The 52,982-nt window shown below is 42.4% G+C and overlaps 1 protein-coding gene across 2 annotated transcripts; it reads right to left on the bottom strand.

Annotated features, from left to right (window-relative positions):
• Positions 1-12,480: 12,480 nt before the first annotated feature.
• On the bottom strand, positions 12,481-27,007 carry LOC147883216 (RNA-binding protein-like RNA recognition motif protein). Of its 2 annotated transcripts, none has more exons than XM_087399950.1 (4): positions 26,821-27,007; positions 16,565-16,644; positions 13,118-13,242; positions 12,481-13,013 (listed from the first exon to the last, which is right to left on the bottom strand). In XM_087399950.1, exons 1-4 carry the CDS (start codon positions 26,830-26,832, stop codon positions 12,733-12,735), a joined length of 498 nt encoding a protein of 165 aa, XP_087256076.1. In that variant the 5' UTR covers positions 26,833-27,007; the 3' UTR covers positions 12,481-12,732. The 2 variants fall into 2 exon arrangements, with proteins under 2 accessions (XP_087256076.1, XP_087256075.1); XM_087399949.1 differs by having other exon boundaries at positions 12,484-13,013; positions 13,118-13,248; positions 26,821-27,003.
• Positions 27,008-52,982: the final 25,975 nt, after the last annotated feature.

The following is a 52,982-nucleotide window of genomic DNA, read 5'->3' as shown; positions in this document are numbered from 1 at the left end:
GTCTCAATACTTGCCATACCTGCACAATTTAATCTATCCATCCATCTTAAGGATGTGAAAAATGCTATTCTAACTAGGTACATTGATGTGAAGATCTACATATGGGTCAACCTAAGTGTCACAGTTTTCTATACTAGGAACATCTCAAATGTAGATTTCTTAAATCATTGGTCAAGCCCCCAAGCAATGCAATACCACAGTCAATCAACCTAAAACATTGTTGTAGGATAGAAATGTCTCAACTGTCGATTACTTAAAGCAAAAAGCCCCTTGGCAATGGAGTACCATAATTTATGCTTTTCTAGGCTACATTGTTCTAAATTGGGAACGTACCAACTCTAGATTTGTTAAAGCAACAAGCCCCCCAGCAATGGAATACCACAATTGATTCTTTTCTACATCAAGATGGTTTTCACACTTCATTTGAAAATTCCTCATGATACCTTGTCAAAACAAGTCGAAGCATTGTAGTTATCATTTTGTCATTTGATGATTTGAGGATCAGGTGAGCAAGTACTCAGAATTACTCACAAATGTGAAAGCATAACTTATAATAGAAATTTCCATGGGAGACAAAGGTCATCTGCATGACTTTCTTGGCATAGAGATTTGGATTTGACTCCATGTGAAATTTCTATGAAAGACATGGGCCATCTGCATTTCTTTCTTGGAGTTGAGATTTGGAGATCAAATTCTCAAATTAAGTTGGATTAGTCCAGCCAAAACACTTTTTGGAACAATTGCACATGTTGCCTACCAAACTCTTTGATACTCCAATGTAATGCAATATCAACCTTAATAGGATGTGGATTCACTAGACACAAATCTAGGACAATTTTGAAGTAGTACCACTTAACTATTAGGGAGTCTCATCAGCTCAACACTTACAATAGGATTATATATATAAACTTATGCGCTATCTTTTAGCAATAGAGTTCACATGTACATATTGTATAAATAGAGATCTTAGACTTTGGATGCTTGCCTCTCCTCTCCTCCATTCTCTCCTCTCCCATGTTCACCACTTCTCTAAAAAAAGGTTGAACCCTCAACACTATACACCAACACACACACACATATACCATAGTCAATTCTTAGGTAAAGCATTGCCCTTTGGCCATAAACTTAGAATTCATGGGAATGTATGTTCCATTGCATGAATCCATGCAAGTTTTTTCTTGAAGATTCCAAAAAGTGATTCTAATGCCTAAGGACCAAGCCAAAATGGGATTATCTATTATCCTTGCCAATGTCTCCATCCCCAATCATCCTAATGTACAAATGTCAACAACCTTAACCTAAAGATAAAACAATGGTTACTTTGGGTGACAAGATGGGAATAGTTGCTAGCAACAAGGAAGCTAAGGATTCCAGCTCACAACAAGGAAGAGAGATTTTCCCTTATTAAATTTACCTAGGGATTACCGTTAGGTGTGGATCTGGTTGCTCAATTGCCCCTAAATTAAGAGCCTCTATTTAAAAATACCACCCTAAGAGATACTAATTTACTATCCATAGTAAAGTGGCCTACCAACACTTTGAGGTACATTCATAAATAGTAGACCGGATCAAAAAGATGAGGTTGTTGGGCCTAGTCAAGACACTTCCCTATGTTGTTCACAGAGGGATAGAGAAATGAGTGCCCAACTTTTTCCTCCGTTTGACAAGGATGACATGGCAAGGGAGGCAACAAATGTTTATAGAACCATATTCAAGGCTAATATAACATGAAGTCTGGTGGCCAAGGCCCTCTGACCAAGCTTGATTCAAAATTCGAGGGCAGTAATGACACGAGAATGACACATCATGGTGCGAAATTGAATGGCATCATCAATGATAAGGCCTATATCACTACTCATTATCTGCAACCATTATCTGCCAACAACAAAGAGGTCAATGTGGTAGATTAGTCAAATAAACTTTGGTAAAAGTGCTGAGTTTAGAATAAACTCAAGTGAATGGGATAGCGGTATTCCATGATGAGCTTGTGAAGTTTCTATGAAGCCCAAGGGGTATGATTGATGATGGATCAATCCCCAACAAACTTCCCTACATAGTTGTGGGGAAATCTCCAAAGGACTAGAGAGCATCAAGGCTTGGTTCTAAAATAATAAATTTAGTTTATGGCCTGGAAGAGGAAGTTTGAAGAATAGTCCAGCCCTTGCAAGAATTGTTGCTAAGCTCATCGAAGCCCCATTAAAGAAAGGCCACAAGATACACTAGTCAATGGTAGTGTGTCCTGAAAGATTCCAAATCCTCAATCATGCCAACTCCCATGCTTAGAACTCCCCTGACTTTTGGAGGTGGTGGCCTTCACCCCTCAAATGGTGTGTGGAGCATGGTTTATTGAAGGAGGCTCGCGGCTGTGACACATGGATTTGGGGATATGAAATCCCATAAGCATTGGTGCCCCCTTGGGGACCTTGGATATAAAGAGCTTATTTGACCCTCCTCTCTAATCCCTCCCAGGACTTTTTGGGGAGGAGAGGAGGCTTTACATGGTGGGGGATTGAGACCCCCCACACTCGGCGTCACCTAGGACACGTGGTAGCCTGCATGGTTGCCAACACTGACAACCCTATCAAGGGCCTTGACCTCAAACTCATCTCAAAAATCTCCCTCAATCGTAGTCCCCAACATCTACCTCCCTCCACCAAAGCTTATAAGGTAGAAAAGTCACAAACATGGGACTCGGAAGATTCAGTTTGCAAGATGAAAGTGGAGCTTGCAAAAATAGTTGAACAAGATGAAAGTGGAGCTTGCAAAAATTGATAAACAAGAGGAGCGAGTAAAAAAAGACATGGTCATCAACAAGCCATTGCTATGAAGAAAATGGGAGGTTGTGCAAGCTTGTTTTTCCAATCCTCTATGGAGATTTCCTATAGAAGAACCATCCACTCTTTCCTATGGAAGAACCATCCACTCTGTATCAACTAATGTTGACCCTACAACCCATGTTATATATGGCCATGCAACAATAAGACAAACGAAGAATCTTGATTTAAAGGAAGGTACCATTTGCCAAGCCAGTCTAGCATCCTTGGTTCCTTACTACAAAATGGTGGGTTTTCAAATAACCCTAACTATAATACAAAGGGTATACATCGGCATTTAACATGAGTTGAATTTGTGGTTTGAAGATGACCACTAGTACCGCTATCAGCTGCTGCTGCTGCTAGATATGATGATCATCCTCAAACGGGTGATAGATGCGGTGAGGGCATCTACAAATAAAATGATACTTACCATGGGGTGGATACAATACTCGACAAACATTTATGAATGAATTGAAGTTCTATAACAGAGAGGGAGACAAACAGGAGATGATGATAAGCTACTTTAGAGCTCGAGCAACCAAATTTTGGCCAGATGACAAAAAAGTCAAAGGAAGGCAAAGCATCAAATCTCTTGCTACATCTTATGCTTCACCCCTTCATTTGCCTGAATCTCCCCAATTTTATAGACCACTTCGCGACTTATATAGACCACTTGTATGATAATTGCTTCACCCCTTCATTCGCCTAAATTTTATAGACCACTTCCTGACTTATATAGATCACTTCCTTGTATGATAATTTTGTGTGGAGGAGGCTGGCCATTTTCGCAATAGGCGCTATAATTACCTACGAGAGAGGGCTCCGCAATTAAATAGTATATAATTTGGAGTTCGTAATACTGGGTCGCCGATGTAGCGTTAATCTTCGCCTGCAAAGGCACCTAAAGGTTCTATTCTAAGTCTGATCGCGGGATCGCATCCTGCCGTCGGCACTGATGATTTTTTACGCTGTTGCCCCAGTTCATAATTTGTCGTTGCGAGTCTTGAGGACACGTAGGATGATTTAAAGTACTGCTGTGAATCTAAGTACTGCTGTTAAGCCATACTATAAATCTGCCAGTTAGATGTAACTGAGCAATAAAGGAGGGACGCTGTTCTCTGGAATTCGTCGTGTCATTCATCATTTTCTTTATGTTGCTTTTCTCTTTATTCACTGCGTGAACGTTAGTGTAATTGCACCTGTTTCGTACTGGTGGAGACGCCGGGTAACGATCCGGGTACCTCTCGCACCCTTTCAGCCGAGATTGTACATTCCACCCTAGGTCCATAATCTATATCTGAAATCATTCCACGACAATATGTTTGGTGGGTATTTAGGATTTGTCAAGGTCTTAAAGAAGGTCCGCACTAAGTTCTTTTGGCCAAAATTGCGACACTCCGTTCACTCCTATCTACAGGTATGTCCAGTGTGTCAGTCATTCAAGTCTCCTACAAAGAAGCCAGAGATCTCCAGTCAATTACAGCATCTGAGCCATTTGAATTGATCGCATATGATATTACAGGTCCGATTCCCACTAATTCGGAGGCAGGACATTCTTACATAATCGTCTTGATAGATTATGTGACACGTTGGGCGATAGGCTGAACCTTTGGCTTCCATTCAAGTGTTAGATGTCGCTATTGATCATGTAATTTTCCAACACGGTCGCCCAAAGTACATCCGTCAAGGGTCTCGGTCGGTGGAGGATCAATCTCCACCGTCCGATCAAAGGGCCTTCTAGATCCAACTTGAGGTAAGTAGCTTGTGGGAAAGTGAAATTCACTGGGTGACACGATTTCCGTGAAAGCTACCATGTATTCAGCTTCACATGAGGAAGTAGCCACAATAGATTGTTTCTTACGTAGCCAAGAAATGCAAGCATGTCCCAAAAAGAAACAATTACCAATGTCATAATCTCGATCCCAATCTGAGTCACTGTAAGCATGCATCTGCAAGTCACCCCCCCCCCCGGAAAACATCAAGCTATAAGACTTTTGTGCCTTGCAAGTAACGGAAGATGCATTTTACAACCTGTCAATGTGCAATCTTTGGTATCTTCTCACGTATGATACTGCAAACTGAATATCGAGCCGTGTATTGCACAAATAAATGAGACATCCTATAGCCTGATTGTAGAGTGTGGCATCTATTGATTCACTTGCATCATACATAGTAAGCTTCACATCCTGGCTCCATGGGAGTGGCTGTAGACTTGCAATCTTGAATGTTGAACCAATCCAAGAGCTTTGCTCATACTTGGATTGATACATAATGATGCCACGTCTCTCTTGTATAAACTAGATCCCCAAATTAAAATGTAACCTGCCCAAATCTGACATGTCAAATGTAGCTTTCAATTCAGCTTTAAAATCTGCAATTTTTTCTTCATGTGACCTTGTGAGCAACATGTCATCTACATAAAGAATGATTGACTAAAATATCCTCCCATCCTTCTTGATGTAGAGGGTGCTTTCAGTTGGACTATTATGAAGCCCCTTGTTGGTCAGAAAGGCATCAATCTTAGAGTACCATGCACGTGGTGCTTGTTTCAACCCGTACAAATAGCTTGCAAACTTTATGTGCATTACCCGAAATTTCAAAGCCAGGAGGTTTCTTGACATAAACCTCTTCCAAAAAGTCTCCATTAAGAAAGGCTATTTTTATGTCCAACTAATTTTATGTCCAACTAATGAACATTCCAATCAAAATGTGCAGCCATAGCATAACTAATCTGATAGTGGTCATCTTGGAAGTAGGAGTAAGTGTCTCCTCATAATCATAGCCTTTTGCAAGCATCCGTGCCTTGTACTTGTCAATGGACCCATCTGACTTTCTTTTTACTTTGAAAACCCATCTGGTACCTATGGCATTCTTTCCCAGTGGCAAATCCACAAGATTCTAGGTCTGATTTTTGTCAATAGACTGCAACTCATCTTGCATGGCATGCATCCAATGTACATTGTTCTTGGCTTCTTTAAAAGTATCAGGCTCTTCCTCATCAAGAAGAGTATCTGCATAAGTTGATTCAACAGAAAGAGCCCCCCGTTTGTGCCTTGCTGCACTACGAGTTCTACCAGGCAAAGGAGCATCAAGCCTACTCTCCCTAAGAGTTTGGACCAGCCAATTTGGCTACGTGTATTTTTTTATTCTCTTTCCTGACAGCATCTTCCATTTCCTTGGAGGAACTAAATTGTCCGGTGGCTGAATCGGGGCATGTGGAATAGGAGGAGCTTGTTGTAAATGCTGATTTTTGACAGGGATGATGCAGAATCCAAAGCAATGGGTAGTAATCCCTCAAAAACATCATCTAATGTAGAAGAAGCTGGCACATTAAATTCAGCTCGTGTATGTGCTGAATTTTATGAAAAGATTACATCTCTGCTGACAAAAATCTTGCATGTAGCAGGATTGTAGAGACAGTAACCTTTGCTCTCTGCACTATACCCAACAAATATGCATTTAAGTGCCTTATCTGACAGCTTATGTCGAAACTCAACAAGCACATGGGCATATGCAACACATCCAAAGGCACAAAAATGTTCCACTGAAGGCTTTCTCCCATGCCAAACTTCATAAGGAGTCATTGTTTTCAATGCCTTAGTGGGAGCCTGATTCAAAACATAGTTGGCACACATGAGACCCTCAAGCCAAAACCTATGAGGCAATTTTTTGCTTGTGAGCATACATCTATCCATCTCCATAAGAGTTCTATTCTTACGCTTAGCTTTGTCATTTTAATGAGGGGTGAGCCTCACTGTAAGCTGATGTGTGATTCCTTTCTCTTTCAAATAACCCTCAAATATACTCCCCCCCTCTATGCGTGCGTAGAATCTGCACCTTGAGTCTTGTTTCATCCTCAACATTTGCCACAAAGTGTTGAAAATACTTAAACACATCTGATTTTTCCTTTAAACCATAGACCCAAGTGTAGTTTGAGTAGTCATCAATAAATGTGACATAGTAGAGATAACCACCCAATGCAGGAGTCCTCATGGGACCACAAACATCACTATGAATGAGCTGTAATTTCCGAATAGTTCTTACTGCACCATCCTTTTTTAAGGGAAAAGTATGCATCTTTCCAAGTATGCACCCTTCACAGGCATGAGGTGGAGGTGACTCCAAGGGAGGAAAAGCATCAACCATAGCATGTTTATGAAGTGTCATCAAGCTGTTACAACTCATATGCATGTCATAACTCTGCATTCCGCATAGCAACAGTGGGAGTAGAAACTGCAAGTGCATTATTTGATCTTTTCTCAAAAACATCAAGACCACAAAACAGCGTGCCAAATAGTCTCAAGGCATGATCATCTTCTCTATCTCGAACTGCACACTTGTCATCTTCAAAGACAACCTGAAATCCTCTTTTATTAAGAGAGGACACTAAAAGCAAATTCTTCTTGATTCCAGGTACATATAGCACATCATGAATTTTGAAATTTGTGCCATCTATGGTTGTAAGTACCATCTCACCAATACCACGAACTGAATAAGAAGAATCATTTGCACAAGACACCCTTTTTCTAGCAGGTGATGGATGCAGAGAATCAAACAAACACTTTCTAGAAGTGATATTTTTGGTGGCACATCTATCAAAATACCAATTATTCAATGTCTCATTGACATTGAAAGTGCATGCATCCTTAGAAGGATCATAACTGCAAGTCAAAAAAGCATAAGAGTCATCCTCAAATGTGGTTGTGTTATCCGAGTAGCCACCTAAAAACCAGAAAGAAAGTCAAAAGAGGCATAGTCTTCTTCCTCTAAGTCGGCTAAAGCATCACCACCATCATGTGCATGAGGAGTTGAATCTGTGACAACCATGCTTGAATCCTTTTTCTTTTCCTTGGCAATTGTTTTCTTGCATTCTCCTATGTAGTGACCTGGCTTCTTGCAATAATGATGAGTGCCCTTTTTCCTGGGCTTCTCTGCATCACTCTTAGCCTTGTGAGAAGGCTATCCAGAATCAGCTTTATGCTGATGTGTAGGTTGATTTACATGCTACTTATGCTGCCCCTTCCCTATGGGGTTGAGTTTTGAAAGCATGGCATGCCCACAAGCCCGTGAAGCCATGTTCTTCCTGCAACAAAAGCCCTATCAACTCGTGTAAGGTTAGAGGGTTTCCACCCCCCCTCAAAGACAAGTTCAATGAGGTGTAAAACCAAGATAAGACTCAGTAACCATCTCTAAATCTGGAATGATCTCATCAATATTCAACAATTACTCTTGCAAATCTTGAAGTTTGGTGAGGTTCTCAAACATAGAGTCACCCTCATCCATATGAGTATGAGACAAATCTCTCTTCACAGGAAAGAGACCCTGGCGTCATTGTTGGCTACCAACATACTCTCCAAAGTATCCCAAGCTACCCTTAACGTCTTGCATGACTGAATATGTGGGATAATAAACTTTTTGACAGAAAGAGGGATTACTAAAAGTGCTTGTGCATCACGTGAATCCCATCTTTTTTGTTCTTGTAAGGGAGGCACAATTGCAGCAGCCACTACACCTAGCACTTGTCCTGCACCCTGAGCTTGTCCCCTTCCTCCACCTTATTGAGGAGGAGTGGCAGGTGCAACCACATTCTCTGGATGTGTCTCATCTTTGCCAACTAAAAGATTGTGTACCATAAAACTCCATAAAGAGTAATTGGTACCGTCCAACTTATCCTCCGGTGTGAGGATGCCAAACACTTCATTGGGATTGTTCTAAGACAAAACTGCCAAAGAAAACAAAATGCAACATACGTGATAGGAAATATCCCTTCTTAGGATACTGAGGCATCCCCAAAATGCTCACTGACTTAGCCAATCAATGGCTTAAAATGCATCAACCCAAAAGCATAAATTCTTCACCAATTCTACCAAATGTGCCTTCAAAACACTTGCAAATTGGCCAAAAGCCCCAAATCTTGAAAAATGAGTGTCCAAGACCAAAAGCCCCAAATTGCAAGGTAAATTTGACTCAAAATTGGGGCAAATCCACGAAAAGCCCCAAATTTTACAAAATGCCCAAAGCTGAAATCTGCCCCCAAAAATTTGCTTAAATCTCAGCCACATTGGCTCAATGCAATGCCAAACATTGGCCCAAATGCAAAATACTTTTGCCCGAAAAAAATTAACCAAAATGGCATCCAATACCACACTATTCCTATAAATTTCACCTGCAAAAAGAACTTCAGGGCAATGCACGAAACTGAAGATGCTTGTGCGATACCAATTGCAAGAGCTGGATCCTACAAATGTGAGCTACTATCTATGGGTGTTGTACAGCGTACGGTAGTACAGTCGAGGCAGTAGATCCATACTATACGATCAAATTGAGTAGTAGGTCGGCGTGAGCAGAAGGGTATGAGCGCCATACACCGTACGGATGAGAACGCAGGAGGTACAGCAGGTGCAAGAGCTTGTACGGTTAGTGTACGGAGGAAGCTTGTATGGTCATCGTACATGCAGAGCTTGTACGGACGGAGCAACTTGGTCGACCATACAGCATACGGACAGACGAGAGCTGGAGTAGACGAGGATGATGGCAGGCTGGCAGATGGAAGAGAAGCAGGATGTACCCACGTGGGCTGACTTGCAGGAAAGCACATGGGCTCTGATACCAAATGAAAGAAAATGGAAGTGAGAGCAAGAGAGAGCAAACCACACGAGTGTATTGAAAAAGATGAGAAAGAAGAGACTAAGGTTCCGTCTTAGTGACAAAGCCTTATCCTAACTACTAATGTAATTAGGGGTCGTAACTGTGGTTAGGGGGGGAAACCTCTAATGAGGGAAAAATGCCCCTAACCCAATTATTGGTCATATATTGGTCACTGCCATGAATTATGGCAATAATTCCAACAATTAGGCTTGATCTTATCGTGTAAATGGTATACCAACGCAAGCATACCCTTCCTCCATTTTTGGGCACAATATAGCTGTCATGCTAAGCCTTCCTCCTCCTTTGAATCACCTATTATGCCCATGCAAATCCTAAGTGCAATTCATCAAGTTTAGTGAGCTATTTGAGTGTGTGTTGTACTACCTTTGATTTGCCCAATTTATGTTCTGCAGCAATCCGTAAACTCATGACTAAAAAGTCAACTGGGACAATAGATTCACCATAGAAATGGATTAATATTTGTTTTCATTCTACAGGGCCATAATTTTGCATGCAATTCGATATCCCAATCAATGCAATTAGAATTAACAATCTTTGTTGAGTATACTTTCAAATTCTTTTTAATAGACCCAGTTTGTCCATTACAACTGGGATAGTAAGTAGTAGCAACTTTGTGAATAATCATGTATTCATTTGTCAATATCTGCAAAGACTTCATTCATGAAATGGGTACGCCGATCACTTACAAACTCAATTAGACAGCCACATCTACAAATGATGTTCTCAAAGAGAAACTTAGCAGTCACTGGTGCAAGCCCAATTATCTCTACTTCAGCCCACTTAGTAGCATAATTGGTTGCAACAATTACATACTATTTTTATTTTTAGTTGTTTCAAAAGGACCAATGAAGTCAAGGCCCCATCTCTAAAAAGGTTCCCAAGGCTCACTCGGTTGCAAAGGCATATGATATGGTGGAAGCATCCTTCTTGTACATTGACAAGCATCACATTAAATAATAAAGGCATGGGCATCCCGAAATAGTGAACTCCGTTATATACCTGCTTGCAAAACTTTTTGAGCTGTGAGATCTTCTGCAAAATGACCTCCAATAAGACCTTTATGAGCCTCATCACGCACCATAGGTCGCTTGTGGGGTAAGAGCCATCGATGTAATACACAATTAGCACATTGGTGATACAATTGACTACCAATTAAAGTGTATTTGTAGGCTTTAATAGCAATTTTCATGTGCTTATCTTTGGCATTTGCTCAAGCAAAATACCCTAAGACAAATATTGTAGTAGCAAGTCAACAAATTCGTTTAACTAAAATCAACAGCAAGGATTAGCATCAGGTAGCTTGGTAGTAACTCCTAGCTGGGTGTTTCTTGTGGAAGACAAGATAGCAATCTACTTTTGCATGTGATTTTCCAGGCTTGTGAATAATTTTGACATTAAATTTCTACAACAAAAGCATCCACCTCACCAACCTACCTTGAATGATAACGTTGTTGATAAGATATAACAAAGCCTGATGCTCCACATAGAAAATGAATTGATTTTCCAACAAATAGCGATGAAATTTCTAAACTCTATAAACCATTCCCAAAGTTTCTCTTTCAATTGTGCTATAATTGCACTAGGGCTCGTTCATCAATCTATTGGCATAGTAAATAGAATAATCCATCTTACCACCTAGTTGAGCTAAAATAATCCCAATAGCATAACGAGAAACATACACATGGACATGAAATATGCCATCCCATCTCGGTTGCTTGAGAATAGGTAATTCAAAAGCCTCTTGCTTCAGTTCATGAAAAACTTTGGACAACTGAGGAGGCCACTGGAACTTGACATTGTTTTTAGTAAGCTCATATAATGGAGCAACTATTCTAGCGAAATCCCGAATGAATCGCCTCTAGAAACTACAAAAGATTGTAAATGAGTCAAACCGATTGATAGATAGACTCAATAGCTTTGATCTTAATAGGTTTAATTCTGATTCCATCTTTAGATATGACATGATCAAGGCCACGCCAACACGACACGTTCTAGATTTAAAAATTTGCCTTTCCAAGTGCCTTTTGTGAGTGCATTTAGTCTTCCAACAGATCCTTAAAAATGATATAACAATGATATATTTGAAAATCATTATCCACAACCTTGAGTGATGAATTCCTACTTATTTTTAATTGAATGAAAACTTGACATTGAGACGCTTGAAAATAATAATAATGTTTCTTATTAGAAGCCTTCATGTATAGTCAGAGGGGTGCAACCTCGAAGGAGGAGTGCTAACTCAAGGAAGGATAAATGCAAGAAAGATTAAGAAAGTAGTGTCAAAACAAAACAAGATCAATCTCACCACTGAGGAGTTTCTCATGGATGAAGCAACAGTGCACTTCAATATGCTTTTAGTTTAGCAAGAAACACTAGATTCTTTGCTAACTAAATAATGCTAATGTTGTCTCAATAGAGTGTAGTGGGATCACGTGATAAATCTTAAGTTCAAAGAGTAACCTTCTCTTTTCACATGAAGTATTTATAGATCCTCTAGATTCGTCCAAACTACCAACCCAATCTCTATTGATAAAACCATGAAGGCTAGATCCATGGTTCTCATATATTTGCTAAAGATTACTTTGAGAACCGCCGACACATGTTTGTTGCATAACAAGAAACTCAATTGTGACATCCGGTACCTGCCGCACACAAAAACACCCATGCATAGCTTGGCATTAAACTCCCTACAGTTCTAGGCACATTCTGCATCACATTGTTGTGTCGACTCGCATTTAGAACTGACCTATATTTTTTAGCCTTCTAGTTCCTTGAAGTGTTTGCAACACACCCCTGTACGTAAGCATATCCATAGTATCTTAAATTAAATACGTTAAAGAGAAATAACTTTAGATGTGATTGCATGATTATCTATGGACTAACTACAGTGTATTTTTTATTGACAGTTTTTCTTACACAATTTTCACCTTTGTGCCAAAGACGTTAGGTAGATTTTAAAATCCGCCCAATCTTATAGAAAATGGAAACAATCGTTCTAATTGTATTATCTAAAAAAACACATGTATTTTCTTTACAGCATAGAAGACCTACTACTGCACTAGGCAGCATGTGCAGTTTTATACTATCAAAGGTTTGCCTCTCATAAACCTTACAACATTATCTTCATTGCAGATTAGAATTGTTTGGTTCACTAACAGAATGGATAATGGATACTATGTGAAACCCTATGTTTACAACACATTGTTAATTTTAATATTGCTGCTAAATGGTACCTATAATAGCAAAGTTAGAGAGAAGGTTTTGTGCGCTTTCTTGCACTTGCTTCATTCTCTATGCCATCTTCTTGCTCCATTGCCCTTAGTTTGTTTCTTATGGCTGCAATTTTTGCGTTTCTACTGATTTGTAATGAGGAAGAGAGTGAATTTGTCACAGCTGGAGTATTCAAAAGTTTTGTTGCACGACAAGGTCTCTCAATTCCCATAGTGACAGCATTTTCTTGAACAAAGCGGACTACTAAAGGCCTTCCAAAAGCCAACCTGCCATCCATGGACTCTTTGGCTTTCTCAGCTTCCTGGATTCCAAGGACACTAAATTCATAAATCAAGAAGCAAACGGCTATAAAAACTGTTAAGCTAAAACAGGTATCAGAATCTGCCTCGCAACAAAATCACTTGCCTCCCTATTCTTGTATTGTACAAAAGCAAAACCACGTGGCTTCCCTCGCTTTGGACCATGTGTATGCCACATGTACTCCTCTGAAAGTATCTTTCCGAAGGGTGAAAACATTCTTATTAAACTGTACCTGTTGGCAAAAACCATTAGCCTCTCTCTCTCTCAACACGCACGGTGCACAAACACACACATGTATGCATTGTGAGCAAGAAAAACCACTAGGATACTATTTAGAGACATGAACCGGGATACTTCTGCTATTTAAGGAGAGACATGAACCGGTAAGCCCCCAAATGAGGAGAGGTAAGAGGCTTGATATCTTAGCAGGTAAGAGCGTGGATGTATCAGTACTGAGGCTGCCATGTGGGCAGAAAGATGGCTGCCACATGGCAGCAAAAAGAGTTCCTTCTTGATGTCATTTTAGGGAGACGAAGGGCTGTGGCAGGATCTGTACAGGTACTGGACTGCCGGCTGGCAGAAGCAGGTCGAAAAGTCTGGAACAACATGGGCAACAGCAGCAGGTACTCATGGCGTGGTACAGCAGCAGGTACAGGAGTAAGGCCTAGAGGTTGCAGCAGGGATGAAGGAAGAACCAGCAGCAAGGCACCTGCAACAAGGACCTCATATAGGCTGAACCAGGTCAGCAGATCCACGGACCAGGTCGGCTGGTCTGCGGCTTGTCGCTTTATTTACTGATTGGGTTGGCCAGTCAGGAGGGTCACCTGACCCTATAAAAGGCCACTTTTGGGGGCAAACATTCATTCCAGGAGTCCCAGCCTGCAGGTCACACATCAGGGTGAAGAGAAGAGAGAGATTAAGGGATGAACACCCATCAGTTCTTGCAGGGTAGAAATCCCAGGCATCTGCAGAACACCTAGGTGCAGACCTACACACTCTAGGAGAGCATAACGTGGTGCGTCGGAGGGATGTTTGTCTTTAACATCAGAGCAGAACTTTTGCAGATGCTCTCTTGAGCAGCTGCTGTGTAGGAGGCATTTGGCAGAAGAGGAAGAGTTTACCTCAGAGGTGCAGCTAACGGAGCCACCTTTTGGTACCTTATCTTGGCGATTGTTTGCTGAAGGTGTTGGCACATATTGTGGTAGTTTTTTATCTTGGTATCTACCTTTCTGTTTTGGCTGTACATCTGAGTTCTCTTTCCAGATCTGAGTCACCCTCTTTACAGTTAAGTAAGCACATGCTGTGAGTTGTATCCCGTTCATGTGTCTTGTGATTTCGGATAATTCTTTCGCGGCATGAGAGTTGGCCTAAAGCAAGGAACTTCCCTCTGTTTTCCTGTTAAGTAAGCACATGCTGAAAGTTGTGTTCTGTTCCATGTGTCTTGTGATTTCGGGGCAATTCTTCTGTTGCGTAGGAGTTGGCCTTTTGCAAGGAGCTCCCATCTGTTTTCCTGCATGGCATCAGAGCCAAAGGTTGTCATCCAAGGATAGCCTTGCTCGTGATTCAAAACCTAGGAGATCAACGACTGAGAACCTTCTCCAAACTGAAGGGTTGAAGGGAGGAAGGAGCTCTCACATGCAGGCATGTTCGTGCAAGCAGGTCATGTCAATGTGTTGGACACCACTAGGAAGATCTCGTTTCCGGCAGATCCAGATAGCGCGAAGGGGTGGATTCTGAAGAATGCAGTTGCTCTCTCCATGATTATCGGGATTCTATGATACCCCCATATCTAGCTGGCAGATACGGCACAGGAAGCATTCAAGATCTTACAGGACCTTTATGAAACTAAATACGAGGAGAATCATCAAAGATTCTCAAGGATCAACTGGTAATACTTGGTCAAAAGATGGAAAGCAATCAGTTGGTCATGCTCCTGGTCAGTAAGTTTCCAAAGAGTTATCGAGGGTTAGTGACGACCCTCACCCTTGGAGAATGAACGAGGCCAATCAGGTTCGAGGAACTAGGCCTGCTATTGCTTCAAGAAGAAGCACAGATGAAGCTCTATGAGGGAAAGGAGATGACGAAAATGACGAAAAGGCTTTCATGGCCAAACACAAGAATGTCAAATGAGCTTGATGAGCTTGAAGTCACCAACGGGAGCATGAATACAGACTTACAAAAAGGCACGAAGGAAGAGGGGGGAGGTGCCTGGCTTGATCCAATTGCAAAGAGCACCAAATCGAGTCTCTAGGTTATGTATCCTCAATATGCTTTATGGAGATTTCAGTAGATAGCTTTGGATGAGCGTTTGTACAAGAATTCTCATTCAGATGGAGAATGAAGGGTGAAAGCCTTTTGTACAAACACAAGGGGATTTCTCAACACGGAGACTCAAAGTCGGCCACAAGATTACTCTTAAGATTGGTGAAAAGACTTCGACAAGTTCTAGTTGTTGATTAGTAGAGGTGATCACGAGGCTTCCTAGGCAAGCCTAGTTGCATGACGTGTGACAACTGGAGATGGAGGGGAGAGAAAAAACGTCGAGCAATCCTGAATTGACATTGCTGAATGAAGTACAAGAGGATTGTCAACATGACAATACCCTAAAACCCTAGGTAAACCCTAGGGTGAGTTACAACTCACTTAACAGATAACTATGGTTAGGTGGGAAAACCTTCGAAGGAAAATTTGCCCCTAACTATCCTAACTACTAAGTACATCGTCCATTGTCTTAAACATTAACCCCTCTGTATGGAAATGTCGTAGTGTACAAGGAATGAACTCAATTACCAAATGGAAATAAGCCCAAATCTTTGTGGAAAGCTTCTTCTCTAGATAGGGCCTTGGTGAAAATATCTACAATGTTTCTCCATTGACGAACCTCCATAGCTTACTTGTTAATAGGCTGGAAGAAGCAGGTCAAGAAGTCTGCAATAGATTGGCAGCAGTATTTTTCTACAATACATCCACAGGACATGGGTCTCCCCCTTGCAACCACTTGCGACCAAGATGGCATACTGCGGAGAGGATTTCCTCCTTCTGAACGATGATGGCTTTATCCAAGCACCTAGGTACCTACAAACTCACTTTTCTCATGCAATATGGCTTACCCTGGCCAGCTTAAGGCCTCGTCCTACATATTTCATATCGAGGCAAGACATCAGATTGCAGCCAATTGACACAACAAAGAGCTGAGGCTCTATATGCTCTGTGATACACAAGGTGGAGATGCGCTGTCCCAGATACTATGAGATACGGGGAAGAAACCTGACTCACAATACATATTTGGACGTAACAAGAACTACTCCTGATACATGGAGTCTCACCAATTGTGTTTTTTTTTTTGGAGGTATAATAGACCCTCTAGTTCCCCTCACGAGGGGTGTACTCTCATGTTGACTTTCGCTTTTTCATCTTATAGGCTTTTTGGTCTTTCATAGATGTTAATAAACAAGTCTCTCTCTCTCTCTCTCTCTCTCTCTCTCCCCCCCCCCCCCCCAAAAAAAAGGCATAAATGACAATAGAACAGAGCCAGAAGATCTACTTACTCAGTCAACCGACAATCCAGATTACCAACGTATAGCTTGTGCTCTTGTTTCTCTTCCAATTGTCCTTCCACCCCGTCTTTCTACAATCCATCAACATTAATGCATAAACCTTCATAAGACTAGAATAATTAAAAAAATTTATAGAACAAGCAAAAGAACAAAGGAAAGAAGGGAGTTTGTAAGCGATTTTAACAAACTTATGAGTAAAGAGACAAATAAAAAATCATGATAACTTAGTAAGCTCAGCTACGCTTATGTTATCATCAATACCCAAGCATAAGCTGCAATTTGGGTTTCCCAGTTCTTCAAAGAAGAAAATTAGCAAAAGAAAAGCAGAGGGAGAGAGAGACAGAGAGAGAGAGAGAGAGAGAGAGAGATAGATATATTAACGTCCACAGGAGGCCTCACCGACCTATGGGATGAAGTACCCAGAAAAGCGAACTCATACAAGCCTCAGTGGGCTGAAGCAAAGGGTACGCTAGGACCCTTGATGAGTATTAATCTATGCTAACAAAATCATAATCATAGAAAAAGTCAACTACAACTGTAGAGTGGGCCATATCAATCAAATCAATCTATCCAAGTGCTGGGATGAAACCGAAGCCTAGTATAGTCATGGCTCTCTGGTGGGCTGCGAAGATGTCTCGTATCTGCGTCTGTCGAGCTGTCTCGCGCTGCGGTGGGGGACGCGGTCTCCTCGCTCTCTGGACTCTCTGGGCTATGTCTAGGGTGACCCCTCGTCTCTGTCGGTCTCCCTTGAGGAAAGCTGTGATAGGCCGGACCTCAATAGAGTGTATCCTAGGGGCTCTCTGTCACACATGTGGCCTCTGCGTCCCTCTCTCGGTGGTACTGTACCGGCTGCTCATCCAGACTGCTCTCATGTCAGCTAGCTCCTCCTCCTCCACTCTACTGTGTCCGAGGGGCTGACTCAAATGTATGGAAGTCTGTGACGTGTCGCTGTGTCCGGTCACCCTCTATGTCCTGTAGTGGTCTGACCATCCCCTGCCGCTCTCTCTGATCTGACATAGAAGCGTCTCCCTATGTCGCCGCATCTCCATCAGATAAAGCCCGATACAGACCTGGTCATGGAAATGGATCAGTCGCGACAAAAACCGAAGCCACTCCCCTCTAGGTAGAGACAGTGGTAGCATCCCCGAATCTCATAGTAGGCTAGGCAAACACAAAGAAAATGCTCCTCCGTCTCAACCGTCCCCAGTGTACATAGCATGCAGACCCGCTGCTCTCTGGGTATACCCGCTGCTCTCCCTACCTCAATCCTCAACTGGTGGGACGAAACCTGCATCTGACCAATGGCAATCATCAGTGCATGGGAGACTCCTCTATCCTCGAGATACTAGGGTCTGATAATGAATCCCTCCTCTGATACTCTCAGGAAGTGGTCGCGATAAAACTGAGTCTTGGTGGGTCGCGATAAAACTGAGTCTTGGTGGGGAGCTCCTGGTCCTCCCCCAAGTCCGCAGAGTGTGAAGCTGGAGGAGGTCTAACCATATGATACGGTTGATCTAATCTCGCGGGATCGACTCAAGAGGTGCATCCATGCTGTACTGAAAGGGGGGAAGCCGGTCCATCTGGATACCGTGCCTGGCAAGCCATGTAGATATGTGTGCATACCATGTGTCTGCCCCGCTCTCTACGAGTAGTCTGGATGACTCTAGGGCCAACCTCGGAAGTCTCCAATGGCGTAAGTCCCAGACTCTGTGGATGAAAGTCACTGTCTGAAAGATGGCATCAATCTGGAGAGGTGTCATGGCGAACTTTGCATGTACTATCTCATGTGGAACTGAGGGCTTATATCGGATCATCCTGCATCCCATCATCACATGTAGCCGCTCGAAGCTCCTCCAGTCTGTCCTCGGAAGATCGCATCCCCAGAAAGGTGCCGCATACATGACAGTCGGCCGCACTAGTGTGTCGAAAAGCCAACCCTTCGTCGGTGGATCTTAGAAGTGTGCCTGGAAACATTGCCGCTCTAGTCTAACCAAAGCACTATGCCCTTGTGTGAGCCGTGCCTAGGTTGCATGTTTCGTCGTGAAGATGGGTCTTGTGAAGACTGCTCCCAAATATGTGTATGACTGCACTATCTCCACTGGTTCACCACGATAGGTGAAACTAAGTCGGTGAGTCACGGCTCGTGAGGTGTTGAAGATCATAACCTTAGTTTTCCCAAGGTTGACCGTCAGATCTCTCTCTCTGCAAAACACCTCTAATGCCTCCAGATCTCTCTGCAGCCCCTCCACTAAAGAAAATATAAGAACTATATCATCAGCATATAACAATATCTGTATGAGAAGATCCCCTAGTAATGAGCCCTCACCACCTAGGCGATCCATGAAAGATGTGATCTCATCATCCTCATTTCTCTCCTATGAGCAGGCTCTCAGATGTACCCTGTCACTGTGGGCAGCCCTCTCTCTGGGCTCTCATGTGTCTCAGTGTAGAAGATGATGCCTCTGCCTGTGTATGTCTCCGAGAAGCCACCTGGGTCGGACCAAAGTGTACCATTACAGTTCCATACAGCCATACTCAGCTTGTTTTGTGCACTCTTCTCCCGGCTCTGACACCGTCATAGTTCACCCTCTTCCTTCTCCCCTTCTCCCTTGTCCCCTCTGTCAACTCTTTCTCGAATAATTACTTTGCCAACCCTATGGGCAGCCCATTTCCCTGCATCTCTTGCTGCCATAACCCGCGCCATCCCCTCTCTCCGATGCTCCTGCTGCAACAACGTGAAATCGTCATCCAAATATATTCTGGTCCCTTTCAAGGTTGCCCTCATGCTCATGAGGGTGGACCTGTCCATAGCTGTTCGTAGTTTCATTACAAGTGGTCTTGTTGGAGCTTCAACTTTACCAACCCTCCATGCTGTCTCGCATGTAAGGTTGACTCCCATTTTGGTGAACAAGGTCTTGGCATCGGACATAGGGGTGTCTCCAACTGTTAGGCCTCTGACCAAGACATTCAAGGCCTTGCTGCTCCTCCTTTTCTCTTCCTCCAGGGCTACGGAGATGATCTCTTTCTTGGGGGCTGCTGCACCCTTCTTAACCACATTCTTCCATTCTAGTATATCTGCATTACCTTTAGTGATTTGCTGTGTGAACTCAGCATGCTTCCCTTGTATGGTCGTCTGTAGCGTTGCCATCTCCTTCTTAAGCTTCTCATTCTCGGCTCTCATCTCTTCCATTGCCTTGCACGTACCTTCTGGTATCCTCTGCATATCCCTCGATTGCTGAAATTCTGTCCCCATGGCCTGCATTTTGTCCTTGAGTTTGACCTTCTCATCTTCCCATGTCTCCTTCTCCTTTTCCCATTCGTCCTTCATTTAGGGAGAGAGAGAGAGAGGCTAAAATAAGATTAAATTTCCATCATAGCCCAATTTAACCCAAAAAAATTTTAATTGTAAAAGAAAAAGAAGAAGAAAAAAGAAAAAACGATTAATAAGCTAACACAAGCGAACAAAGACAAGCCAATGTACATATAAGAAAACCAATGAAACACCAACACAAACAAGGAAAAAATTATTATCATCATTTTTTTATTTGTTTGTTTACCCTTTGTTTATCTCAAATTTGCAATAAAAATAAATATTAAAATATTGAAAAAAATATTGTATATACACAAACACACACACACAGACGTGTGTGTGTGTGTGTGCGCGCGCGCGCGCGTGCGTGTGTTGGACTTTCTACACTCTATGGAAAGACTTTCCATGTTTCACCATTTCTGGATGTCACTTGGGCAATCTCTTTATGATTTCACACTGGCCTACAATCTTCCATCTTGAACTCTTCAGAAGCTCTGTTGCATAATTGGACTGCAAAAATAACATGACATCATCTCTCTACCACACCTCAATGCTTAAGAAATACTGCAACAAGCCTAGATCAATCATCTCAAACCTTTTGGCCTCTTTAAAAGTAAAGCTGCGATGAAACCCTCATTGTTTCCAGATTTAATCAAGCAACAACGCAGAGATCCAAGCTGTCATTACCTTTTAGCACAGATAAATTGTGGTCTGACTTTCTATTCATCCTATGACTATCTTGGCATACCAACTCTTGCATGCCTGTTTTGAACCAAAAAGTGACTGACTTAGCTTGAACAATTTTTATCCTATCCTTGGTTGCTCCACATAGACCTCCTCCCCTCAATCACCATTATTATTGTGTCTTGCATATGGTGCAATTGTTTCAAAATAATATATCCCCTCTTCAAAAAATAAGTCTTAGCAACTAGCCTTACTGTGTGCTTGCAACTTACAACATTATTACCTCCAAGTCAACCGATTGCAATGTTTCAGATTTGCAAGTTTTTCATTCTGATTCCTCCATTATGCTGCTTTTGATGCAGAATCCTAACTACTGCTCTGTCCAGACTGAACCGGACCTGTAGAAGGAACCTGTAGATGCCTAGGATGTGGTTAGATCTGCTGCTGACTATCCTGGGCATGTACTGCTGCTGACCCCTGTGAACGCTCATAAGGACTCAAGCCCAAACTGCCCTGGAAGTGGATGATAAATGAGGGCCAAGGGGGCTTCTTTTATTGGCCCCCTTTGCCTCTAAGTCTGGCCTACCAGGCTGTATATCCCAACAACCAGCCTGTTTGCTGGCCCGACTGTTGCTGGGCCCATCGACTGCCACGTGGCACTACTGACGTGTCACTGTGCTTGCTGATGTGGCACTGCACCTACTGACGTGGCGCATGTCCTATTGCCTACACAGACTGTTTTGCTGAATGTGCAGGCTGATGTGGCCGCCCTGGATAGCCTGGCTGCCACATAGGCAACCTGTTGACGAGGCTGCCTGCATGGCAATCCATGTGGACCTGCATCTGCTGAAGCTTGCATGGACTGCTGATGTGGCAGTCCAACATGCCATGGGTTGAGAATGCTCGTGACATCCCCTTCTGCTGAAACTCGAACTAGTGCATGGTGTAATACTATTTCCGGCTGGGCCCTGACTCAATCCCTCTAAACTAATGAAATCAAAGGTCAAGGTGCCTCTAAGCCAATAAATGAACTTGTACCCATGGCTTGTGATCTTGACATCCAAGCCTTGGTTCTGATAATCTGGTCGGACTTCAAACTGGTGCCACCATCGTGTCCCCAAGATATGTCCGCTTCCTGCGTAGGTGCGACCCTGAGTGGCCGACTATCTACCAACCCTGAGATCTTCAGAGTGGCTGAAGAGACCTACATGTTGCTCTCTATTTGCTGCCCCAAAAATGCGTCATTCAAGGCAATGGAATCCATCGGTGTAAGAGTCAAGTGGGCATTCTTAGCTGCTTTGGTGGAAATGATGTCCTCTGAGCTTTTTGAATCTACTAGTTGGGATAAGGATCTTATGACCACCAATCTATCCATACAACTGAAACAGGTTGAGAAAGTGACGAGGCTCTCCCGCTGATCTTCAAGCTCCTCGCTGACCACTGAAGTTGTCCCTGTAGGAGCTGAAGCTGTGGGTGAACCACTTGATGTGGGTCCTTCTGCTCGAAGCTTCTGGTAATGCAAGCAATCTTCTTTCTTATGACCCGGCACATGCAATGGAAGCATCAGTTCTCTGTGGCATAGGTTGCTCGTGTCGCTGCATCCAAGTACCTGCCATAGACGTTGCTATCCTTCGCCATCCAGCTCTTCTTCTGCTGCCCATTCCCACCATCACCTAGCAGGAAGTCTTGGGACTTCTTACTGTTGACCTGCTAGGATCCTTGACCCTTGTGCATGAGCTCAAAATTCTAAGCAAGCTCATATACACTCTCATAATCCCATGGCCTGAAACTACGAACATACCACTGGATGTTGAATGCACCCCATGGAAAAACTTGCTCAGCTTCTGATTGTCCTCCAGCTGCGACTGTATGAACACCTAAGTGAACTTGTTGGCATAATGATTCGCCATCTTGGTGTCCCATGGCATAGCTCATAGAACTTACTCTGAAGCCTGTCTAGGTGCTAAGGTGGCAAGAACTGGGAACTGATATCTTTCACGAATTTCCATCCACCTATAAAGAGGTCTCTCCTTGTCTCCATCATAGTGGCCCTTTTGCCACTTGAGCACCTCCTCGCTTGTGAGGTGCATTGATGCTAGAATGCACCGCTCGTCGCTGTTCACAGGCACAACTGAAAATAAACTTTCAAACTGATTGAGCCACGAAGTCAACACTAAGGTAAACGGTTAAATAGACGAACACCCAATTTTGACATCCCAACAAAATTTGTGAATTAGAGTATTTCTCATCGCCACGCATATGGACAAGAGGCCATCCATGTGGCAAGACTTTCCCGAACGCACTATGCCATGTGTTGAGGTTGCAAAGGGGGCTCACATGCCCAACAGGGACGTGCCCAATACTCGAACGACCCTGGCTGCGGCTCAGAGCATGCACAACTCTGTCCCTTGGCCTCATCTTCTCCCTCCCCCAATCCTGGTTGACACAAAGCCAGTACGCATCCTCTCTTCCCCCTTTGTTGAATGCTCGTCGCACATGATCAGCTCCTACTTACAGCTTCAGATCAACGGTTGGCGGCCTTAGTGTTCAAGGGGCAGTTTCGAGACTCCCAAACAAGGTTTTCATGTTCAATACCCCAGTGGGTGCCTTTGGGTTTACGCGAAGCTGGCACAAGGAGTCTTGCCACCTCATCCTACTTTCCCCATTATTAATCTGCATTCTTGGACTTTCTACACCCCCCCTCCCCACATGGACCTATCCTACATGGAGGGAATAGTCCACCTATTTTATATTACTTCCCCCATGGTCCTTGGGCCATGTCTCACTAAATGCAGGCATGGGACCGCCTAGGTGGAGGGGTGGCACATGGAGGAACCATGCTACCTTAACATTTTATAATATTCCTACCATGGATTATGTACAACACACCTTATGGGTCCTCTTACGTGGAAGGGTGGCACATGGTCATGCCCTGCCACCTCAACCCTGGGCCCTATGCACACCATATTTTATTATACTATTGCCACACATACAAGCATACACATATATTTATGCCTTTTACCTTGGTCAAATTTATCCATAACAGTAGTGGCCCATTTATCAGATGGATGCTAAATCTGCATTTCTCAATGGTGATTTTAAGTAAGAAATCTATATGGAGCAACCACGTGGGTTTACCAAATCAGCTGGTATGGTTTATAGGTTACGGAAAGCCTTATATGGACTTAAGCACGCTCCTCGAGCATGGAATCTGAAGATTGATGAGTTCTTTGTTCGAAAGCGAATTCCACAAATCCCCCACTGATCCCAACTTGTACATTTACCGTCAAGGAAGACTTCTTTTCCTTATTATCATGTATATTGATGATCTGTTCATTACAAGAAGCCATGCCGCACATAGTGCCGACAGCTCTTTCTCAAGCCTATGAGATGACAGATCTCGGTCTTCTACATTTCTTCCTAGGTCTTGAGACTTCACAAGGACCGGAAGGATACTTTGTGTCCCAGAAACGGTATTCTCAGAAGCGCCTGGGGCTTTTCAAGTGTCAGATTCTCGTGCCATTTTCTCACCCATGGACCCCAATACCAAAGTGTCCAAGTATGACCCCAGTGATCCAGTGGATGCAAACCAATACCGCCAATTGATTGGTTCCCTGATTTGGCTCCTCAATACCAGACTACATCTATTTTATTCTGTTGGTCTTCTCAGTTCTTTCATGTAGACACCTAGGAAAGCCCATTGGGACATTGGCATGCGGATCCTTCGCTATTTTCAAAGGGTCTCACAATCGAGAGTTGTTCTCCAGACAGCATTCCAAGATCCAGGTTTTAGGTTGAAGTGATTTCGACTGGGGAGGACATTCTATCACTCATCGTTCTACCACTGGATACTGTTTCATTCTTGGCTCAGCCGCTATCACCTGGAGCAATAAGAGGGAACCGACATTAGCCCTATCTTCCACCAAGGCAGAGTATCGTGCTGCATGTTCAGCTACTTGAGAGGCCGTTTGACTTCGGAGGTTGCTCTGAGAAATTGGGTTCCCACAGACATCCCGACAGTCATCCACAGCAACAATCAGCGTTGTATCGCTCTTCCTAGGAATCCTGTGTTTCATGCCCACCTCAAGCATATTGAGATCCAGTACCACTATGTCCGGGGAAGGTTCTTGATGATGTGATCCAGTTGACATATTGCAAGACGGAGGACAACAAGACGGACCTCTTCACATAGAGGTCATCTCATGTATCATAGAGCAAGGGCCTTGGTTGTGGGTCTGCCTGCCCATGTGAGGTTGAGTGAGGGCCATGCTTCTGGGTTTGCCCACCCAGGAAAGGTCGAGGGGAGTCCCATGCGTGCTGCTCTGATGGAGAAGGGTTCGGAGAGGTGCTGTCATGTCGTGCACCCTCCCCCATGCCCGCTTTCTGGCCCATGTTCTGTGCTGGTCTGTCACGGGGGGGTACAGGCCTGTTCTGCCCACCCCCAGGCCTTGATATGGCCCCGATTAGGGCTGCCACCAGGCCGCCTACATGGCGCCTAGGTGGCACCTCAGTTAGGGGGTCAGTTGGGCCCCCAATCCCATGTATCTCCACCAATCAGCGAGTCCGCCTGGCCCTCCATGGGTCGGCCAGTTCAGAGCACCTCTCCCCCCCCATTTGTGCATCTCAGCTCACAGTTGTACACAAATCAGTTGAGGAGGTTGTCCTGATATCCTGTGCAAGTCTCTCTTGTTTTTCTTGCGAGTGTTTGCTGTTTTCTCTCCGTTGTTGCTCCATGCCGCTGCACTTCTCACATCCTGCTTGTCTCCCTCCATGTCTACCTTTCCTTTCTACTCCTCTAGCCTCCCTTCACCACCTCTACTTCCTTTCCATCCTCTGCCTCAGCTTCCCTCAAGGCTGGGTGAGCTCCTTCACATCAGCCCATCCTCCCAGTTGGGCTCTTCAACTTGTCCTTCTGCTTGGCAGTCTGAACTTTCCTTCTCACTTCATCCATGGTAACAGACAGGTTTCATCTAGGACCACAAAAAATAGTTTTTATCAGCTTCCAGAAAGTGTTGGTATGCACGTGCATGTGCATGTACGTGGGTAGGGGGGTTCAACTAAAGTGACTCAATTTTTTTAAGGTCCCCAAAAAAAACACTATTATATACCCTCTAGAGAGAAATGATCAGGCCCAAGGCTTCAACAAGCGTCGGGGCATGACTGAAAATGCTTAAACCAGGCAATGTTCAAAGTGGAAAGGGATCTTATACCCAAATGGTTTGTTGACTGCAATAAGAGAGAATAGAGGCTTTGGAATTTTGATAAGCCTTTGCAAAGAAAGAAAGGCAAGCAAGGTGGTATAACTACTGGAGCCCTGCTACAGACGGAAGATGCAAGGGCAAAGGGTGACGCTGGGATGACAAGGGAGCTAATCGTGGAGTGGAAGAGATGAGAACACGAGCGAGGGTGAAAGAGGTAAGGGAAAGGAAAAAGGAAGGTGGAGGCCAACAATTGCCTGTAAAAAGATAGACATGTCAAAAAGAGGAGATTCCCTCTTGACTTTAACCCACAATACAAAAATGCATTAGCAAGGCCCCTTATACCCCTAGCAGCGCCAGAAAAATGATAGAAGTGCATCTAAGAAGAGGGGCGATAAGGTGACATACCAAACGCTGAAGAAAGTTTGCTCCCGGAAAAAAATCCATTATGAGTCTATGGGACGGCACAAATTACTTGGCCCTTCCTCCCAACCTAGACTATTTGCGCTTTATGCTTTCTTATCTTCACCTTGCTATGCCTATGTACAAGTCTATGTCTCTCTCTCTCTCTCTCTCTCTCTCTCTCTCACGCACACATAACACAGCCCAACCTCACCCAAGCACTCTCAAGACGAGGGCTTGGAGAAGAGCAGAAGCTGTGTCAAGAGAAGTAAGACTTGCATGGAAGACTTGAGAAGAAAGATTTGCCTGCTGTATGCTTCACACAGTCATCAACCGTCTTTACATTTACGTTCTCGAGTTTGGCAGATGACAGTCTCATCAGCTGCCCTTAAACATTCTCTGTCTTTAGGATAAGCATTTTAATTAGTATCTGCTCTCATTTCCTGGACAATACAAGCACGTGTTTAACACGTGACGGTAAATAAAGGGAAATTTGCCAACAAGTCTTTTGAACGAGCGCCATGAACTCATTGAACTCTTATCATGTTACAACGTCGTGCATTAAGTTGATGAGTGCCTATCAATAAGGAACGACACAGCAACTCCATTTGCAGAGACTTTGGCAGAACATATTTAAGGGTATTAGAGGCTACCTGGCACGACATGATGCATCCGCTCGCCAATCGACGATCAAACACTGCAGGATTATAACCTGAAAAGCCGCTCTGCAAGCATTACCAAAGATCTAGAAAACCCCAATCAGCTGGGCTTGCGTCTCCACCCTTACAGGTACGAACACCATGATCCAAATAAGAATGCTTGAATTACATGAGTGCTGACATGGCACTTTGACGTGGCAGTGTTAAGAGGGCCTCCCTGCGTCACCGCAGCTAAGGCTAGGAACGTCCCCCCCCCCCCCCGTGTAGGCCACAGGTTTGTGTTGCACAAATTTGGGGTGCTGCACAAATTTGCCAAGTTGCACCGTGTGGAACCTGCTTTACACGTCTCCACCACTTCGAAGTTCTGGCTTGAACGCACGTCGAGTAGGCAGGTTTAGCAATGAATGCTCATCAAGTGCTGGGCTGGGATTTAAGCAACTAGGGTAGCATTCAACTGCCAAGAAAAGCCCATCTTTCAGCATTCGCCAACCATGAGTGAGGCTCCCCCAACGCCACTGGCTGGCGTGGCGAGTTGCTCTAATGACGTTGACTGTCCTTTCATTGAACGTTAAGAGATCAATTCTCAAGGGCATATCAAGAAATCAAGCTCTTGCGAGCAAAGGTGGTTTGGGAGTTCAACCGCCTAAAGGTGGCTGCCCACATTTGAAATCTCCAATGGCTATTGGCCCCTCGCATTTGGCCCTGCGTACCTACGTTCACAAGGCAAGTGCCCAGTGTATAATTTCTCACAGGCAGGTACAGATGGTACGAGGAACACTAGAGCCACGGTTACTTGGCAAATGGTGATTTTACCCTAGGCACAGGGAGGACTTGTGATCATTGATCCTGAGATGTGGAGCAGAGCCCTTTTGGTCAAGTTAGTGTTATGTGGTCTCACCCTACACTCTGAGCCCTACAAGCTCTTGCTTCAATGAGGATTTCTTAGGAACACCCGGTGGATTTTCTCAAAGGCTCCCCTCATAAGGAAGGGCTCCTCCCTATTGAGAAGCCTTCATAGGGTTTGGAAGTAGTTGTCTCAAGGACTCGTTTGGGACAATCCCACATGCCCATAGGAGTTTGAGAGGCATCCACTCATTTGGCATCTAAAGGTGCTCGACCAAGAGGGACTCATGCTGGGTTAGTGGACACACATTGACTGCACACAGTGAGACAGTTCTTAGCATGGAGGTAGAGGCACAAGGGTAGGCACTCTCTCATCTAAGACGGAGGCAGATGCATGAAGGTACGCACTCTCTCGTGTGAGGAGGGTAAGCACTCAAATGGCAGAGATCGATGATGATTCTCGAGGCATGGCCGGAGGGATTGCACAATGCCTTGGCCCCCCACCACTGGCATGGATAGTTTTTGAGGACTAGGGTGCCTCTAAGGATAGTTTTTTAGGACTAGGGTGCCTTTGAGGATAGAGTTTTTGCAATAGTCCCTTGGCTCCTACCTGTGTAGACTCTACAGAGAGTAGGGTGCCTTTGAGGATAGAGTTTTTGCAATAGTCCCTTGGCTCCTACATATGTAGACTCTACAAAGTGGGTCCTAGGGGCTTCTCCAATCCAAGACTGTGAGGGGCCTTGAGGCGGACGAGGTTTTGGATTCACACGAGTAGCAAAGGCTCAGGGTAGTAGGCCACTTGGTGGACCATTGATCCTATTCCAATCTCAATTGGATCAGAGGTGGCGAGGTGTCACAATTGGTTATGGGAGGGTTGGCCTCTTATTGGGGGATCAAGTGGGATCTGGGTGGGTGGTTTTGGCCCATTCATGTAGGGCGCTTGGATAGAGTAGAGGAGGCTCCCTTCTTCTCATACATGACTCGCAAGGCAATGTCAATAGTTGGAGGCAACAACCTAGCCCCCTCGAGAACACATCATTGGTTGGAGCAGTAGGTTCCCTTGGAGCTTATCTCCCATTTTTTGTCCCATCTTTTGACCAGTCATAAGCCTCGAAAGATATCCTATTTCTTACGAATGGTCGTGCATGGAGGATTGCCCATTGGCCCATGGTTGGAGTATTAGCTCATTTGGTGAGACGGTCAGCTACCACCATGATGCACTTGTTTCCACTTTGATGTGTGGTCACTTTGACTAGACCAATGAAGTCATAACCCCTACTCTTGAAAGGATTCCCACTGGTATGTGGGATTGAGTGGCATTCAATCTACCTACTTGTTAGCATATATCACATCTTCTACAATGCTTCATGAATCATTACATTTGCATACATCATACTCCATGATAGCTCATCAATTAATATCCTCTTCAGCATGACTTCAGTCAAGAAATGACCTTCATCACTCTGAGCTTCTAGCATCACTATCATCCTCTCACATGGAAGGGCACATCCTTATAGGATCATATCCCCACCTTTTCTATGTAGATGTGCAATCCATTATTCCAAGATTTAAGTGCAATCTTTAATGTGCCTTCAAGCAATGTTAATTGAGAGATACTGCGTGATTTATTTGTGCTTGTCTTCATATAATGACATAGAAAACAAAATTGCATTAGGTAGCTCAAATCTACTCTTCTTTGGATCTTTAATCTTCAATACAAGACAAATAGTGTAACCCACAATGAGATGAACCAAGATTATGAGTTATCTTGAAATTGAACTCTTGTAATAAGAGCATCCACCTTATCAATTTGGGCTTCATAATTGTTTTGTTGATCAAATATAGCAATGCTTGATGGTCCACAAAGGGCGCAAAACCATTGCCTAGCATGTAGGGCCAAAAGTTTGGACAATATACACCATTCTTAGGGCATCATTTTCAATTGGGGATTAATTCTTCTCTTCCATTTAGAACAATTGGCATGCTTGGGAAATCCATGTTCCCTTTGAGCTGAGTCAGGATTGACCCAAGTGCCATCCCGAATGCATCAACATGCACATGGAAAATCTTGTTCAAATTAGGCTTTCTAAGGATTGGTGCCTTCATTACCAAAGCTTGCAAAATCTACAATGATTTGACTCATTCGTTGTTCCATTTGACCTTCATTTTCTACCTGCTAAGCTAATGCAGTGGTTTAGCTACTCAAAGCCTTTGATAGAAACTCAAGAATACTAATAACAAGCAAACTTTCTTAAGATTTCTCAACTCCGCCTTTCATATGGAATAAACTCTTGTTTTCATGGTCACAATCCTTTTGTTCAAAATGTTGGGCCCAAAAATACTCTTAAAGAGGCACGTAACACACATTTGTATGGATTAAGGGAAATTTGATTCTCCCTGCATGTCTAGAAATACCTTGTCTAGACATCCAAGTGCATTGCCTTCATGTTGTATACTAAAAATACATCTAAGAGAATTTCTAGGGAAATGCCATTTTCCAACGTGAATGGCAATACTTTACTCGTGTATGCCTCTTAGCTGCTGATGAAAGTTCTTCCCTATTTTATTTGGCTCAACTGATGAAAGTGGGATTTCCTCTATTTTATTTGGCTAGTAGGGTAATGTGGTTGTCACTATGCCCATCGATGAACTGAGACATGTCATGCCCTACCACTTATCTAGGATGCTCTTAGTGAAGGGTAGTGGAAAAGGGTCTTTGATAGTCTATTAGTCAACTTCCTGCAATCCACACACCCCCTCATTTTCCATTCTTTTTAAGCATTGTGACCATTGGGAACAACCATTTTCTTTGGTCCATAAATTAATTTTATCCTTAACAAAATTTATAGTTGCAGTTCAATCTATACCTTTGTTGTATAATTGTCTTACATCTACATTAGAGGGATTTGATTCTTAATCAAAGTGGGTGGTATACCCTTTAGAGCTCCATACTCCCATGCAAAAACACCTTTGTTCGCATGAGAAGAGATTGTATTCTTGCTCAATGAACTCTTTAGTCAGCTCCTCACGATGCCCTGCATCAATCCATTCCTACTCCCCAAGATCCCACTCCAAATGCTTTATTGGAAAACTTCCATAAAGTCAAATCATCCACAAAGGAATGTGATCTAGATTAGGGTTTAGAGGCCAGCCTGAAGTCAAAAAACAAAGTGACACATGAGTCTACAACCCTGACAAGCTGAAATGGAATATACATAAGTACATCATTCATAGACCTATAAAATGTACCCCCAAAGTGAACATCAAAGATTAGGGCATCCTCGTCTGATCCTTAATCCTATAACTTGAATTGGGATCCTTGATCTTATGAAGGCCCAAGCTAAGAAGACCAAGAGAGGGGCCTACCGCTTGTGAAAAGCCAATCCACGGGTATGGCTGCATCAATCTGTTGAATCCTCCTTTCACTTCCTCTAAGGTGACTTTCTAATTAGAGTCTTTGATCATCTATAAGGTTTCTTAAAACCCTCCAAGAACTTGCAGAATGGACTCTCTCTACCATCTAAATCATTGCATATAATGAGAAGTACCAAGTGGTTTTCCATGATCATCAAGTATACTATCAATCCACATGACAAGCTACCTATCAATCTGTGTGAGCAAGGGAGAACACTCTGAATAGTACTCCTAAAGTAAGACCAAGCTTTTGTGATAGCAACCATAAAAGGGGAGGATGGAGCCATGAGATGGGCTAAGGTAAAGATCCACCTTGTACTATGCATCCAATCTCCACATGTGGAAGGAGAGTAGGACTATATGCATTGGATGAAAAAAATTCTTCCAAGATTCGTGTCCTGGAAAATTCCCTCCCTTACAAAATAACTACAAGCCCAAATGCATAGAGGTGGAAGCAGCCTTCATCTTCGACATTGAGGAAAAGATACTCACCCTCAACATTGTGCTTGTCACAATGATTGCCACAATACAGTTAGCACAATGAAGGTTTTGTGGAAGACAGAGAGCTCCACATGGATGTCCCAAAAGGCTTCACCAAAGGCCTCAACATTGTGCTTGTCACAATGATTGCCACAATATAGTTAGCAATGAAGGTTTTGTGGAAGATGGTGAGCTCCACATGGATGTCCCAAAAGGCTTCACCAAAGACAAAGAACAAAGAAAAGTCCAAGAAGAACCCACCAACCAAATCACCCATACTAGTAGCACGAGATGAATCATCAAAGGCAGGGCAATACTAGAAAGTTAGAAATCAATGTGGGTTCACATGATTAACTAAAGTTGATCCAAATCAACAAAGAGATTCCTAATGAATCCCTTAAGGAATCCAAATTACTCTCCATGGAGTACAAATATGTACTTGCCTAGGAATACATGGATTCAAAAGGTGTCCCACCAAGCTTGATTTAGCACTAGATTCCCCATATTGTAGATGCAAAACCCATTTGGCAATACTACTATCAAATGAACCCAACTATGCAAAGTTGATGAAGGCATAGAATTATCAATTGCTCAAGATAAGACTTATCTATTAGATTTACCAAAGTGATTGGCTTTTTCAATTATCAAAGAAGAATGACAATTTTTAACTCTGCATTGTTGGTGAACATGGAGATCGACCAACAGCTGGACTTATCTACCAAGTTGAGAAAAGTTTTTGGCTTTTCCAATCATCATTGTGTCAAAGAAGAATGACAATTTGTGACTTTGCATTGAGGACAAAAGGTAAGGAATGCCTTCAAATCCTAAAAGTGTTCATTGATAGGTGGCTACTTGTATTGGAAAGGAGGGATATGGTCCTTTAACAATGAGTCTTTTTGCAACAAAGAGAAATTGTAATGGATGAAGACCATCAAGGGGTAGCCAATGATCATTCCTCCACAAAATTCATGGTGTGAAAAGTCCTAAGTGTGGGACTATGGTGCAACACCATATTCATAGATGTTGCAAAACACTGCAATAATTGTGGTTCATGTTAATGAGTTAGAAGGTCCAACCTTCCAAGGCCAAATTCCATTATGACTTACCTATCCATGGGAATCATTTCAAAATTGGGGATTGGATTTCATCAATTCATTTAAATTCATCATGCATCAAGACAAAAAATAGATGTATCAGGGTGGCGACCAAATAAAATGAGATAACATAGCTTGAAGTACCACAAGATTATTGTATGAGGATGGCATCCACAGGTTTGGGAATCCCATTGAGATCATGTATAAACAAGTATTTACTTCATCAATTTGATCATCAACATCATGAACAAAGGAATTCCTCATTCAGCACAACAACAATCTACTATCTACATGTGAATGGTCAAGCCAAAGCAATAAACAAAGTGATGAAAATGATTCTCTACAAGATGGGGAATGAGCATCAAAACGTTCAGGACTACAATTTCTAAAAAACACTATTGGCCTACTAAACGACATCCAAGGTCATAGCAAAGCACACTGCTTTCCAACTAGCATTTGGTCTTGAAGGAGGTGTACTAGTGGTATTGATGCATTTGGTCTTGAAATAGTTGTACCAATGCTGAGGTGGTTGTACAATATACGAATGGATAAGAAGAATCCCTCAAGAAGTAATTGGACAAATTGATTGAGATCAACAAGTTTAGGCTAAGAGCACCCTAGATTGTCCAAAATCAACAAATTTATGCTAAGAGTAGATTGGATACGAAGTCTAATTTAGTGGAGGAGAAGGCATGGCTTGACCACCACATTAAGAAATGAACACCAAAAATGGGATGCTCGTATTGCAATCTAGTGCTCCACTAAGAGGGATAAAGTAGCTTGCATTGGGTGTGAGTAGGGCCATACTCAATTAAAAAATGCTTGACAATGGGATCTTCACTCTAGAGGATTTGGAAGGAAATAAACTACCAAATTTTTTCAACCAAATGAAAATGAAATTATTTCAACCTCAAGTGCAGCTTGTTCATGCAAAATGCAATGAGGCAATCTTAAAGGGCCATTTCAAGAGACCAATCCAAATGAGCCCATACACATCAAATCAAGATTAATAGTGCAATCAAGTGAGACCATTAAGGAAGCACCCAAAGCAAGTCATGGACTCCCAATCAAGTGAGACCATTAAGGAAGCACTAAAGCAGGTCACGGACTCCCAAAAATGAATAATAGAAAATGGCCATGATTCCACAATGGAAGACCTATGATGGGAAAGAGAGGTGAGAGAGAGCGGATTGTTGGGACGACCAACCCTAAATACCTATGTATGCAAACCCTCCATTTTCTTGTTCAATATTTGAGGAACCAAACTCTCTCACCTCCATATCCTCCAAACTTGCACCCATAATTATTTGCCCTCAACCCTCACACTGAATGGCCTTTAATAAGCCCTTGAAGTGAAAGGGTGAGAAGAACAAAGGGACTAGCCCTAAGAAAATGAAGCCCAAAAAGTAAAAGGGACCCAAAATCAATATTCCTTTAGTTTTCTAGTGACACATTGCATATCTCAATTGGTTACACCTCACTAGCCTTAATGACTTCTACAAACTACCCTAGAATGACACCTTCAATTGAAAAGTATTAATCAAGTCCATCAACTCATATGATTCCTTGAAAATGACCTTTAGGAAAAAGGAATGCATGGTCATAATCAACAAAGAAAAGGTGAACAAGGTAATCAAGTTTTCCAACACTGATATTAACTCTATAGATCCTGCAATAGCTAGCTATGATGCATTGTTCAACAAGATGCATGGTTGTAGGGATAAGGCTATGTCACAAGCAAAGTGAAGGAAACAGCCAACAATTGCTTCTTTTGATTCTTGTCTGAGTAAATTTACTTGAAAATGTTGGAGACATGCATAGTGCAAAAGTTGGTACAAAAGGCACTAAAGGCTGTGCGTGGAGCCCTCGTCATCTAGTTGATTTTAATGACTTTGTAGATAAATGAACAAGTCACAAATCCTAAGTCCAAGAAGCAAAGGTCAGGATGAGAAGGGGTGCATATATGTAAGTTGACATGAAGCACTAAAGAAATCTAAAACTAGCACCCACCACACTACTAGAGCAAACATTCTAGAGGACTTGTTTGAGGTTTAACCAAAGCAAAAAGAATAAGTCAACAAATCAATGGCCAAGCCACGGGAATAGGAGAAACAAAATGAAGATGCCCACTCCCACTCCATAAAGGGACCAGCCTAGTAGCCGAAACCCAATGGAAAAGGGGAAGGGGCCATTGGAACCCAATTGTCCAAGCCACCCCATGAAGTAGGCTTATTGAAGTGGTGACTAGCTACCAAAGCATGAGACTCAATGATGTTCCCAATGGAGGACTGCTACCGTACAAAGTCTCAATTCCCCACCTTGAATTGATGTCATTAGTTGTATACAAGGGGTGATCACCAAATATGTTGATGCCTTCCATCTCTCAACTCGACAAGGAATGAATCATATGTGCCATGTAGTTGAAAATTTCATGGCACCACTACAGAAGTTGAATATTAGAAGAAGAAAATAAGAGTCTACATGCGATATGTGTGCCCTTCAAAGAGGGTGAAAATTAGTGGCATGTTGAGGTAGTGAAGGCCATTGAGGAGTGAGAAATAACCTTCAAATCTGATGAAGCAAAGAGAGAATCAATGGTTGTGCAAAGAAATAAATAAGATGAAGCACCAAAACAAGCACATGAATAATCCATTTTCATTTTTGTACTCTCCCAATGAAAAGTTACAAAAGTGTTTGTTGAATCATGCTGACTCCCTAGTGAAGCATGCACAAGTGCACAATGACTAGGTTGACAAAGAGATCTAGCTACCCTCCTTGTGGTGTAGTTTGAGCTGGCCCAAGATAGGGTACCAATGTCAAATTCTAAGCTCACCAAAATCTAGGCCAAAATAATAAACAAGCCAAGATTTAGAGTAGAGGCATAGTTGAAACAACATATTGAAGAACTCTTACAACAACTCATTTGATCACAAAGGAGCCTGAAAGGCCCAAGCAAAGAAAAGAGGAAAAATATCAAGGGTGAAGGTAGCATAGATACACTTGGAGCTGCCTATGTAACTCTTAAAGCATTGTCAAAGGCAACCCCCACCAAGAAGATATCAAGTGCAAAGCCAAATGAAGGTGGGGGTCAGGATCAACAAAGGGCCTAGGAAGTAGAGATCCAAGCACTATGAAGTAGTGCCACGTAGCTTATGAGTTATTTCCAAGCATCTTATGAAGAGAAAAAACTACAAGAACAATAGTAAATTGATGAGATTCTCCAGTAAGAAAGAACTGGAGTGTCCCAAAGGAGAAACCCATCAAGCTAGAGTCCAAATTTTGATCGCTACTGATGATTGCACCACGAGGACTGGTCAACAAATGATGCTTGTGGTGCACCAGTCTAGGAGAGTAAGGATAGTGCAAAGACATCAATTTATGAGTTAAGAAGGAAAAGGAGATTTGGGAGGTAGCGGCGGTGGCAAATCACTAATTGATGCTACTAGACAATTTTGCACACCTTGCATCACTTCAATGTGCACATGGAACATATACCTTGATCATTGGTCTAAATGTGACAAAAGCCAATTTTGCGAGATCCATCACATCTTAGGGCTAGACAAAACCCAAATATTTATCCTCCTCACTCATCATGTGCAACCAACCTCTGACACCCCACTAGACAAGTAACATGTGTTGTCATTTCCAAAGCAGCAAAGGGAAATCCAAACCATGAGGATGCATCTTCAGAAAGAAGTTGGGGAGAATGTTGGGCCCCAAAATAATATTTCATAGATCCAAGTAAGGCCAAGAATGAACATTTCATGGATATAACTAATGCTTAGAATGAATACCCTAGCCGAATGAAGTGAGCAAATGTAGAAGCCCACTAACAAGTGAACATACCAAGGATAAAGCAAAGTAGGGAGCATCTCTGATCCCCTGAATGACAAGATAAGGACATGTTGTGCAACAAGATGAGATGAACAAAGGATTCTAGCTATTAGACACCCAATCTTGAGGAAGAGTTGGATGACAATGGTCCCAGCCATCAAATGGCCCTCAACCTAAGGAAAGTTAGATGGATACGGGCTTGCTCAACCTAAGGAAAGTAAGATGGATATAGGCTTACTCAAGTGTCAAAGGACAAAGAACATAGGATCTGTGAGTATGAAAGGTGTTAACATATCTGATACAAAGCAATGGCACATACCTCTCTAGTGAGTATGTATAAATGATTGCAAATATGGTGGGCATCACCCACAGCAAATGTCAAAAAGGGGTATGTAAGACCCTCGAGTCCTAGGAGTTCTAGTCAAGCTTGTTGCCAAGGCAATGTGTGCATAGAGTGTGTCCTTGAGGTAGTTGTATCTGAGTACCTATTTTCGCTAAGTAATATAAGGAACTGATTTGCAATTCATGTGTATACATCACTCACTCTCTCTCTCTCTCTCTCTCTCTCTCTCTCTCTCTCTCTCTCTCTTTCTCTCTCTCTCTCTCTCTCTCTCTCATGCGCACGCGCACACACACACACAAGCATGCACGCATGCACGCACACACACAGGCATTCACACATGCACATGCTTATGATGATGTTGTGCATTGAAATTAATGAACATGATATGTAAGCAATAGAAACTTGGTTGGACATAGAAAAACTTGCCATTTTTCTCCCTCTTCCTCCTCTTAATGCAGCAACTCCTCTCTATCCCCTTGGGTTCAGCCAGCTCCTCGACAGACATTTCTCTCTCTACTATAACACTTTCTCTCTCTACTATAGCAGACACACTCTCTATAATTTTAGCTCCTCTTCTTCAAGGGTCTGCTCCTTCTCAGCATTTCTGGAGCAGTAGCAGCTTCCCCTTTCCTTCTCCTAGCCTGTGAGTAGCAAAACACCCTTCTCTCTCATGCTGCAGGCTTTCTCTCTCTGTTGCAAGCTTTCTCTCTCTATTGTAATAATTTCTCTCTCTACAGCTCCAGCCCTATCCCATGTAGAAAACATCCTCTCTCTACACCTTTGGAACTGCAGCATTAAAAGTAGTGATATACTCATACCATCTATAGAATTGAATCCTTTACGAACTCATCCATAAAAAAAATGTATGGTTCAACCTCCATGGTTCTCTACAAAGTATGAATTAGACATTAAAATTTAAGTATTTAACTCTTAAATATCATTTTAAAATCTAGAATAATGAGAAATATTTTTTACTTAGTTGCTGTGATATAACACCATCTAAATTAGCTTCTTTAGAAGTAGTGCTGACCTTTCAAGAGATTGGCTCATCATTTGAGATTTACTCATCGGCTCGTAGCTAGCCTCTATTTGCCTCTAGCGATACATCTCCAGCTTTCCCAGTTGCCCACAATGCAAGACCTCTAGCAGCACACAGGCTCCAGTGAGCCTCCTCCACAAACAACCTTTTGCAGAGGCGATGTCTGCTTCACTAACAATAGCAATAGCCTTGCCATCTACCTCCAAATGGCCAATTGCCTCCAAAAGCCCGATCTGCAGCTCTCTCCACACCAATAGTGCCAACACATTGTCTCAAGCCACGGCTCTCCATCAGTGCACCACAACATCTAAGCTACTGCTCAGGCCTTCCACAGTTCCTATGCTCAACGAGTCGCCTTCAACGTGCTCAAGCAAATCGCCGGCCTCCTTACCTTCTAAATGACACCTCAATCTCTAGCAAAAGCTCAACATAAGAACTTTTCAACGCCCAATAAGATTTTGTCGATGGAATCTTTTTGAGATTCTGTTACTACCTTAGAAGATTTCGGCTCACAAGAAGCTGACATGTGGCAGATTGCAGTTAACCGTGGTTAGAGGTATCTGGTCAATAGAGTGCCACATGGTAGTAGATAAGCTCCACCTTGGGTCAAGTCAAGTTGACCCCAGTTGAGAGGTTGACCCTAAGTCATCCTTCTAGATAGGGCTGGTTAACTTCATGGCATGTGGCAGTGCCCAATCAGCACTAACACATGTCACTGACCTCTTGCTTGGCACACACAGTCCTCCACATGCACAATGTGCACACACTGCATGTGCACCTACCTGCCACATCATCATAGTGCTCCTCTGGCACACCCCTTGATAAGCATAGTTGCCACATCATCACAGCATGTGACTCACCCTACCACATCATCATTTTGGACTCCTTTTTGCCCCTCCACCTAGATCAAGTCGTATCTCTTGATCCAAGAAAAATTTGAGGGTGTCCCAAAAAGAAAAAAGCTCGGTTTTTAGTGCTCTACATGCTCGTCACATCTGAGCGCACATTTTGGTACAAGTTTCACACACTTTTGAGCCTTGGTGACAAATCCACTTCTTTCATGCACATCAGCCTCTACATCGAAGCATCTAACCCAGCATCTTTTGCAGTTGATTCAGACAGTGACTTCACAAACACTTTGAGTACATTTCTTGCACCATGTCTATGACTAGCAACCTCAATCTGCAGGCATCTACTAAGCTAGACAACTCCAATTATGGTACATGGAAATACCAAATGGAGAGCATTCTTGTACTTCAAGAAAAATAGGAGTATGTCGATGGATGTACACCTAGACCATTGGATGATCCAGCCAGCAGTAGCTCTAGTCCACCTGTTGCCACAACACTAGTAGTGAGATCTAGAGCGGGATCTCTAGCTACACCAATAGTGACTGCACTAGTAGTAGTAGATCCTGCCATTGCCTAGAATGGGATAAGAAATACAAATATGAATATCATCTGATCAAGAAGAATAGGCAAGATGTCATGCTAGTTTAGCTCAACACAATCAATGTTGAGATATCGAGCTCCACTCGTGATATGCCAGGGTGACCGTTGTGCATTTATGTCACCAACTTGTTAGCTCCAGATGCGGTTGGTACACCACCCATGAATAATAGCTGGATGACAGCTATCCTTATCTACTCTAGTTCGTGGCTTAGTTAGTATGCCACCTTAGTTAGCTGAGTTTGGTTTGAGACCCACATATAGGGTTCTTCTATTTCTTTATACTTGAGTTCTTTTGGCTTACACAACTAAGAAAAGGAAAATAGTTTTCAACCTCCACCTTTGTGTGTATTCCCCCATTGTGTGTGTGAGAAAGCCGCAAGTGAGCTTCCTTCCTTCTCTCCCACTATCTTTACATGGTATCAGAGCCTAGTTTGTGGTAAGGAAAGCAAACCAAGTTCGCGGTGTCTTGGTAAGAGGACCAGTGTTGCTTTCCTTTTTCGAGTTTGGGAGCAAATCTCTGCAGGTAGCACAACCGGAAGTGCAAGAGTGCACTGTCTAAGATTGAGACGCCCTTTGCGGTGTGGCGAGAGGGCAATATATGCTGTGGGCAAGGGCGAAGCCCTTAGTGACTTTATTTTTCTGATTTGAGGCCATTTCGGGGCCCATTTTTAAGACGGAAGTTCTTTGCAGGCACTCAGAAAAGGCCCTGTTTTTGCTGTGCGACCACTGCTCTACAGGTCAGTGAAAAGTTGCCGCAGAAATTGCATCGTATGCCTGTGCACAGAGATACTGGGAGTTACAGAGTCATCCTTGTTGCCTATTGATGCAAAATCGTCACTAGGAAGTGACTATGTGGTCAAATACCACTTTCATTAGTTTTGTAGATTTGCCCGTGTGAGGCAGAAGCTGTGTTTTTTGCAGTGACAGAATATTTTGTAGTGTTCTGTAATGGCGTCTGATTCTCTTTCACAGATTGTCACTGAAAAGCTTGACAAGAACAACTTCCAAGCATGGAAGTTTAGAATGACAAATTTCCTTATGGGAAAAGGCTATTGGGAGTTCATTACACGAAATGAAGAAGAACCAGTTCTTCCTAATGTTCCCAATCAACAGGAAATGCAGGCATTTAAAGGATGGCATGAGAGAGCCAGAAAAGTTATGTATTGGCTGTCTATCAGTATTTCGGATTCTACGATTGTGCATATTCAGGATGCAAGTACGCTAAAGGAGGCATGGGATACTTTGGCAAAAATGTACAGCACAAATACACAAGCCAGGAAAATGCAGCTCAAGCAGGAGTTGCACAAGCAGAGAGAAAATGCAGCTCAAGCAGGAGTTGCACAATGTGCAGAGAGAAAATATGAACATCAATGACTACCACATGAAGGTGAAGAAACTTGCAGATGCACTTGCTTCCATTGGGTTGCCAGTGGAAGATGATGATTTGGTTTTTGTGACCTTGAATGGTCTAGGAAAGGATTATGCACAGTTCCGTACATCCATTGCCATCCGTGAAAAATTTCCTGATTTTGAGGAGTTGTTTGTTCTTCTAATTTCTGAAGAGCAGAGAAATGGTGGTGCATCTTCTTCAGGAGGAACTTCAAAAGAAACTGTCTTTCTACTCAAACGCTGGAAAAGGTAGAGGCAAAGGTAGAGGAGGCCGATCTGGAGGTTGTGGTAGAAATCAGAATATGTAGCAAACTCAAGAAAACTAGTCCTATGGAGGAGGACATGGTAACTCTAGAGGCAGGGGGAGCCAAAGAGGCCGTGGTGGATGGCAGAGAGGTCAAAATGCAAACAGCAATGTTGAATGCTACTATTGTGGTAAAATGGGTCATATGGCTAAAGACTACTACAAAAAGCAGAATGACATTATGAATGGAAAATTGCAGCAAGGCAATTATGCATCTTCTAGTAGACAAGGTGATGACAGAAATGAGCATCTATTTATGGTGCAGCACATGACCAATTCTGTGACAAGTGTAGAAGAACAAAATGATGTGTGGTATGTTGACTCAAGTGCACCAAACCACATGATAGGTCATGCTGAATGGACGCAGGATGCAAGGAAAATGGAAAAACCAGGATTTGTGGAGACTGGTGATGATACTGCACATCCTATTGTGCAGATTGGTAAAATTTCTTTGTCTATGCAGGATGGGAAAAAGAATACCTGTCTGATGCATTTCATGTCCCGAACATCACCAAGAACCTGGTTTGTGTTGGTCAAATGGTTGAGTAGGGCTTGCAGGTCAGATTTAATCCTCATGGATGCTTTGTTGAGGATATGAAAAATAATGGTCACTTGATAGCAAAAGGAAAGAAGAAGGGCAAGATGTTTACGTTGGACATGCCTGAATTGAGTGTAGCAATGTTTGCATATGGGACCGGTGTAGTTACAAATATTGATATCTGGCATAAACGCATCGGTCATGTTAATGTACAGCAACTTAAATCAATGTAGGCCCAAAATATTGTTGCAGGATTGCCTAAATTCAAGGTTGCAGAAATGCATAAGGTATGTGAAGCCTGTCAATTTGGAAAACAGGCAAGGAAACCGTTTTTCCTAGGCATGTTCAAGAGAGTAAGAAGCCATTGGAATTAATCCACTCTGATGTGTGGACTACTAAAGCTGCATCTATTGGAGGCTGTCATTATTTTGTCACTTTTATTGATGACTACGGCAGAAAAGTTTGGGTGTATTTTATGAAAAAGAAAAGTGAAGTGTTTGGGCACTTCAAAGCTTTTAAAGCTATGGCTGAAAAAGAAATAGGCCTACAAATAAAATGCCTAAGGTTAGATGGAGGCGGAGAGTACCTCTCAAATGAGTTTGCAAGGTTCCTATAAGAGCATGGCATAAAGCAACAATATTCATGCAGTCATACCCCACAGCAAAATGGACTTGCAGAAAGGAAAAATAGGCATATTGGAGAGGTATCTCGGGCCATGCTAAATGAAAAAGATCTACCAGATTATTATTGGGCTGAAGCAGTTGCTACAGTAGTTTACATAATGAACAGGACTCCCACTCCAGCAATACATGGCATGACACCAAAGGAGATGTATACTGGTAGGAAACCAAATATTTCTCATTTGAAAATTTTTGGTTGCATTGCCTATGTCCATGTGCCAGATGAGTTGAGGTCCAAGTTGGATCCAAAAGCTGAGAAGTGCATCTTTATTAGTTATTCTCTACAGCAGAAAGGGCATAGATGCTATAACCCTTCTCGTAAGTTTATAGTGAGCAGAGATGTTTTTGATGAGATGAGCAGCTGGTATAAACCAGTAAATGTGATTGATGATATAGATGCACAAAATGGTAATGCTGCATAGAATTCACAGCAGCAATCACAAAATATTAGTGGACCTGCAGTGTCCTCTAGCAGTGGTTCACATATTTCACCATGGACACGCAGATTGAGATAAGGAGAATCTCCTCAAAGCAATGCATATAGTGGTATGCAGGTATCACGGAAAGGAAAAGAGAAGGTAGATCTTGATGTGAATGCAGGTCACTCTTATGTGGATGGTGAATCCAGTGGCTCAGAACAGAGCATTGATGATGAGTTGGGTATTCCTTCTGTTGTTACACCTGGAGCAAGGAAGACCAGGGATGTTTTGAGAGCACCTAGATGTGAGCCTACTTTGCACAGGTCTACCAGAGCTAGGTATCCTGTGGATAGGCTGAAATATGATGGATTTACAGCCATTCACTATGCCTATATGGTCAAAGTGATACAGGAATCAGAACCCACTTCTTTTAAGTAAGCCATGGGAAAAGAAAAATGGGAGAAAGCCATGGATGAAGAAATGGATGCCTTGCAAGCAAATGCTACATGGGAATTGGTGCCTTTGCCTAAAGACAAGAATGCAATTAGCTGTAAGTGGGTTTATAAGGTGAAGCACAATGCAGATGGTTCTGTGAACAGATACAAGGCAAGATTAGTTATGAAGGGGTATGCACAAACATATGGGATTGACTACGAAGAAACATTCAGTCTGGTTGCAAGGATGGCAATCGTAAGAGCAGTCATTGCTATGGCTGCATCAAAGGGATGGTCTTGACATCAGATGGATGTAAATAATGCCTTCTTGCATGGTGATCTGCAAGAAGAGGTCTTTATGGAGCAGCCGCCAGGTTATGTTCATGCTGTCCATCCCGAGTTTGTTTGCAGGTTGAAGAAAGCCTTGTATGGCTTGAAGCAAGCACCTAGAGCATGGTTTGATAAGATAGGACAGTATCTTGTCACTATTGGCTTTCATATTTCCAAGGCAGATTTCTCATTTTATGTGAGAAAAATAGAGAAAGGTATTATGCTGCTTGTCATCTATGTTGATGATTTGATCATCACAGGTGATCGTGATGAGGATATCCTTCATGTGAAAATGCTATTGAAGCAAAAGTTTGAGATGAAGGATTTGGGAGAGCTGCGTTATTTCTTGGGCATTGAGGTGATTAGATCACCAAGTGGGATGATACAGCTCTTGCAGAGGCAGTATGGATTGGACATGCTGTCCAAATATGGGATGACAGGCTGTAAGCCTATTTCAGTTCCTTTGGAGCAGAATGTGAAGCTGAGCGCAGATGCAGGTGAGCTTCTGGAAGACCCTACTATGTACAGACGCATAGTAGGAAGTTTGATTTATATGACTATTACTAGGCCAGATTTGAACTATGTTGTTGGGTTGGTAAGTCAGTTTATGCAGGCTCCAAGGAAACCGCATAGACGCATACTCAGGTATGTGAAGTCCACATTGCAGTATGGACTATTTTATGATGCTAATTGGGCTGGTAGTATTTCTGATAGACGATCTACTAGTGGATATGTGTTCTCTTTTGGGAGTGCTGCAGTCACTTGGAGCAGCAAGAAATAGCCTACAGTTGCCTTGTCGAGCACAGAGGCTGAGTACAGAGGTGCAGCAATGGCTGCATGTGAGGTAGCTTGGTTGCATAAGCTACTCTATGATATGCATAAGTCTACAGATGGGCCAGTTGTCATTTATTGTGACAACATAAGCAGTATACACTTAGCAAATAACCCAGTCTATCATGCTAGAACAAAGCACATTGAGGTGCATTATCACTATGTGCAGGAGAAGGTTTTACTAGGTCTTATTGATCTAGTTTATGTCAGCACAGAGGATCAGGTAGCTGACATATTCATGAAGGCATTGGGTGCAGAGAAGCTATGCAAGTTCAGAGACCTACTTGGTGTGCAGGAATTGGGATTGAGCTTGAGGGGGAGTGTTGAGATATCAAGCTCCACTCGTGATATGCCAGGGTAACCGTTGTGCATTTGTGCCACTGACTTGTTAGCTGTAGATGCGGTTGGTACACCGCCCATGAATAATAGCTGGATGACAGCTATCCTTATCTACTCTAGTTTGTGGCTCAGTTAGTATGCCACCTTAGTTAGCTGAGTCTAGTTTGAGACCCACATATAGGGTTCTTCTATTTCTTTGTACTTGAGTTCTTTTGGCTTACACAACTAAGAAGAGGAAAATAGTTTTCAGCCTCCACCTTTGTGTGTATTCCCCCATTGTGTATGTGAGAAAGCTGCAAGTGAGCTTCCTTCCTTCTCTCCCACTATCTTCACAATCAAGACATCAAAAGAAGCATGGGATATGTTTGTAGGTCTCTATGAGTCCAAGAACACTTCCAAGATTCTCACATTGAGAAACTAGATAAACCAGAGTTTCCACAACAATAGTGAAACCAGGCATGGTTATGTATTTAATATCAAGGATTACAACAATCAACTCGCAACAGCAATAGGAGAGACCATGAATCCTGCAAAAATGGTTCAAGTCATCTTGAATGGACTAGGAGATGGATATGAGAATCTAGTCTAGAGTATTGCCATCCAATGGCAAATTTTGACACTGGAAGAGCTCTAGTCATTTTTACTTGGTGAAGAAATCAATATGCAAGCCATTCATGCACTCAAAGGTCATCCCAATGATCAAGCATTCAAAGTTTCAAATAGAAGAAGAGGTAGAGGCAGAGCCAGATCATTGCAGCGAAGTGGTGGTCATCAACAAAAAAATCAGCATCAGAGTCAAAATCAGCATTAGCATCATCCTCTCAGCAACATCAGCATTAGAATCAAAGAGGAAATCATTCCAATCGAGGAATATTCCAAGGACGAGGGAATGCATCCACTAATGCGCTAAACATCCAGTGCAACTAGTGTCATAAATTTGGATACTATGAAAGAGATTGCTGCTAGAAGCAGTACGACCAAGGTGGTCAATCGAGTAGCAATCGAGGGAATTTTTTAGGAAGAGGAAATCAACACGGTGGACATTCAAGTCACAGTCATTATGCCAATGAACCTAAGAGTATGTTTCTTGCAAGTGAGGATATGCAGCACACTGAAACAGTCTATCTTGACATAGATTGCAATTCTAAAGGGGAATGTAGTTATCAAGTCGACCAAGTAGATCAGGATCCTTGGTACATCAACAACGGCACATTGTCTCATATGACAAAGCATCAGGAATGGTTCACAAAGATGAAACCATTAGAAGGACATAAGAATGTCATCTACATGACATATAATACATCGAATCTAGTTTAAGGGAAAGGCATTGTCCTTATGAACAATTTCACTGGTACGAAAGGATTGGTGAAAGATGTACTGTATGTTCCGAAACTCAGTAAGAACCTCTTGTTAATAGGTCAAATGATAGAACACAACTATTGAATCATATTCAATGGAGATGAATGCACTATAAGAGACAAATCTAGAGGATATTAACTAGTAGTAGTCAAGGAAGGATGCTTGTTCAAAATGCTAGCTACAGTACCAGATTTGCATGCCATGTCAGCTCAACTGGAACAACAGATGCCACTTTTCGCAAAATGGCACAAGATATTATGGACATGTCAATTTCAAAAGCTTGATAGAGCTCAGAATTGGAATTCCTAAGCTTCAGCTTCTTGGAAAAGTTTGCGAAGCATGTTGCTTTGGTAAACAAAAGTGAACCAACTTTGGTAGAAGTACCTCTCAAGCAAGAGGTATTATTGATTTGATACATATATATGTATGGGTGAGATAGACCTCAAGTAACGACACACTTTTGGCCCACTTTTGGCAATTGATTGCAAGGCAGTACTTCACGTATCTTCCCACCGAATGGCCAATGAAGTGCATGAAAAGTGCACATGAAATGATTTGGTAAGATCAAGTTGTAGATTGGTTGGCCTGGTTAAAACAAAGGCACTGAAATTATATCCACCCTCCTTGCAAACAACTGACGTAATGACTCCCAAAAGCCAGTATTCCACACATTATTGGTTGATGATAGGTTTTTTCTTGGTACAATCAAAATAGGGCCCATTGTGCAAATTAGAAAACGTGAAGTGCTGCTCAATTTGGTGTTTCCTTTGTTCATGCTCACGTATTGGTCCAAAAGTTTGTAATTAGGAGCACGAGGTGATAGAGTGACTCCACATTCTAGTGTGACAAGGCTTCCATGAATTGTGAATGATGAAATCACAATTATGGCATCTTCTGCATTATGTGCAGCTAGAAATATAATGCAGAAGAAAATCCTTCCTAGCAAGAAAGCAACAAATCCTTGTAAACAACAAAGCAGCAATGGCCATATGGAAGTAGAGCAGAGCAAAGCCAAGCAAACTGAGAGGGGGAAAATAGAGCTTTGGGGATGTAGCTACTAATCTATGAAAAAGTATTAGGCTAGGAAGCTATGGTAAAAGCTACCTATTGGAGGTGGATTCTTTTTTTGTAGGGCGCTATTGTCAAGTATTGATGATTCAAGATGGATTTGAGTCATGCGACAAGGAGCTCAAAGGTTGGTATCGATCCTTCCCTCGCCGATGATGATTAATCTACCTCTAATTTTCGTGTCCATTTGTCCAAAAAGATCTCAAGAGTGTGCTTGCTTTGATCATAACCACACATTGTAATCCTATGAAGCTTAATAAGTTTTAGAACATGAATGCAGCCCGTGGTTTGCCACGGGTTGCACACTAGTACTATGTTTATATGCCCATTTATGTTCTTAGTATTTATGGGGCTAGAGTTAGCTAGAAACTATTTATATTGCTATAGCAAAAAAGAGTAGCTCCCATAGGTGCATTCTCAGCTTCCAGCACTATCCATTGAAGCTCCACTAATCTCCCACGAGTGTGGGAATAAGGTATAAGAATGGCATTGGCTATTAGACATCATCCAAGAAATAGCGAGACCAGTTTTTCGTTAAAAGTAGCTTATGATCACTCAAGAAGATCCTACTAGCTGTAGGAGCCTCGTTATTGAAGTCACCCATCTGGTTTGCAGCTTTGGGAAGCCTCCCAAGGTTCGCAATTAGCTAGTTGAATTTGCATTTGTTACCAAGATTTGTTTTCTTCTCACTGCTGGTACCCCATATGGTGATGAGCTGTCTTGATGATTACAACCATTGTTACAACTAGTACCACTTATGAAAGTTATGTAGAGCTCATTCAGATTTGAGAAAAAGGTGGGGATAAAAGTGGGTGATCAGATTTAAGATCTAGTTGGGAATAGGTAGCCTATGGTTAATGCTGACATGCTAGTGTGAGTATGAAATTTGAATTTTGAGATATATTGACCACTGCTCTACTATATAAAGTAGTTTCTTGGATCTACGAGGAAAAATAATATGGTACAAGCAGTATCGTTGGTCAATTTTCCAAAAAATTCTTTTATTTATTTATTATGATATATGCAACGCTCATTAATGCATTCCCAGTTCTTAGTTGTACACATGTTGGGTCCCACCTTTATTTTTTGGTATTTGGACGAATACTGCCACGTCTTCCTACCTCTTTGCCACTTCATCTGCCTACCTACTTGCTTGTTTGATTACCTTACTTGTTGCCAACTCACCCACCTATCCATATGTAACATCTTCTCTCTTTTTTGAGACTGGCACTCATCTCTCTTGTGAGAGTTGTGTGCGGTAGTGTTTTTTTAAATATTAATGTTTTTTTGGTTTTGTGTTTGATACTAGCACTCATCTCTCTTGTGATAGTTGTGTGTTGCAATTTCAATTTTAATATTACAATTTGTTTTTTATTTGAGGTTGGCACTCATCTCTCTTGAGAGAGTTGTGTGTTGTAGTCTTTTTCTATATATTAATGTTTGTTTTATTTTGTGTTTGAGATTGGCACTCATGTCTCTCGCTAGAGTTTTGTATTGCAGTTTCAATTTTAATATTAAAATTTGTTCTTTATTTGAGGCTAGCACTAATCTCTCTTGAGAGACTTCTATGTTGTAGTCCTCATCTCTCTATTAAAATCTCACGAGTTGTGTAATTCAGTCTAAGTTTAGAGATGTTTTCATAGATGCTTATTTTGGCACTCATCTCTCTCTTGAGAGTTGTGTGATACAATCTAAGTTTAATATCATGTGATGTTTTCATAGACACTTAGTATGGCACTCAACTATCCCTTGATAGTTCTGTGTTGTAGTCAAAGCCTAGTGTTAGATGTGAAAAAATAGTTAATCAGTGTTACACACTCATAAATCACAAGATCTTGTAATTTGTTTTTTGTGATTTGATTTATTGTTACATGATTTAAGTTTGGGTTGAGAGGTTGTACCTGGGTCATTTTTGGAATTGGTTGCATTGTGAATTGTCATTGCTTGCATTGTTTTTTATCATACTTGGTACTAAATTATTTTTTGAATTATGTGTTGTAGCTTGTTGCATACTAGATGGCTCAAGCTCAGAAGAAGGTGCTAAAAAATGAGAATGTGCACTTCTTAATGAATGTCGATCAGGACATATTCAGACTACTTTCAGCAATGGTGAAAGTGGCATGCAAAATCTTGCTAGGACCATGGTAGAGGGTGGAGTGAGGGCCCCACATGAACACTTTCTAGATGTTTTTCCAACAGAATATGTAGATCAATTCATGCACCACTTTACCTTAGAGAGTCGACGATCTCTTGGTCAAATAGATCGAGACATCACCTCTTATGACACAAAGTGGGAGGGTCTCGCTATAGAAGCCAGAGTTGCATATATAAAGAATGCGTGGTGAGGCTTCAAAGGTAAAGGAGTGACCTCATCCTCCATTCCACCAATGCACTCATGCCCCCAAGTTTCATTACCATTACATCCCCCACAACCACAAGCACCATTGCCATGCCACCCACAAGCACCAATGCATCCACTACAACCCATCTTCCCACATATCCCTTTCCCCAAAGTTCTTCATGTATGCAGTCCCCTGTATCTGACCCCATCATACCCATACCCACAAGAGATTCCATCACTTGTTGCACATCTCCCATCACATTCACATCCCAATTTTCCAACTTCTTTTGCACGTCCGTTTGTGCCTGTTGCCGCACGTGCTGAACAACTTCCCTCTCCTTCATACACACCTACACCAATAATAGCTCCAGTACCAACACACTAGGATAATCCTATTGCACATGTTGATAGATTTCCATCTCCATCATACTTACGTTCATACTCATCTCCACCGGCACCACCAACACCACTAGCACCACATGGCCATGATGAACGTGCACATGTGGCAATGCCTTAGCGACCCACACTGCTTCAATGACGACATGTTTGACTCACACCCAATGTAGCTATGGGCACATGCACACATGGAAATGTTAGCATGTGCAATATTCTCATCAACACATTGCTAAAGCACTCTAAGTCAAGTAAAAATTTGAAGGAGAAAGCCTTGGAGGAAGCCACATGCCTGGGCAATGTCATACATCCAGGCATCATCCGAGCTATAGGTCTAGTATATGATAATAATCCAATGATAATATTTACATTTTGGAATGGAAATCATTTGGATAGAGTGGAGGCTAACTACCATAAAATAGGTCCTAGGAAGGATGGGGACTGATATCCAACTCCAAACTCCACTGGCCATATACTCGATGTGACTTCATCCCTCATGCATGGATTCTCTATTGACAATCATGACAACGAATTCTAGAGTCTTGACATTGATATAGCTCAAGGCACTTCTGTCCACTTCCCACTACCATTGAGTAATATGAACATCTCTCCCTTTAAAGGGAATGAACCAAGAGGAGCTTGAACTTCACTATCCCAGTTTCTAGCTTCTGGCAGTTGACCTCTCAAGCCAACAGCAAGGCCTTCTTATGTGAGCATCATCCAAGAATTCAGAGGAGGCCTCTTCACCCCCCATTCACGCATCGCTCTCCTGGCTCTTCCAGCAACAGTGAACAAGATGTCATAAACAAGAGATGCAACTCCCTTAATCAACAAACCTCTAATGGAGGGAACTAGAGAGTAGTAGGAGAACCAGGAGGGACAATAGCCAATGGTCGAATATTAAGTGCAATTGATGCAGCAAGCAACTACTTAGGAAGAAGAACAGCCTCCCCCACTAATAACACCAGTGAATGCTCAAATGGAGAGACCAAGACAGAAGTCTCTGCAAATGGAGGGATCAATCCAACAGTCTACAGAGAACAAGTTAAAGGAAATGCACCATAAGACTCATGACTACATCAGTAAGAGAATCACTAGCATGAAGATGAGGAGAAGCCATCTGTTAAAGGTAAAGTGGATGCCTTCCTTGATGAAGATAGATTAGAGCAATCCATTGATTGACAAAAATCTCATGCTCTAATAGGATATCTCCTAGGACCTAGACCTCCAGCTAAATTTCTTGAGGGTTGGCTAAGGAATAAATGGATTAGAAAAGGCTTAGTGGTCACTAGTGTGAGATTCTTGAGAAGAGGTTTCTTCTTTTTTTCATTTGAGATTGAGGATATGGCTTAAAAGGCCCTTCACCATGCCCTTTGGACTATCAGACATCAACCTCTTTACTTAGAGTTTTGGTCTCACGATTTCAATCCTTATAAGCCTAGATCAGCTTTTGTACCTGTGTGGGTTGAACTCCCTGACCTCCCCTTCTCATTGGTAAACCAAGCTCCTAGCCTTTGTACAAGCTTAGGTCAAGTCATTGATGTAGAGAAGGAACAATTTATTAATCCTAGAGGACACCCCCAAGTTTGTGTTAGGCTAGATGTTGCTGAGGAACTCCTAAACACTCTGGTAATTGTGAACAAAAATGGGAGTGTCTTCATGGAACAGCCTTTGGTTTATAAGAACCTTCCCAATTCCTATTTTTTGTGTGGGTTGTCATCTCACACAATTAAAAGTTGTCCTCTGAAGAGGAATAGGCCTAAGGAACCTCAAGAACCAGCTCAACAATAAGCCAACCAACCCCCCAAGCCCAAGTGGATTGTCAAAGGCAGACACAAAAGCCAATATCTTGAGAAGAGTGTAGACACAGGGACACAAAAGGGGTTAGACAAGGAGGCAAAGGAACATAATATTCTTGAGGTTCACCAGGGGATGGATAGAGTCACTTTTCCATTGGCCACAAACAATGCATTTGAGGCACTAATAGACCAAGAAACTGAGCAATGGATACATGATGCCAAAATGGAAGAGGCTGAGATTAAGCCTAGCTGGTCCAAGGAGTTTGAAGAGGATGTCAGTCAATAGGATGCAAGCATGAGTGAATATGAGGTTGGGGAATTAAAGGAAGAACTTCCTCTTGCCCAAAACCAAGAAAAGGCTTCTGAAGCACCTCAAGCCATTGTTCAGAACAAGAGAAGGATCTCTTAGGTCAAAGGCTAGAGTGTGCCCCCCAAATACTAGCCCCCAAGGCAAAAAAGGGGAAAAGTAAGAATGTAGACCATACTCATTTCTCACACTCAATGTGTGTGGGTTAACTGACCCATGGAGAGGTTAGCAGTTAGCCAATTGGCTAAGAGGAAACTCTCTTTCTCCAACTTTTCTTGTATTACAAGAAGTTAAAGTCATCAATGATACCTTAGAAAATAGACTCAATAATGTTTATAACAGGAGGGTATGGTTCTTTACAAGTCATGTGATGAAGGTAGAGGAGGCACTACAATTGGAATACTATCTCACTACAAAGACTGTGTCATTAACTGTTAGCCTAAACCATAGATGGCTGGCTCTAGAATGCAAGATGAAAAGATTCTCTTTTATTGAAGTGTGAGTGTATGCCCCAACAGGATCAATGGACAGAAGAGCCATATGGATTCAATGATGAACTTGGCCAGTGTGTCTGTGTTATATAGGGGGATTTTAATATGGTGGAAAGCTCAAAGGACAGATGGCTACAAAAGGGCTCTGTAATTAGAGATCCTGAACTTAAACTTTGGGAAGACCTCAAGGAAAACTTACAAGTGATTGACATTGGGACACCTAGCATTTACACTTGGTGCAATAGATAGATAGGCATTCTAAGAAGAGAAGCTAGATTGGACAGAGTTTACATTGCTCAATAACCAGGCTTTGGAAGTCAAACAAAGAAGCTTCTCTTCTCTCACTCTTTTAGACCACAAGCCAATTTTAGCTTGGATTGATTTTGGAAATGGGAAAAAAGAAAACTCCTGGTTTAAGGCTGATCCCTCTCTTTTCAAGCTCCAGAATGTTCAAAAATAGAATATTGAGAAATGGAAACTGGCTTTCTCTGTAGCAAAATCATATCCTCAGAGTTGGCAAGATGCTATAGAAAGTGTATAAACAATTCTAAAAGAGGCCATAAAGTGCAAGGCTTCTATCAGGGCAAGGAGAATGGATAAGCTAAAGATGGAGGTTGAATTACTTGAACAAAGAGC

Source organism: Dipteris shenzhenensis, chromosome 28, assembly GCF_047967505.1.
Source record: "Dipteris shenzhenensis isolate YYH24624 ecotype China chromosome 28, Dip_SZ_1.0, whole genome shotgun sequence".
NCBI classification, from domain to species: Eukaryota; Viridiplantae; Streptophyta; class Polypodiopsida; order Gleicheniales; family Dipteridaceae; genus Dipteris; species Dipteris shenzhenensis.
Note: the sequence above shows the minus strand (reverse complement) of the source record. Positions and strands in the feature narration are given on the sequence as shown.

Coding starts and splice junctions, on each gene's coding strand:
- LOC147883216 (XM_087399949.1), bottom strand. Junction 13,249..16,564: donor CTGGATTGTCGGTTGACTGA/GTAAGTAGATCT, acceptor TTTTGCCAACAG/GTACAGTTTAATAAGAATGT. Junction 13,014..13,117: donor ATACAAGAATAGGGAGGCAA/GTGATTTTGTTG, acceptor GAATCCAGGAAG/CTGAGAAAGCCAAAGAGTCC.